This window comes from Carassius carassius, chromosome 43 (genome assembly GCF_963082965.1).
Source record: "Carassius carassius chromosome 43, fCarCar2.1, whole genome shotgun sequence".
Taxonomy (NCBI): Eukaryota; Metazoa; Chordata; class Actinopteri; order Cypriniformes; family Cyprinidae; genus Carassius; species Carassius carassius.
In genome coordinates this window covers 18,941,658-19,013,746 of record NC_081797.1, presented here as the reverse complement: position 1 = coordinate 19,013,746, position 72,089 = coordinate 18,941,658, and the positions used below count along the sequence as shown (strand labels likewise).

At 37.5% G+C, this 72,089-nt stretch overlaps 3 protein-coding genes across 5 annotated transcripts; 1 reads left to right on the top strand and 2 right to left on the bottom strand.

The window, feature by feature from the left end:
- Nucleotides 1-3,925: 3,925 nt before the first annotated feature.
- On the bottom strand, nt 3,926-11,574 carry LOC132124873 (lysoplasmalogenase-like protein TMEM86A). Its single transcript, XM_059536018.1, has 3 exons — nt 11,113-11,574; nt 7,856-8,120; nt 3,926-5,828 (listed from the first exon to the last, which is right to left on the bottom strand). Exons 1-3 carry the CDS (start codon nt 11,131-11,133, stop codon nt 5,401-5,403), a joined length of 714 nt encoding a protein of 237 aa, XP_059392001.1. The 5' UTR covers nt 11,134-11,574; the 3' UTR covers nt 3,926-5,400.
- Nucleotides 11,575-12,076: 502 nt separating this feature from the next.
- On the top strand, nt 12,077-21,066 carry LOC132125403 (protein SPT2 homolog). Of its 3 annotated transcripts, XM_059536787.1 has the most exons (7): nt 12,077-12,565; nt 12,851-12,965; nt 16,404-17,780; nt 18,757-18,913; nt 20,185-20,262; nt 20,406-20,495; nt 20,576-21,066. In XM_059536787.1, exons 1-6 carry the CDS (start codon nt 12,506-12,508, stop codon nt 20,491-20,493), a joined length of 1,875 nt encoding a protein of 624 aa, XP_059392770.1. In that variant the 5' UTR covers nt 12,077-12,505; the 3' UTR covers nt 20,494-20,495; nt 20,576-21,066. The 3 variants fall into 3 exon arrangements, with proteins under 3 accessions (XP_059392770.1, XP_059392768.1, XP_059392769.1); XM_059536785.1 differs by lacking the exon at nt 20,406-20,495; XM_059536786.1 differs by having other exon boundaries at nt 20,406-21,066.
- Nucleotides 21,067-29,755: 8,689 nt separating this feature from the next.
- Nucleotides 29,756-57,662, bottom strand: LOC132125032 (USP6 N-terminal-like protein). Its single transcript, XM_059536245.1, has 15 exons — nt 57,511-57,662; nt 56,855-57,004; nt 50,339-50,412; nt 45,607-45,692; nt 45,308-45,347; nt 45,055-45,135; nt 44,655-44,762; nt 37,301-37,410; nt 35,533-35,581; nt 33,783-33,903; nt 33,584-33,678; nt 33,430-33,495; nt 32,481-32,580; nt 32,057-32,209; nt 29,756-31,249 (listed from the first exon to the last, which is right to left on the bottom strand). Exons 2-15 carry the CDS (start codon nt 56,901-56,903, stop codon nt 30,015-30,017), a joined length of 2,367 nt encoding a protein of 788 aa, XP_059392228.1. The 5' UTR covers nt 56,904-57,004; nt 57,511-57,662; the 3' UTR covers nt 29,756-30,014.
- Between the last annotated feature and the right edge of the window lie 14,427 nt (nt 57,663-72,089).

Genomic DNA, 72,089 nt, shown 5'->3' with positions numbered 1-72,089 from the left:
TCTATACTGTGATGCAAAAATGAACTGAATTGAAAGGACGGAAGATTGAAATTTCGACATTAAATATCTGCAAATATATTATGGTATTTTTATGTTGTAGTAGAGTCAAAAACTTACGTACAGCAACTTTAACTGTAACGGAAAAGTAAAAAATAATGTTTGTAAACCTGACAATGCCCCTAACGTTAACGTCACAGAGAAGCGATATCATTGGAGTCACTTTCAGAACAATTTTTTGTTCCAGCTGAAGAACAACAAAAACAATGATGACACTCAGAATCCATTTGACTTTAAAGAGCTTGAGTATTTAAAGTAGCAGGCGATAAAACTGCAGTGTGCGCTTGTAATAAATGGAAAGTTATTGTCCATTGGTGTGGACACTAAGATATTTATTGTCATAAATATCTTTGTAGACCTCGTTGTTGTGCATGGGCCTTAACTATAATGAAAAAGTTTTCGAAAATCATTGTAATTCTATGACATCTTCTGATCAAAGGATGTAATGCTTCTGATTGGATTTACTCTTTTGGATTTACTCTTTTTGTGGTGAAGTCGTGGCCTAGTGGTTAGAGAGTTTAACTCCTAACCCTAGGGTTGTGGGTTCGAATCTCGGGCCGGCAATACCACGACTGAGGTGTCCTTAAGCAAGGCACTGAACCCCCAACTGCTCCCCGGGCGCCACGGCATAAATGGCTGCCCACTGCTCTGGGTGTGTGTGTTCACGATGTGTGTGTGTTCACTGCTCTGTGTGTGTGCACTTTGGATGGGTTAATATATTCTGCATGAATATATATAGTTTCCCGCTGCTGTCGCATGCTGTTTTAAAAAGCAGATGTGATATTTATCTACTTACAAAAGGAATAAACCATCCCGACCCTTACAATCCGATGGAAATTTTTGTTGGATCAGGCCAATTCAATCCGATTGACATGTTTACATGTGCCTTTTTATTCTGATTTTGCTTCTAGTCCTATTACGATCTGATTAGTAGGGCCCATGTAAATGCAGCTACTGACGGCTAATCACGATCTATTTGACTTAAGAGTCAATAGTCAGTGTGCACTTATAATAAACAGAACAATATCATCTGTTGGTGTAGACACTAATATAGTTATCATTACTTTTACAGTTATCGTTCTTTGTGTGAACGGGCCTTTATTCAGGTAGCTAGCTATAAACGATTTTAAACTAAATTGCTCAGTAAGATGCTCTTCAAACTGTAGCTCTTCCATGACAATGATTGATGTGAGAGAAATAAAAACAGCTTATAGTGCCCCTTGTGGCAATGCTGAGAATGCAGCACATACTTGTATCATTTTATTAATTGTGTAACCTGACATTATTCTGCACAAAATTGACCTTTGGGTATTTGCGTAGAGTACATTTCAAGCCTCAATCTCAAATACAGAATGTCAGGAGGTTTATAAAGAGATCATATGGAAAAGTGCTGATATTTACATCACTCAATTGTGTGCTTTGAACCAAGTGGTTTATTCCTCATTATCTTTAACAACAGGATCGCTATACCTAAACACTGCCATCAATACTGAACCGACTGAACTCCAAGCATTCTGTTTCATCCCCCTCGACTCGACACAAAAGCATCAAACACTGAAGCGCTGACAGAGGGCGTAAAACGATCGCACTCATTGCTATTTGAAAGTCACGAACTAAAGCAAAGCCAGAATGAAAGATAATCTTCCCCGTGTCAGTGACTGTCTCCACACTTCTCAACAGACAACATTTCAGTGATGGAAACAGACGGCACCTGTTCTCCTGAATGGAGTTTGCATTAACACAATAGAGACGGAAACGCCCAGGCCAGGTCGAATTCTAACCAGCTGGGAGGTGACAGCAGGTTGGAAACAAAGGAAAAGAAAAGCTAAGCAGGAATATTGCCATTAAACTATGGTTAAAAAAAATTATCTGAATCACTTAAAAGTCTGTCTGCCCCTAAAATGAGATTCAGGGGAATGCTCTGGGGTCTTTTCCAACTCTTATTTTCATGAAAGCCATCAAACAAACAATTATAACTTAACTCAAAATGTCGGACCTTCAGAACAAATAATCGATTTGCAGCTTGACTCACAATGGCTCTGAAGAGACATGCTGTTTGATGCCCTTGCAAATCACGTACGGTTTTACATCAAAGCTGAAATGTTTTGCTGACAAATTGACCCTTGAATAGGGAACCTATGGAACTTGGCATAAAGCAAATGTGTCAAAATAGCCTCGCTGTTTCTCAAGAGCTCAGCGGTTGAGCTGAGTGTGTGTGTGTTGATGACAACAGTAGCATTTATTTGCGTAACAGTGTGCTGGACGCAATGGCCAACAGGGTTGGGTAGACACCTTATTTTTACTTTGATGTGCATGAAAACAAGTCTTTGAATGAAATTTTTTAGTTACCCAGAAGTATACACAAGAGTAGGGCACAATTTTCATTCACATTAAAATAAAAACAAATTGAGTCTACTGCTACCACTGGATATTGCTGCGCATCACGACCAAGTTAAATATGTCGTATCACTTCAGAATGGACCATTGTTGAGTGATCAGCTGTGTTTGCATTCAAAGCTCATTTCAACTCACACCTGAGGGTACAACAGCTGAGCACATATAAGCCCAAGCTGTACTTTCCATCATGACTGATGGTTCCCTCATTTAGTAGCAGTGAAGGATCAGATGATCCCTTATTGAGATTAATATATAAAAACAACAATCAGTTCAAATCAACTGACAATAAATACAGTACATGTGGTGTTTGTGTAAAATCTCACAAAGACTGTCAAGAAAATGTCCTGGTCATATTTCACCCTAAAGAAAATAATATTTATAGCTGAATATTTTGCATAAATAAAATGAAGCCTAGTTTAGTACTACTTTTATTGACTGATATTGATATTTATTATGTCAATTAAAGGGTTAGTTCACCCAAAAATGAAAATTAGCCCATGAATTACTCACTCTCAAGGCATCATAGGTATATCTTTCAGATGAATCCAGCCAGAGTTATATAAAAAATGTCTTTGATCTTTCAAGCTGTTTAATGTCAATCAGCGTGTGTTGCAGTGTATCAGTCCAAAATAAGTGAAAAAAGGTGCATCCATCCATAATAAAAAGGGGGGACTCCGGGGGGTGAACAAAGGCCCCCTGTAGCAAATCGATGCGTGACTGTAATAAAATAACCATATTTAAAACTTACTAATAAATTTAATCTAGCTTGCACTCACTGTTGAACACGAAAGCAGCTCCGGGCTGATGACATAGGATGTTGACGGTGCGCATGTGCTGCTCAGAAGTGTTGAACGCAGAAACACAGCGGAGAGATCAAAACAAAACAACGGTCATGAATTAGAAGTACAAAACGAGGATTCGTAAAGAAGAATGTCGGAGGACTTCGATATAAGCTCAGAGGAGACTTTTTTCCTTTGCTAAAGTAAGGAAATTTTGGTTACTTTGCTCCTGTTAAGAAACGTTGGTTTTCACAAGACTCAACGGCTCAAGTGCAATGCCCACATCTCCATCCTCCCAGAGCTGCTTCCATGTACAACTGTTGTCGCATGCTAGATTAAAGTGATTATAGCGTTTTGAATATGGATATTTTTCTTAAAAAAACGCATAGATTCACTACAGGAGGCCTTTGTTCATCAATATCTAAATTTTCATTTTTGGGTGAACTATCCCTTTAAGTTCTTATTAATTAAGTAAATACAATTTTGTATTTGTTGTACTATAAAGAGGAATAAAACTGAATTACACATTACTGAAAAATCTAATGAGAATCATTACTGAGAATAATGACAATTACAGTCAAAAGCAAAACACCTATAAAGTAATGCAAAAGAAAATAAAAAGATCTAAAAAGATCTTTAGATAAAGATCTGAAGTTATAGTTATAAAATAGACATTTTCTTTATGCAAAATATATACTTTTAATTTTGTAGTGAAATATGACTTATGTATGTGACTCTAAAAAAAGCACAGTACCACACACAATAAAAAGGAGAACGCTGCACTGTGAAATATTCACACGCTGTGAAATTTTCACACATTTTCAGGTGGAGGATTGGATGTGAATGAATTGGGAAAAGAGTGAGAATAAAAAAAAAATACTGGCTTAAAAATAAAATACCAGCTGAAATTTAAAGCTGACGACACATATGTATATTCAGCCACCACAGGAGTAAAATGCTTCCTTCTGGTAATAGACAAAGGAAAGTGGTTGGAAGCTTGCTACATGTGTATTGTCTAACATCGCATCCTCTTTATAAACATTATCTGATACTATACAGAAAAAAATAAATAGTTCAACTTGTACTTATTTACTGTTTCCTTGTGGTAAAGGTGCTGAGCAATACTGCTGACTTGGCAGGAACCTAAGACAACAGACAGAACAGAACAGACACTGTCACCGAATCCCCTCAAAGAAAGAGACCGACATCCCTTTTTATAAGTCTCGTGCTGTGTTTTCCTCTTGGTAATGGTCACACCTCAGAACGTAGTGTAGGATACAGGCTTCATCAATTCCAAAGACAATGCTAGCAGTGGTTGCAGTCAATTGGGTTTGACAAGACAACTTGTCCAGCACATATGCATACAGGCATGAAGATTTGTGTACTAACTCAAAGTTATGAAACAAAATGACTGTGACTGAAACTAATGTGTCAATGACACATTAAAAGGTATACCACACAATACTATTAAAAGGACTGGTGCATTGAATTTCAGTACAGCAGCATTATGTTAATATATCTGCTTTAGTTTGTGACATGGCTTTCATGCTGCTCTCTGATTAGATTTGGAAAAATCTACAGTGAGACAGGGAAGCCAGGCCCCTAAGAAGAATCTGAACTACTTTGTATTGTTTGACAAACATTGGTCCTTCATGACTCACCCCTTTGTTTGCAATATAAGCCATCAGGGACTCTCTGAAGTGGACAAGATATGAGAGATATTGAGAAGACACTGGGATAGTCTCAGTCGAAATGGAGGCAACTCTTAATGGGAAAGCAAGTGGGGTACTTTAAGTTGGGAACTAGTATTTGAAACTAGTAACCAGAAGGCCAAAACTCATCCATTTTTCCTTTCTCAATACCAAAAGGATGGTGGTACTACTACTGAAAGCAAATTCAGTATCGTAAGTATGAAAAGAGACCTGACTAAGACAGTAGACTTAAGACTCCAAGACTATCTAACCTTGTAAATTAATCCAGCATGGAATACTCCCATTGGTATTGTCTCACATGATCCTAAAAGGGCAATTCCTTAACTATAACCAATATATCCTGATCATGGTCAGATGGGGGAACTGTGGATGGACCTGGGATTGCAGAAAGTGGAGCATGTGTAGCTGCTAACGATGATGAATCATTAGGAGAAGGTTGGTTAATATGTGGTTCCTCAGACTCTTTTCCGAGCCGCGTCAACGTCTTGACATTCCACAGCCGACAGTGCAATCAACATCTGGGCAGCATAGTAGGTGGCCATTATGATGGCTCGGGAGTGGGGAACCGGGAAGCAGAACTTGTTGACGGCAATGGTGAGGTCGGACACCATGAAGAGGACAGCTCCGAGGCAGGCTGACAGTTTCGTCCAGGTCCAGAGGTCATTGGTGAGCTGGACTCCAGCGATGGCCCTCCAGCCCATAAAGCCGATGAGAGCGATGTAAACAGCTACCAGGTAGGTGAAGGGACCAGAGAGGTAGGGGTACAGAAGGGTGTAGCTGAGGCCTGAGATGACAGCGATGATCAGACCTGCTCTCAAGTTGAGGGGCTTCATTCCAAAGGCCGAAGAGTAGAGAATGTGGGTGATGCCGAACATTAGCAGTCCTAATAAGGCAAATACAATTGAATTGATAATATTATATGTACTACTGCTCTGCACATTTTGTATGTATCACTTATCACAGACGTTTGTTCTGTTCGACCATAAGTGCCCTGCAAAGTGGACATCACAGGATATTCTGCCATGATTCCAGTTTGAAGAGAGTGTATATGTTCCATCCAAAGGGCATGAAAGTGTGCGAGACGTGAATAGAAATTATATTGTATAATGTCACACTTCACACTTCTCTAGTAAGGTTCGTCTGTGTGTGAAGATGTTGTAGGCTGTGGCATAGCGCAAATCCGTAATTGAATGATCAAAAGTGGAGTAAACTTCAGCAGATACCCTGTGCTCAGGGAGTAAGGAGCAATGTACACTGTAGGTTCCCTGTCAGTCTGAACACAGTTCATGCATGGAGCTGTCTTCTAACGAGCTGATTATCTGAATCAGGTGAGTTAAATAAGAGAGATATGCAAAATATGCAGAGCGATGGTATGTGAGGACTGGAATTAAGAACCACTGACATATAGTATACATTGTTTTTATATTACTTAGCATATGGCTGGGCGATATGACGATATAAATCGGATGGACGAAATTAAAAGTCTTCATATTACTTCAATTCATATTATGCTCTTTCGTTTATATTGTGGTGCTGCAAAATAGATTGTTTATGGCAATACGTTTTCATTATTTGAATGACCGCAATCTTACCTGCATTACACGGTGGTGCAGGCAGATGTGTGAATAACAGCATGCGCACGCTCACGTCACGTTGCTGTCTGCGTGGTCACGAAAACGTAATGTTTGCATGCGTTTTTAAGCACTGCAGTTTAAAACAACTGATTTTAGGCCATTGAAACACAAACAATGGAGCTATATGCGCGCTGTCTCTGTTTCTGTGTGAGAGGAGTGCATCAGCTGCTAATAGAGCTTGTGAGCATTTTTGTCGTTTTGTTAGCTTTGAACGATTGCATAAACACTTATATGCGTCCAAATGCAAGTATCCTCATAAACACATTCATTTAGGTCTTAAGGGAATGTAAACAGTTGTGAGAGAAAGCGCATATGTAACATTATATTGGATCCGGACTTTGGTCTTAAAGGGGAAGCTGTCCAATATTCGTCCTGTTTGCCATTCATGAAAATCTCTCACTGCTCTTGACTAAATCACTTTTGTAACTAGAATAAGAAGAAAATAAATAATGCTAATGCTTATGCGGATATACAGTATAGACAGATATAACTTACACAGTGAAGACTAATTAATTTACACAATGTATTTCTTATTTATTGTAGTTTTTGTTCTATTGCTTGTAATTAGTTTCTTGTTCTTATTTCATCACTGACTGTTTATGTATCTTTTTTTTTCTTTTCTTGTATTAGTTTGATATTGACATTGGTGAAAAAGATTATGAAAAGTCCATAGTATCAAATCTTAATATCATAAAAAACCTCATTAAAAGAAAAAATAACTATATCAAGTTATATATCGTTACCGTGATATAAAATTTATCATACCGCGATATAAGATTTTGGTCATATCGCCCACCCCTAACTTAGCAGGAAGCATGTTATTCTTGGCCTCATAACACTCTTCTTTTTTCCAAGGGAACACTTTGCCTGAGTAACTTTGTGGTTCCCTAGGGTATCTTCGGGCACAATGGTTTGTTCCAACCCTCAACCCTGACATAAAAATCCTAATTTGACCTCTACGCTACTTTCTCCATGCAAGAGCTGCCGAATCAGGCATGATAATTCAGGGTTAAAATATAAAATGTCTTGCTTGAGATTGGTGACTTGCAAAAAAAACACAGTCTTCTGATTTTAGATAATTTGCATAAACTCATTGAACCCCCATTTAGAAAGGCAATATAAGTTAAATACAATATTATATTGATGCAAAGCTTCTGATAAACAGAATTATTTGTTTTCTATGGATGACATATCTTTCCCTCCCCATCAATCCATGTAGCAAATAACTATTAATCATTTTTAATCAAATCAAAGCAACACAAATTAATTTACTCACCATGACTAAAGTAGCCTTGTTCTTGCCAGATGAGAAATGCGTCACCCAAGGCTGAAAAAATAAGTCCTGCCAGGATTTTCCTGGCACTGGAGTGGGCACCTAAAAAGCTGATGCCATGGGCGAGAAGAAAAACCCAAAGACAGAAGATAGGCAGGCACTTGATGAGGGCACTGAACCAGGAGGGGCTTGAGGTGGGCAGCCACAGAACAAAGTAGACGCAAGTGGCTTTGAAGAACGGAACAAGCTTTGGACCCTCGCTCTTGACCTACATGACAAAACAGAGACTGAAGTTGCATTCATGGGAAGTGAAACACCATTATATGAGTCAGAAAGGCTGAAACAGAGCTGTTCTTGAATTTAACATTTGGAGGAGATAAAAACACTTAAAAAGAAACACTGACTGTAATGTGATCCATGTGTATTGAAATGTGAGATACCATGAATAACAACTATGACAATTGCTAAGTCTCAAAAGTATAACAAAAATAAGAGAAATATGTCAACGTTTACTGTCCCTGGTTTGGGAAACTGGTTTAGAATTGGGCCTTCTGCCTAGAGTGCCATCTTTAACTAAACTCACAACAGACGGTGTGGACAGTCACCGCCAAACCAAGAAACCCTAAAGGAGGAATTAATGACTTACATCCCAAACATATTTGTTCTTTGGTGACCCATAGGGTCATGTAAGTCTGATTGCACAACCTCCTCAAAACCAAACTGGATGATTCTGGAAGACTTCAATGGATTCTAGACTTTAATCACATTAAGCAGCTGTCATATAGTTGCAACATCTCTAATATTGAAAAAAAAATTCTTACATATTTAAATAAGAAAAGGTATTCTTACATATAATTATGTGTAACTAGTACTTGTAGAACTAGATTTTATCCTACTCCGAAGGAAATTATTTCCAAGGTATTGCTATGGTGGTCTAGGAGGCTTGCTAGTCGAGTATTGCTGGAGGGTTTCTAGAGTGTTCTGGGTTGGTTGCAAGGGTATTGCTAAGTGGTTGCTGGGGTGATGTTGGTGGATGCTTAGGTCAAAAGAGCCCACCCCTAAATCTCTATGATATTAGACATAACTTGTGTTCCTCCTTCACTGCAAGTCTATTGTATTTTTTTGGACATTTGGCAGGAAATTGCTCAAATTCTTTACACGTGTAATCTCTGTACTTATATATTCGAAGAAGTAGATTCAGTGGCACGGTGACACCTAGTACAATGACCCATAATAACAAAACTATTTAACTTTTCTTGTCCTAATCCTCTTCTCATTCCATGCCCGTTGCTTAGTCTTGTAATTTGTAGTTTGAGTCTTTGCCCATGGGGGAAGTGGAAAAAGGCTATTGTTAGCAAGTGTGTATTTCAATCAGATTCTGCTGTACCCCGCTGTGTGAGAAAGGTCACACTGAAATTCAGAGACACTGTGAAACAAATATTTCTGATTTCTAGTCAGTTAATGTAAGGATATTGTATGCACACAGCACGATTTCTTTATAATTTAAACATGGTGCTGATCTTTAAAATGAGGGGTAAAGTGTTGTGGTTAAAGATCTGAGCTGGTAAATGAAAGGCTGTGTGTGAACCCCACAAGGAATGATACAACTAACCATAACCATTGTGCTGGTGGGACTGTTTACTGTACATCAAATCACTTTGGAGAAGTGGAGAAGTGTTGCCAAACACAACAAATTTAGCATTAGGTCACTTGCTCACCAATGGATCCTCTTCAGTGAATGGATGCCGTCAGGTTGAGAGTCCAAACAGTTGATAGAAACATCAAAATAATCCACAAGTAATCCAGTCCATCTATTAACATGAGCTGTGTTTGTAAAACAAATTTATTAAGGCATTTCTTCTTTATTTTGTCACTATGTCAGTGCTTGATGTGCAGTTTTCTCTCTTGATACAGACAATATAACTTATTATGTGCAATATTATGGAATTGTTCATTACCAGTGTTGGGTGCAATGTATTACTAATTAACTGATTATACATATTTAGTTTTTCTTCAAAAAGTAGGGATTACTATTCAATTTTCTGTATTTTAATTACAGCTACTTCTGAAGTAATTACATTAAATACTGTACATAGAACAATTCTATGTAAAACAGTAGTGTATTTAACCTTTAAATACTGATCAATTTTAAGAATAATTTATGAAATTAAATATTATTTATTTGAAAGAATTAAAACAGCAGATTCATGTTTATCATTGTATTGTTGAACTGGTCGAGGTTGATATGAGATTTAGAAACTATTGTTATTATTGAAACTATTATTGGTTATAATTATATCAACTGTTTAGACTCTCATTATGACAGAATCCCTTTACTGCAAAGGATCCATTTCTCCAACATCTACATCTTACATGTACATGAAATATTTCATTAAATAATAATATATTGTATACAATTACACAGTTAAAACGTGACAACATGAGAAAAAAAGGTTCAATTGTAAATATATTTAGTAGGTCAGACACCATATATTTAAAATAATAATCATAATAACAATATGTTATTTGAAGAAAGGTGTTAAAAACAGAGTGCATTAAACAAAATGCTTTGCTGAAACGTTGATTATGTCATCAAAACTGAAGTCATGTCAAGAGAAACTGCATGAACAGGGATGCCTCTCCTTGCCAGTTAGTCATAATGCATGTGTCTGTTTGAAAGAGGAATAAAGGTTGTCAGGAACGTTTCCATGGAATGAAAGCCCTTTGAAAGCAGACAAAAACGGGGAAGTACCGAGAATTAAAAAAAATAAATAAATGCTGCACATGCAGCGACTTGCAGAGTGCTTATTTAATGATAGATCAATTGAATCTCTGCATAAATAAACCAGCACAATTCATGATAACATAGCACATGGTTAACATAGAAGTAGAGTAAACATGAGCATGCTGGCCACAATCACGTGATCATTGTTATTCCCAGGATAACAGACTCAAGGATGATGCATAGGCAAGAATATACATTTAAAACAAACAATGATGTAAGCGAACTGTGTCTGGATTGTCACATCCTTATCGACAGCTCACTATATAAGCATAATTTTAAAAATAACAATCATGCATTTACAACATGAAGAAAAGGACGTGGTTGTCGAAGCCAAGCAATAGATGAATACGAAATGAATATGGTCATGCACTTATTAATCCATATGCAATGCCAGTTAGATTAACTGATATCATCATTTCTTTATGAAGTGTCGATGTTACAGGGATGTTTTGATGAAAAGCGGTAACAGACTCACCACAGTGACAGGAGAAACCATGTTTGTCAGCGGTTGAGCAGCCAGTTGAAGGATGAACGGTCGCTTACAGAGCACACCCTAGTATTTACGTCCCTTTGTGTGTGAAATTTGTCTTATGTTTAGGACAGGCCATCATCAGTGGGAGGAGAGCAATCCGCTGTGCTGTGGGCGGAGCCTGCGAGTGAAGACACGCGCTGTCCAATCGGAGTGCAGGAAGGTGTTTCGCCTCAGCAGATGTGGACGAGTGGGAGGGGTTTACCTGCGATATTTACATACTGCGCGTTCACGGCACGTTTAGTGCTTTTATCGCGTTTTTAATACGTTGTATTGTCAACAACTATTTCTGATTTATAATGCGAGTTCGACATAAATTGTAAAACATACAAATGATAATGAGATGCGTAAACGGTATCTGAACTGTTTTTTGACTGTATCGACATCTTGTGGTAGCATCTAGTAACGTTATAAAGTCTACTTCGTTACTTAACGTACACATTGATGTCTTAGTATCGCAAACTTTGTTTATAATACATATTTAGAATGCAAAAGAAAAATGAGGGGTAATTTTGTACTTGTGCTGGCTTTCATAGAATTTATCGATATGATTTATGTTTCTTTTATTACATTGTATTTGGCAACGTCATTTATATATAAACTCCGATGTGCTTTTTCTTATTTTGTTTGTTTAATTATACCTCGCTAAGCCTAATTTCCCGGTATTTTTATTTTTGCATTTAAACATCTGCAGAGGACAGAGAAATTTAAAAAGCACGTGTCTTAATTTAGACAACTGAGTTCTAGCTATTTGTGTTTATATGTTTAGCAACCTATCCAAAATACAAAATACCTAAAACAGTTGTGAGTGAAATAGGCCTATACAACATTGAAAGTTATGAAGGAAGATAACGCGTGTCTTAAAAAACGGAAGTGACGTTGGAATGTGACCCGGATGACGTGGGTTCGGTTGACGGCGCTTCTAGAACACAGATCTTTCTCACAAGAGGATTTTCTGCAGTCGCCTTGTTTCATATCGTTTAATGACAATTTAGGGAAACTGGTCCGGTATCACTGAACGAATACATAACGAATCTTTTTTTATTATTAATCTCGGAAGCTGTCCGTTGTTTACGGGTTTAAATGTAACCTCCAGCAGCGGATCAGATATGGCGAACAGCAGCTGAAGGGAGTTGATTTCATCGAAGGTTTCCTCTTGTTTCGCTTCTCCTTCCTTCAATACTCGGGTGGTTTTAACAGCAGGGCTGATTTGAGCTGATTTACAGACTGTATTTGCGGGTAAAAAGGCTGCCTGGGGTTAGTGTTTACCGATTGGTAACGTTAAGTGCTAGCTATAGCTAATATCTAAGTGAGCTGTGGACAGGTGACGTCAGGGATCATGGATTTCGACAGCGTGTTGTCCATCGCCTCCCAAAACCAAGGCCTCAGCAGCGTATCGGTATGTATGAGAAGAACACTTAGAAAAATAACACAACATCATTTATTGTCTTTAGTATTATGTAAATGTCTAATTGATGACTTTGGAAGATCCAACTGCATGTACATTGATTGATTCATATGTTTTATTGTAGTAATGTGCCAATCTATCATGTTTTAGGGTTAGTATGAATTCATTTTGCTCACGCTTTGAGAAAAAGCCTCACTTATGTCATTTAAAGTGCTTATAATTTCACATGCACATGCTTGCATTTCTGTGGTTTTCAGTCATGTTTGTTTTTTGTAGAAGCGGTATAGCCTGAAAACCGGTCCACCCAAGAAAGATGTCAGAGTCAAGGGAGTAAATTCGTCTGCAGTACAGGCCTTCTTGAAAAAACAGGCCATGGAGCAAAAGAAAAAAGGTTTTTTTTTTCTTTAAACCTTCTTTAGCTGTACATAATGCATAGTTCACCCAAGTCATTTTTTACTTGCTGTCATGTCATTGCAAACCTCTAAGACCTAGACCACAAAAGATAGCTCTTTTCCGTATGGTTAAAATGAAGGGGGTGGTTGATGAAAAGTACCTTGAGAGCACCATAAATGCAGTCCGTATGACATATATTTAGACATGTCACATCCACATCCACATTATGGTTTACCTCAACCACATAAAATGTCACATTTAGCTAAAAAGTAACAATTTGTTTACATTTGGTAATGGTTCTGGTTATTTTCACCCGGACTAGATTTTCTAGTTAGTTTAGACTAGGGCTGTGCAAAAAATCGAATGCGATTTTCATGCACATCTCATCAGTAAAGACGCTCCTGTAATTAGAAGTATATCTCCAGCACGTGAGTTCAGATCATGGTTGCCAGGTTATCACAACAAATCCTGCCCAGTTGCTTCTCAAAACTAGTCCAAAACTAGACCAATCGCGTTTCCAGGAGGTTCCCCGATGAAAATTGCTTCCCGGGGTTAAAATATAAATTTTTTTGGAAGGGTTGTCTTGGTAAAATTCGCATTTTAGGGGCTAAATATCACGTTATTGGTATTGGGGTTGCTTTAAACCGCGGATATGAAAAACAATCGCAGACTTGGCAACACTGGTTCAGATGGAGCGGCAGTCACTACACAGAGCCGTAGTCTACCGACAACTAACACAAAATCGTTTTCAAAATCGACAAAGAATCGCCTGCGATTTTAACGTCGATTTTGTGTAGATTGTCAGTGAATTAGGCTCGGTGTAGTAAATGCCAACCAGTTTTGCCAAGTCTGAGGTTGTTTTTCATGTCCGCAGGTCGAAGCAACCCCAATACAAATAACGTGATATTTAGCCCCTAAAATGCGAATTTTTACCAAGGCAACCCTGCTAAAAAAACGTATATTTTAACCCAGGGAAGCAATTTTTAGCGTGGAACCACCTCTAAGCGCGATTGGGCTAGTTTTGGACTAGTTTTGAGAAGCAACTGGGCAGGATTTGTTGTAAAAAAACCTGGCAACCCTGATCTAAACGCACGTGCTGGAGATATACAGCTAATTACAGGAGCGTCTTTACTGATGAGATGTGCATGAAAATCGCATTCGATTTTTTGCACAGCCCTAGTTTAGACTAGTGTAGACTTTACAGCAGCTTCCCAAAACAACTGGATAATCTTTGTACTTTTCAGGACCTTGTTACTTATGGGGGATTCCCTGTCAAGAATTACTTGTAAATCTTTCATTATGCTCTAAAACCTTTTGAGCTTCATTGTTAAATCATTGTTAAATCTATGTTAAAATGATCCATAAAACAGTTTTTCTCTTAAAAACAGGTGTATAAACTTAGTCAGATCAGTCATTATAAATCAGTTCCGAAAACAAACACGAAACCTGTGCTGAATGAAAGAAAACAGGTGGACAAAAAAATAATCATCATAATAAAAGGATTTTCGGTACAGCATAAATTATAATAAAGAAACCCAAAACCACAAATGTGTCAAAAGATTTCATCATTTGGGGATAGTAATGTTACTTTTTATTATTATCCTATAAAGGGGTCTGTTTAACAGCCAACAACTAATATTTTATCAAAATTAATATTTCAGTCAATTAATCAGTTGCTTTTCTCTGCTTTAAGTGGAAACACTCTTCTAATATTTGCAGATAAAATTCAACCTAACGCAAAACAAAAATTAACACTTTTCAATGCATTAAATGGCATATGCAACTCAAAGGGCAGTCCTCAAGAAACAATATGGTTACAAGTAGTGGTTGACGATATATCGCGCTGATATTTGTGATTTTTCAAATATCGGCATCGGCTGATAAGTTTTTCTGTTTGGCTGATGTGATATCTTAATAGAAAAAAAAATATATTTTTTTAGTTCTGCACGTTCTGAGTAATATTGTTTAAAATCAAGAAACAGGTTTGTGTTGCCTGATAATATCAATAATATAAAAAAAGTCTCTTAGAAACACAAATGTAATAGTAGCTTAAGTAGCTTAAGGAAGCAGATATAGATTGATGTTCATTATCAAAATCTGTAATATATCTGTTAGGTAATGTAGCAACCTCTTTTTTTGTATGGTGAAATGTAATTATTCTGACTTTGAGTTTTTTTTATTAACCACTGGTCTTCCATAATAACATACATTTAGATCATGATAATCACAGTTAAAACCACATGTAATGTTTTTTTTATTTAGATATTTGTTTGAAGAACAGTACCTAGCTACCCTAAATAAATTTTGCATAAATGCTAAAAGCACACTACCGCGTGTGTAGTCACATGACTCTGCCCCGTCCAGTCAGTGGCATAAAGGCAAAACACGGAGGTGAATGCCGGTTCAACACATAGTGATGGCGCACGAGCGGTGAGCCTTGCGTCTTCACTAAACTTTGTCAGTTGTATTTGTTTTATGGTTTGGACATTCAAGCGATTAGACGATCGGATGTGTATTAATATTTCGAGCTACCATGTTTGCGCAGCTGCATTGTGGCACAAACACTCATATAAACAGTAGCTATGAAGATCGCGTACACAGAGGAATGCAGAAACTAGTTGTTAGCGCTGTCCTGTAAAGTAGCTTAGAATATCAAAACTTATAGCATATTTTTCTACTTTTGAAGGAACTAGGCTATTTACAATAATATAGAGATGGTATCACTAATTTACACACGCAATCACTCGTACTGGTGCTGTGCTAATTTATCTTTATCTGATCTTTATTTATCTCTTACACCGAGCAATAATCTTTAAGAAATGTTACGAACATAGATAAAATAACTGCTGATAGTGAGCTATGATGTCAGATCGCTCTTTCAATAGGAAAAAATATCTCACCTTTAATAGTCAATCATATTTACAGTACAAACCTTGTCAGTCAACTATGAGAGCAAAAAAAAAAAAAACAGAAATAAAATAATCGTTCATTAATTCGTCATCGAGGTAAAATGTTCAGTTAATCGAGGTTTTGATTTTAGGCCATAATCGTCCAGCCCTAATAAATGCTATAGCTTAATCACACACACACACACACACACACACACACACACACACACACACACTAATTATATTCCATTTCTCCTCCTGCAATACATTTAATGTCTATGTTAATAATATAAATTTAAAAAAAAAATTCTGACACAAAACCATGGTGCAGTTAGTGCTACTACAGTAAATCTATGGTAAATTATGACAATTTGTAGATTAAAAAGTCTTCTAACTGTGAACCGTTGCACACAGTGTTTCTCCTGTTTGTCAGCACAGTTTCATCTGGCTGTAAACAGAGTTATTGGAGTACTGTTGGGTGAGAAAATAGTCCTAGCCCTTTTCAAAAATAATTCATATTTTGATGTTCTTCTCGCTCTCTTTCTTAGAAATACAGAGTAAGAAAGAAAAAGAGGACCTGCTGGCCAAAAGAGTAGAGCTGAAATCAGATAGGAAGGCAAGAGCAATGGCTTCCCGAACGAAGGACAATTTCAGAGGTTACAACGGTATCCCTGTCATAGACCAGCCCAAAAAGAGGCGGTCAAAGGGGGAGAGATCGGGAGAGCAGCAAACATCGAACGATGATGATGATGATGACTGTGATAATTACGACTATGAAGGAACGGATTCTGAATCTGAAGAACAAAGCATGCCTGTTAAGCCTCTGTCTCGGCCCGAGTCCTCCAACAAAGTCAACAGCAAACCGAAAAAACACAGTGCTGCAGCAAGGCCCCCTCCATCATCAATGAACTTTGCGGACCTCTTGAAACTTGCGGAAAAGAAGCAGTTTGAACCTGTTGAATTGAAAGTAGTGAAGAAGACCGAAGAGAGGCTTAGAACAGCCGAGGAGATTCGAGAACTCGAAATAGAGCGCAGAGTCAAGAATCAGGATAGAGGGAAAGAAGCCAAACCAGACAAGAATTCAGGACACAAAGACAGCCGTTCCCAATCCAGCTCAAATTCACAAAAGAAGAATGTAGAACGAGATGGCAAAATTGGGAAATTGCCCAAGCCATCAGGGGAAAAGTACCAGTCTTGTAGTACCAGCAAAAAGCCAAAGCTTCAATCATCCAGTGAAAGAATTCCAAGTTCTGCCAAACTACATGGAGACAGAAACTCAGGCTCCTCAGGTGCCTTAAGTGGTAAAGCTGCCATGAAGAACAGTGCTCAAATTCAATTGAAACCAGCACCATCCAGACCCTTACAAGGCCAAAGGCCCACAACCTCAAGTGACCTTACCCCAAAGAAGGGGATTACCTCATTACCTCAAGGGAAACAAAGTATTTTGGGAAGTCGTCCTGGAGTTGCTCCTGGTGCAGCTAGACCAAGTCAAGCACCACACAAAAACTCTGGACAAGTTAGACCTAGTCTCTCTGGTGGGCCAACTCAGAAACTAGCTAAACCAGGACATTTATCACGGCCTGGGAGCAATGGACATGTACTTGTGCCCTCTTCCGGTGACCCCTCAAAGCAACCAAGACCAGGCTGTAGTTTGCCAGGTCAGCAGGTTCCTGGAAGATCCAAGGCCGCCATAAATGGACCAAGCAGGATGGGAGGTAGTGTTTCTGGGAGACCGGGAAACATCATGGACTCTGGCCCTGGAAGATCTCAGTGTACTGTTGTTTCAGAGACTATTTCATCAAAGAACTTTGTACCAAGACCTGGGATGGTTCCAAGACCTGGGATGGTTCCAAGACCATCAGGACCTCAGGGCCCCAGGACAGTGATTGGCCCTTCAGGCCACAGAGTCCTGGTTAAACCTCCTGGTAAGGGTTACGATAAGAACCTCTTAATGGCCAAGTGTTTCATGATTTCTGTTTATTAATATATTATTAAGAGAACTGCTGTTTTGGCAGATGCAGTTTTTTTTTATTGTGTGGGAGCCGTTTCACTTGGATATATGTCATAGTAGAAGAGAAAATAATCTGTTAATGTTTCTTATATTTTATGTACTTTGTTTTGACAAACGAAGAAGACAAGTTGAAAGTATTTAAGGTGGTAATCAACATCCCTTTAAAGATATTATTAAACCAGTTACTGTGAAAGATCCTTTTTGCTTCACAAGAGTTGATCAGATATTCCAACAGTTGATTTGGTGAATCATCTTCAAAACTAGGAATGATGTTTCTTGTTAGGCATATTAGTTGAATTCATTAAGCCTTCAGGTTTTGAAAGTTCTGTATTTTACATGTATTCTGAACAAAACTTCAACGGATGCATAGTTGCTGAGTCAGAAAGTCACTGTAAAAATATTTAAAACCAAACATATAGTTTGTATAATGTTAAAGCGATGTAAATATATGCATAAAGGTATCTTAGAATCCGATTGAGAATATCTTCTGATTCATCAGTTTATATGTGCTCCCTTGTTTTCCCATTGATCATAATGTTTAAGGTATGTGCCCCCCATCCAATCTGATTAAAATTTAATTTGGATTATACACACTTGAATTGATTAAACCGTTAGTATGATTACTAAATGATTATTTGATTGCATGTAAAAGTAGTTACTTTGAAATTTATTGAACAAGCAGAATTCATTAGTGTGAACTGATTCTTGTGTGGTTTATTGCTCCAAGTACTTTTATTGAATTTGCAATAGAATGAGCTTGTTTTGCACATTCATGTTCTATAAACAAGGACATTTGTTTTTCATTTGTAATCCATAGTAACATTAATGCCTTTTGTGTAATGTTGCATGTTTTTAAAGTTGTGTCCCCTCTACTCCTGCTTTTTTTGAAGGACCAGTGTTGCCCCCCATAACATCCAGTTATAAACGAAAGTATGAGGAAGAGGAAGAGTACGACTCTGAGATGGATGACTTCATCGACGATGAAGAAGGAGAACAAGATGAAATTTCCAAACATATCAGGGAAATCTTTGGCTATGACAAGAACAAGTGAGTTGAAGCGCAGTTTAAGGTTACTATAAAATAAAGCTGTCAAAATGGCTGAAAAACTAAATATTTTTTTTACTTAAATATTATCTAAATTCTAATTTCAGTTCGGTGGAAAAATAGCTTTTGGCTTCTCTCCTGAGGCCACAAGAGGGTGCATCGAGCAAAATATTATGCACAATTCTTCAAAGCATAATTAAAAATAACATGACTATCTTTGAAAAAAGTGCATAATGTTTATTAAACGTATATAATTATGTTGCTTCAACAATTAGAAACAAAACCGCATCATGCATGTGTATATATAGTTAAATTCACAGGACTGAAAACCAAACACAAAAGAGTACTTTCTTCATTTAAATCTTGAGATACAGTGGGATTGTCGAAAACCGCCATAAAGTCTTGAGACACATTTTTTAAAAGTTGAACTTGCATGAATTTTACATAGCTTTCTAAACATGCGGCTGTTTTGTGCGAGATGCGAGGTCAATGGTGAAAGATGTCCCTCTAGAAGATGCAATTTATTTTTGTTCTTTGTGAATGGCTTGGTTTCAGTTTTGACTTAAACAATATCTTCCCCACATTGATTGTTCTCTTTTTTTTTTACTGCAATATTTTGAATGAACAACAAAGCAGCGCCGCCTTTAGTGGGTTCAACTGGATAGGCTAACAAAAGCATTAAAATGCAGTGGCACTTATGCCGGCGCTAGTGATGCACTGGTCGTCTCAGCGGGTTGGGGCGGGTAAAGAAATTGGCACTTTATTATCGGGGTGGGTCATTAAAAACAAATTGTAAAATATCCAAGTATTTTGCGTGCAATTCTCTTTAGCCTATATTAAATATTTGGAATATATATTTCCATATTCTATAAGGTTCTTTGATAAGGTTACAATATGAAGGTCAACGTAGCAACGTAACTTGCATGATGTCCCCGAAAAATAAAATAAAAATTATCTTAAAAAAAATAAAAATAATTCCAGTGACCACTTGCATCATTGCATTTTGTGCGACGCTAATAATACTGCCTGATGCACAACTAAAATTTGAATGCAACATTTATGCATTCAAATGTGGATTTTTATTTTTAAATTCAATGAATATTCGAAAAAAAATGTGATAGCCCTACTATAAAATATCTGCGGACTTAAAGATCTTGCTATTTATAGGTGATGTTTACTCGCAGATGTTTGCATACATGCATAGAATGTTTCTAGCCTTAAAATACAAGGATTGTTTGCCTACTTTGTGTTAAAATTGTCTTTCGTTTCAACAGATATAAAGATGAAAGTGACTATGCACTGAAATTTATGGAGAGCAGCTGGAAAGAACAGCAGAAAGAAGAAGCGAGGAGGTAATAATTCAGCTGCAAACTATGAGTGGGTCAATAGTAGTTCTGACAAACTGCTTTGGTTCATCATTTTCATTAAGTCATCACACTGTTGCCTTCTTGTCTGTGTGTTTTCTGTTTTGCCTTGCCCCTGATTGTCTGATTAGCCTGCGAATGGCAGTGTATGAGGACCAGGAGGAGGAAAGACGAGAACTTGAGGAGATGAGGCAGAAGAACGCAAAGAAGAGAAAATGATTGTGATAGTTGTGTTCCCTTTACGCAGAGAACCAGCAAAAATGGCGTTCCTTAATGACACCTGTTTTTATTTCTGCCTCAGTTTACGCCTGGGCATCAAGGAGGATGAAGAGGACATGCGTTTGGAGGAGGAGGAGATGAAAAGAAGACTAGCGATGAAATCGAAGCAGAAGAAGATTTAAGTTTCCTTGCTTGATTCTGATCTCATCTTATTTGGTTGGGAAGAACAGAGTGGAATGGAAATGCCTTCCTCGTGCCGCTGATGTTGTTACACTATTTATTTGAATGCCCAAGTCATGGGAGCAGGTTTGCACTACCAAGAGCCCATCTGACATAGCTGAGCTTCGGAGAATATAATATATGAAATGAATATCTGAGAATCACGATAGCATTTTTTGTATCTGTAGAAATCATGAAAGTATATCTATGTGGATGCCTTACTCAAGCACCAACTTCCAGATTGGTCCTGATTTAGGGAGAGTTATTTTATAACTTGTACTATATATAATTGGTGAAAAAGACAGACGCCTGACATTTTTCCAATGTATTTTTTTGTTAAAGTGATTTGACAGATTCCGTTGTCCTGTCATTTGTTAATTACGTGTCGTCACTGTAATACTGGGTCTGGTTGCATAAACCTGGAAGTAAAAATGGGTAATCATGAGCTGGGATGAAACTCAAATATTAACTGTGTTGTGGAACACATTGGTCGCATTGCGCAACTTATGTTTACAATGCAAATTATATCATTCACATTTCAACATGGCAATACCATGGTATTCTGGGAAGAATCCTGAAGTACTTATGGTAACAGTAACATATCAATTGGACAGCACAGTCGGTTTTTTTAAAAGCTACTGATCCAGACAACCTACGTAGAGTAAGCATTATGCTCAAACAAAGGTGTCAGTAGGTGTCAAGAAAGACGAGAGCGTTAGACAATATAAGGAAGACCTTTTCTACCCAGATAGCACACGTACATCTGCAAGATGTCTGGTAAAGATCACTTAATCTGGCAAGGATCTGCTGTGTACAAACATCTGACAGACATCTTTAAGATGTCAGTTTTACATCCATTCTAATGAATAAACATCTTCAAGACATTTCGTAGGAAACGTAAATGCAGATATCAAATGGATGTCTCTGTGATGTACGTGTGCTATCAGGGTACTTACTGTACCACTTGCTTTTGCTGTTTTTGTCACTGGACCAGAGTGACCAAGAATATCGCCATCATATCTTTATTATGTGCTTCAAAGCAAGACGTGATATTTTACGCATTGGTCTGGCTGCTTTGATAATTCCTTCTTGGCTAACAGAGTCATGGTAAATTTTTACACGGTCAGTCAGGTAACTTATGAAGTTATTAATGAATAAATGATCCCCTTTATGAACCATGTCCTCGTAGTATGGTTCTTTGATCATTGGCTGTTATTGGGATGGGATTTGAGTTCTAGCAGCATTAGGTCTACTAACTCCAACAAAATCACGTTGGAAACAGAAATTAGTATTTTAATGTTCACAAAACAACTATTTAGAATCAGAATCCAAAACGTCCCATATGCTAATCATTTTGCACATTGTTGGACCTATTAAAATAAATAAATCGGTTTTATTACATTTAAATAATATACAATTTTGGTAGTGTTGGGTTGCCACTTGATCACTATTGTGAAAACTATCATTAAAGCCAATATAGATATACACTACATAGAGATGTACAGGGATATAAAATAGCGTCGTGTATTCAATATCTTTGCGGTCTAAAAAATACATTTACACACAGTCAAAACATTCATGAAGTGGAAGTTACATCAAATACTGGTTTCCATATTTGATTAAACAATTACCAGGTTCTTATATTACCTTTTTATTCCCTCACCGTTTTATTATTTTGTTGTTATCAATTTTTTTATACATGCTAGGTCATAAATTATTAATTTTCTTTAAAAGTCTATTTTACCTATAATAAGCTTTTTACTCTTAAAATTATAAAACATAATGAATAAATGTGATAATGATTCATGAAGTGTGTGCGTGTGTTTAAGTTATTGATAAAGTGACGGTGGGAATATGTGCAGTTTCTTTTCATATCTGGTAAAAAAATAAAAATACAAGCTTTATTTGTATACATTTTTTTAAAAGTGTCTTCGAAATACCAACAAAAAAGTTATTTTATTTAATATTATGAACGTTATATATATATTAAATAAAATTTATGCATTAAGCAGACGCTTTAATCCAAAGCGACTTACAATGCATTCAGGCTACCAGCTACCAATTTACCTATCATGTGTTTCCGGGGAATCGAACCCCGCTACAGGAACACTACATTCATATACATATACACACAGTGGGTACGGGAAGTGTTCAGACCCCCTAAAAAGTTTCACTCTTTGTTATATTGCAGCCATTTTAGTAATTTTTTTCCTCATTAATGTACACACAGCACCCCATATTGACAGAAAAACACAGAATTGACATTTTTGCACATTTATTAAAAAAGAAAAACTGAAATATCACATGGTCCTAAGTGTTCAGAACCTTTGCTGTGACACTCATATATTTAACTCAGGTGCTGTCCATTTCTTCTGATCATCCTTGAGATGGTTCTACACCTTCATTTGAGTCCAGCTGTGTTTGATTAAACTGATTGGACTTGACTAGGAAAGCCACACAGCTGTCTATATAAGACCTTACAGCTCACAGTGCATGTCAGAGCAAATGAGAATCACGAGGTCAAAGGAACTGCCTGAAGAGCTCAGAGAAAGAATTGTGGCAAGGCACAGATCTGGCCAATGTTACAAAAAAAAATTCTGCTGCATTTAAGGTTCCTAAGAGCACAGTGGCCTCCATAATCCTTAAATGGAAGATGTTTGGGATGACCAGAACCCTTCCTAGAGCTGGCCGTCCAGCCAAACTGAGCTATCAGGGGAGAAGAGCCTTTGCGAGAGAGGTAAAGAAGAACCCAAAGATCACTGTGGCTGAGCTCCAGAGATGCAGTCGGGAGATGGGCGAAAGTTGTAGGAAGTCAACCATCACTGCAGCTCTCCACCAGTCGGGGCTTTATGTCAGAGTGGCCCGACGGAAGTCCCTCCTCAGTACAAGACACATGAAAGCCCCCATGGAGTTTGCTAAAAAAAACACCTGAAGGATTCTTTGGTCTGATGAGACCCAGATAGAACTTGTTGACCTTAATTCTAAGCTGTATGTGTAGAGAAAACCAGGCACTGCTCCTCACCTGTCCAATACAGTCCCAACAGTGAAGCATGGTGGTGGCAGCATCATGCTGTGTGGGGTGTTTTTCAGCTGCAGGGACAGGACGAGTGGTTGCAATCGAGGGAAAGATGAATGCGGCCAAGTACAGGGATATCCTGGACGAAAACCTTCTCCAGAGTGCTCAAGACCTCAGACTGGGCCGAAGGTTCACCTTCCAACAAGACAATGACCCTAAGCACACAGCTAAAATAACAAAAGAGTGGCTTCGCAACAACTCCATGACTGTTCTTGAATGGTCCAGCCAGAGCCCTGACTTAAACCCAATTGAGCATCTCTGGAGAGACCTGAAAATGGCTGTCCACCAACGTTTACCATCCATCCTGACAGAACTGGAGAGGATCTGCAAGGAGGAATGGCAGAGGATTCCCAAATCCAGGTGTGAAATACTTGTTGCATCTTTTTCAAACAGACTCATGGCTGTATTGGATCAAAAGGGTGCCTCTACTAAATACTGAGCAAAGGGTCTGTATACTTAGGACCATGTGTTTTTTTTTTTTTTTTTGTGCAAAAATGTCAACAATTGTGTTCTGTCAATATGGGGTGCTGTGTGTATATTGAGAGAAAATTGAACTTGAATGGCTGCAATATAACTGAGTGAAAAAAATTAAAGGGGTCTGAATACTTTCCATACCCACTGTATATATGAATCTAAAATTACTATAAAATATATTCCATATGTCTAAAGTTATGTTACAAATTTGAAGTTGTTCTAACATCCCTGAGGATCCTATAAAATTTTATTCAGGCATTATACCAAAAATAACCACTGGGTGACACCCAAACTACATTGACTTTTTATTTTATTTTATTTTTTATACATTTTCTGTCAAAACATAACTTATTACCACCAGCTATGGAACTTTGAGATTCAGACATTTCCAATAATATATATATATTTTTTATATTTTGTCAAGATTATAGAAGGTTTTGATGTTAAAATTACTTGGTTGATTACGTCTTTAATTTATTTTTCTGCCATCTGTACATGAAACTGACAGTCACCCCTGGAAAGCTGCTACTAAATATTGTAGAAACTTAATTTTCTGTGAAGTTGCTTTGCAAAGATTTGTATCGTAAAAAGTGCTATACAAATAAACTTAAATTGAATTTAAATAGTATAGTACATTTTTATATGACACTTGAAACCACCCACTAGGGGGAGGAGCCTGTTATAAGATTTATTATAATTTCTATTGTAACACAATGTCCGATTTTAAAACTGTTTTCACAGGATGAATTATGAGTGTTTAAGCTTTGAAATGATGATTAATACAACATTTGATGGGTAAACAAAGGCATTAAAAAGAGCAGGCAGTTAAGGAGTTAAAGCATTAAAATGCAACTGACATTTGTATAGACTTTTTTAAATTTTATGTCTAGATTGTAAAAAAACATTTTTCTAAATGCAAACCTTTTTATATCAACTATTAGTATAAGAGCAACTGACACAGACTAGAACATATCCTCAAAGAAAAACAATAAAGAGATGGTCTCCAACATGTGTATATCTCCTTCTTTCAGGGATGGGGTGGAATCGGTTCCAAAGTGTTCCTCGGCTTGCCTTGCATCCTCTGGGAGAACGGCTCTACCCAATTACCAGGAGTGGCTCTGGGTTCAGAGGATGAAATGAAGCTCTGGGAGACTGTGGTGTGTCAGGTCAACCTCTTCATGCTGCTGAGATTGTAATTCAGGTGCTGGATGAAAGCGCATCACTTCTACAAACGCTGCATTTTCTCTGCAAGCTCTGTTACAATCGCAGCTTTAAGACACTGTCAGTTTCTCACGGAATTTAAAGATGCACTTTAGTCCTTCCTTTAATACTTATATTCTCACAGCAGCTGTGAAGTGACAGTCCTCCATCTGACAGCAATATCACTTAAGACTTTGTCTTGGCTTACTGTGAAGCATTATGCAAATTATTATTGAATTTTTTTTTACAATACAAACTATGTATATATGCAATCATGTTTGTCATATGACTAATAAGTCGTTACCTGGGAGAATAATGCAATGGCCCTGGCCTCACTAGCATGCCAGCTTTTGGCCCGACAGTGAAAACGCATCTAATGGTGACTTTATGAAAGTTAAATTATGGTAGAAAGGTAAAATTAATGGCTTTAAGTCAATGTTAAATGCTGTTACCCATCAGGCAGATCTGTGATGTAAGTTTGCCTTTAAATCAGTTAAAGGGCATGGGTTTCTGATGCGCTTTTATGCAAGTGAATGTATATTAATTTATAGAGAAATATTTAGGGATGCATCGATCTGATACTCGGTATCGGATGAGACCGATCCAAATCCGATATTGTGCATATACTATTCTATGTTATTGTTGAGCCCCACACAAGGCACATAAAGATTATAAAGCACCAAAACTTTTTTGTGGACATATTTTAAGTGTTCTGAAGCTGCTCCACAATTCAATGTGAGGTACAGATTTATAATGAAGTCATTAAATTCAAGCTCACATAAACTCTTCTTTCTGCTACAGCTGTCTGTCATCCTCCATTCTGCAATCAAACTGTGTGTCACGTTCAGTTACTAGAGTCAAAACGATGAAACTCTCTTCAAGAGCGCATCTAAATGTGACCTCAGAAGACTACAGAGGGTAGTTCGGACTGCTGAGCAAATCATCGGTTCAACCCTCCCATCTATTCAAGAACTGTACTTATCCAGAGTGAGCAAAAGGGCTGTTAAAATCACTCTGGACCCCTCACATCCAGCACACTCCCTCTTTGAACTGTTGCCATCTGGTCGACGCTACAGAGCACTGAGCACCAGAACGACCAGACACAGGAACAGTTTCTTCCCTCAGACAATCCATCTTATGAACAGCTGATAATAACTGTGGAACACACAACACTACACTATTTATATTTATATACACATACACTTATTTATCTAACACACATACTTAGCGTACACTTAAATTTTTTGCACATAATATACCTGTACATACATAACTGCTCATTGTAATATACCTGCCATACATTGTCAATTTGTATATTGTCATTCCTTACCTACCTATTTGTATGTTTTTGTATTGTTTATTCCTTATTATGTTTTTTGTTCTGTCACTGTCATTATGTTGCACTGCGGAGCTTCTGTCACGAAAACAAATTCCTCGTATGTGTGAACATACCTGGCAATAAAGCTCATTATGATTTTGATTCTGACCATAGACTGTATAAAACATGGACGTAGTGTCCGTGACGTCACCCGTAGACTCCTGAAGTGTGGTTTCTGAAGCCTACTCTGAGTCCCAATTCGCCTACTTATACTACGACCTAAAAGTATGTACTTTTTTTGTGAGGAAAAAGTACATACTTTTGAGTGTTTAGCAAAAGAGTATGCATGTTCTGGGACATACTTCGATGACGTCATGCAACGTGAACGACAACGTGGTTGCATAGTTACGCACTCCACAACTGTTAAGTTTCATTCATTCTTGTATGTCCAATAAAATTTTATTTACTATTCCCATCTTTTTTTCTCATAGTTTTTTTTTCACAATACATTTTACAATGTGTTCTTCTACCAAGTTGAGGAGTGAAGAAGCAGGGAGGCGTAGTCATAGAACCTCCCACACGCAATGGGTTGTGGGCAATATTAGCACTTAGAGTGTGCATTGATCTGCACTTCGAATTCTAACCGGAAATAGTAGACCATCCGGGTATCTTTGGAATACTCTTTTCAACATACTACGATTTGGGACGTACTAATTCTAGTTTCGCATACTATTTAGGACGGATAGTATGCGAATTGGGACTCAGCGCTACAGTGTGCAGAGCGGGCCGTCGCCATCTTGGCAGCGCGTCACCGCGCGACTGTCCCGGAGATCAAAGATGGGCAAAAAGGCGGGAGCTACTTGCTGAAGCCACGCCCACCTAGCGCGACGGAAGTGTCAGCAGCGGCAATCCACCTGTCACTCAAGTGGCCATGCCCTTAATTATGCAGAACTTTAAGTCTTAATATAATTTAAACGGATGAGTTATAAAAAAATTTACCCCCCTCACAGTTGTCATGAAGGGCAAAATTAGCTATTTAGACCAAAATAATTTTTTGCACCAGGCTGTAAACATGTTTTTTTATGCTGTAAAGTTGGGCATTTTAACATGGGGAGTCTATGGGACTGACTCCCTTTTGCAGCCAGCCTCAAGCGGCCAGTCGATGAATTGCAGTTTTAGTCACTTCCTTATTGGCCTCAGGAGAGAGAGCGGGAGGTTGGGGCTCGATTCTGACTCCGTGTTGTTTCAAGCTCTTCATTTTGCGTACAGGATGCGCATAAGCGGTCTGTGCTGCTCTGTATTGGCGCCTTTAATATTATAATACTTTTCTGCGCAATCAAAGATTATTAATAGATAGGACAGAACAAGAAAGACTATCACATGTTGCTGCCTTAAGTACTGTGCTATACATTTAAAAGAAACGTCTTTTAGATTTCTATATAAACGTATGTAATAGTAAAATACATTCATGTAAACACAACAATAAAAACAGCAATGTGTAACATTTTACCAGATTTTATTGAAAAAAAATTTTTTTCACTTTTATTTGTAAATAAAATATTTCACTAGATTTTATACAATTATTGTGCACCCATGATTTTTCTAGAATCTAGAGTATCTTTTGCTGCTGAATTATCCACACCTAGTTTATAATAGTATTTTTGTCATAGATTATAATTATATATTTTTTATTTTGTTATATTTCATTAAAATGAAGTTGTGTTTATGTAGTAGATTGTGATTAATGATCAGGTCAACACAGAGAAGTACAGAAATTCTACATTGATTTAAAAAAGAAAAAAAAATCTGTGCTGGTAACGGATTGGATCGGTATCGGAAGATACTCAGAATTTTCGGGATGAGATTGGTTCTGAAAAAATGGTATCGTTGCATCCCTAGAAATATTTGACCCTGGTATTATATTATATCACGTTGTGCTTGTGCCATATACAGTACATCTGAATGTGAAATTATAATTGACAACAGCAATAATGTAAATATTATAATAAACACTCAACTTTGTTGTAATAAAAAAACACGAGTTTTAGTTGTTAATCAAATAAGTCAAGTGAACAAAGTTCAAACATTAAACTGTGTTTAAAAGTTTAAACACAAACTGAACATCAAGACCATTTAACCTGAGAAGCATAATATAAATGCAATTAAATATAAGCTCTTAATACAAACAACAAAGTGCAAATCAAACCTGTTCTATATACAATTACACAACAAAGCCATACAATGACCCTGAATATACAGTTTCTTCATTTAAACATTCATTGTGGTGGCTGTATTTCCCAGTAGGCTATATAATTTTTGACCAAGCTGTGCTTCATCATCTCCCACAAGATGGCACAATAGGGCAGTATACAGCACTAAGGTTTACAGGTTTCCTTTTTTTTTTCAATTTACTTTTTGAGCAAATCAGAGACTACTGAAAAATGCCTTTTCAATGTAATCAGGGAACACATGTCAGTGTGGTAAAATCCTTGTTTACATTTCCACAACATCTCCATATTTAATGTGCATCGTTAGATGCATTTTCATAAAATAACCAAAGTTTAAAAAGAAAACACAATTGCACCAAGATATATATATATATAAAACTTAAAGAAATAACAACTGATCGAATTGCGGGGAATGTAATATCTACCATAAAACAACAGAAACAAACAAAATAATGGTCACTGTCACGTATTTTGTGGTGACCAGTGGAAATATCAGTAACTCGGTTGCACTTTATTTTACAGTATGTGTACTTACATGTACGTATAGTGTACTTACAATGTATTTATCTAAGAAAGTTCTGGTAATACAAGGTAACTACATGGGGTAGGGTTAGGTTTAGGGTTAGGTTCAGGGTAAGTACCTAGTTATTACATAGTTATTGAAATTACTATAATAAGTACATAGTATGTACATGGGGAACAGGACTGTAAAATAAAGTGCTAGCTTTACTGGTTAACCTAACTGGTTGCTCAACTAGCTAAATGGTTCTTCTGATAACTGCTACAACTATAGATGTTTCACCTTAGAAAGGGGGATTCCAGCACATAAAATTTGAATGACACACTGATAAAACACATTCTAGCATTCTGTTTCGATCTGCCATATATAACACACATTGCAACATCTAAAAGTTTGAAATACATTCACTTGATATCATCGAAACACAAAAGTCCAAACAATGGAAACATGCCTTCAGTTCACACTACTTAAGTGTGACTCCTGCAACTAATGACTTGAAACATGCATTTGACAGAAGTCTGAATTGGAGTGTACAGGAGAGACCATTGTGGGTCGTGATTTTTTGGGCGGTAGTCTTGGGAGCTGGGACTGACTCCTATCTTGATCAGTCTGGTTTGAAACCACCTGATTGGGTCGTGATTTTTTGGGCGGTAGTCTTGGGAGCTGTGACTGGCTATCATCTTGATCAGTCTGGTTTGGAACCACCTGATTGCATGGGACTGAAGATACGAGGTTGGGTTTATCTGCGAAGTCAATAGGTGGTTGGGAAAAAATGCAGTCTGAAGACCCCCAACTGTTTGCCTCCTCAATGCATGAAGGAGGTGGAGGAAGTGGCGAAGAGTCAGGCGTGTAGAAGAACATAGATGGGGGCGGAAGAGGAAGAGACATGGCATCTTCTGGAGGAAGGGGAAGGGTGGTGTTCATGAGACTCAAGTTTGAGTTTTGTGGAGCTGTGGCCGCCATCTCCAGCATCCTCTCCACAGACTGATGCTCCTCTTCTGAGAGGTTGTCATAATACGAAGGTCTCCGGTCACCTGATGATGGTGGCACATAAAAGTTGACCGGAAACTTGCTTAGCTGGCGATAGGATTTATACAAGGAAGGTGACGAAAATGGATCTTCTACGATGAGATCCAAAGGTTGGGTCTTTGGTGGTGGAGCTGGAGCAAGGCAAAATGGGACATCCTCCTCCGGAGGTGAAAGCTCATCCTCTTCTTCGGTACAGGGAGGAGGTGGAGGGGGTAATTCTTGGAGATTCAAAGAGTGGATACTGGTTGAATCTGTCATGGGTGGTTGGTACGGAGGAAGCCAATCGCCAGACACCGCTGATAGGGGTCTACTAACACATTCATTTTTCAACGAAAGAGTCTCTGCTGAAAGCGGTGCAGATTCTGGGTGTAGTAAATGATCTGGTCTTTGTACAGGTGCACTGGCTTCATTCTTCACTGTGGTTCCTGGTTCTTCAGGTGTAGCTTGTGACAATAAAGAGTTGGAATTTAAGTGGGTGTGCTTTGAAAGTGGGGAATTGGATGAGGTAATGGTAGGGATGTGTTTTTCGTTGCTCTGCTTGTAGGTGGTGTTGCCTTCTGTCTGAAGCTTTGTTGAGGTTTGATTGTTGTGTGCTGATGGTGGTAAGGGTACACACTCAGTCTTGTTTACTGGAAGCAGTTCTATTGGACGTTCTTCGCCCAGGGGTATCTTTGGGAACTCATCTCCCTTGGCTACAAGTCAATCAAAAAAAAAAGTTGTTATAATAGTCTAGTATTGCATAAAACCACATTACACTCTTTAGTATCTTTTTACCTTTTTTCTTAAGGTTCAGAAAGTAACCATCTTTTAATCAAGGACAATTTTTATTGTTGAGCTGGCCACATGGGTCTTAATGTTAGATTATAGTGGGGTCATCAACTCTGGACCTCCACTTTAGACACCTACAGAGTTTAGCTCCAACCTGGATGAAACACACATACCTGCAACTTTGTAGTAATCAAGACGACCTTGATTAGCTTGTTCAGGTGTGTTTGATTAAGGTTGGAGCTAAACTCTGTAGTTAAGTAGATCTCGAGGTCCAGAGTTGAGGGCCCCTGCATTATAGGTTTGTGAAAGCTTCAAACTTCTTTGAATCACCTGTCCAAATTATTTTATAAACATCTATGGCATAAGATGTGTTTTGTGGAAGCTTCTCTAACTAGAGCCTTTATTTTTGAGTCTTCACCAGGGATTCTCAACTCTGGCCCTCAAGGTCCAGAGTTTAGCTCCAAATGTTTGCTCCTTGATCAAATTCACCTGCCAGAAACTTTCTAGTAATCCTGAAGTCCTTGATAAGCTTGTTGAGGTATTTGATTATGGTTGGAGCTAAATACTGCAGTAAAGCGTATCATGGGTGCCAGAGTTGAGAACCCCTGTTCCACACTTTATGACTCCAAAGACATTCGAAATTTTGTGAACATGGCTTCCTTAATTATTCCCTCTGGTATTTGCTCACTCAGAATGGTCTCATTTACAAGAAAACACATTCTGTCTTTTACCTGGAGGAGGAAGGTCAAGCTTCATCCTGCGGAGTTCTGACATAGACGACTGTAGGTGCTCAATCACTGCATCATCGCTCATGTTGAAGGAAGAAGCAATACGCTCCTGCAAAAACTCCCTCAGGTCCTCAAGAGACATCTTCAGAAGACACTCTGACGGAAAGGAATGAGGCTTTAGACTTTATAAGCTTCTAATTAAACTCATCTAGACTACCCAAACATGAAAATTAAAGAACTTCTGGCTGATAGAACATCTAGGCAGCTGATTTACCACTACAACTTCAACTTGTTTTTGAGCGCTACTGCCCAGATTAAACATAGTTTTAACAGTTTACCAGAAACTATATGGTTATATGCTGTACATAATAGACATGGTGACAGCTCATGTGGATCTACAGAGGTCAAGAGTGGGATTCATTCTTACTTTTGTGCAATTTGAGGAGCGTATAGGCCATGGCGGTTAGAACTTTTTCTCCTTCTAATATGTAGATGTCCCAAAGGCGCAGGGTGAGTGTAAAGGGTGTCTATATAGTAGAAACACAACAGACTAAAGTCATCAACCAGCTAAGCAGAGCTCCAACATGAATAAAACATTGACACAGGATTCTCTAAAGGGTTCAGCCCGACCATATGAAACTTTTAGCAGATGATGTTTCCAGTCTCTTTCACACATAAACTTGCTGTATGCGAATGACGTAATTCTCACTGAGTATTCAGCACAGAGTTGCAAAATTTGGACTCTCTTTGGATTCGGCTGGTGAAAAATTATGTCCTGTCGAGGCAAGGACACCGACAGGGTGGTAAATAAGACCTTCTGTCCAGGGCCTGGACTGGATCAAAGAGAGGTGGTCAAGAAAGAGAGCACAATTTCACCATTTATCTACACCTAAAAGGTCCATATTTATGAGTGGTAATAGGTGCCATTAGAATCAGAATCAGAATGAGCTTTATTGCCAGGTATGTTTACACATACAAGGAATTTGTTTTCGTGACAGAAGCTCCGCAGTACAACAGAATGACAGCGACAGAACATAAAACACATAATAAAAGAATATAAAAATACAAAAAATACAAATAAGTAGTACAGTACCAATATGAACCTTTTAGGGGTAAATAAGCTACAAAGATGTATCTTTAAGGTTACTATACTACCCAGTTACAAGCTGCTGAACCCCTAAAGGTAATTTTTTATATATAGATTTGTTAAGGTTGCATTGTGGCACTTTTATAAGGGACTGGAAAACCTGTTCCGAAACATCGGCTCTTATATTAATACGAGAAAAAAAGAATGTTTGTGACATGAAAGTTTCAACTCCGTAACGGACACCTTTACTAATGCTATAAAAACAGCGAAAATGAAAATGATGCCTCACCCTATCAATAAAACACTGAAGGAACCATTTGGTTGTGTAGATACCAGTGGACATCTGTTCCTTTTCCTGAGTTGAAGAAAAAATTTGAAAAACTTAGAAAGTGCTTATATTTTGTTAAAGTCAAACAACCCGAGTGTAAAATAAAAAATCTCACCAAGTGTTTCCTCAGTTTGGAAAGGAGTTTGGATAGTATTTGGTCATGATGAACCTGAAAACGGTGGAGTTTGGGAAACCCTGGGATGAAGAATCCTTTAAGAATCCACAGAGGAAGACACAGAGATGTATCACCAATTACAGAGTCTACTACAAAGAGATCTATTTATCTACAAACAGATTCAGAGAGACTTACTCACCATGCATGGCATGTTTCTGATTGGTCAGTAGCTGTGATAAAGCCCAAAATGCATCTTCCTCATTCATGTACATGAGCAGAATGGCAGCGACCTGACTCATGCCCTGACAGTAGCTCACTTCCTACAGAAAACCACATAACCAGATAGACTGAGTACACATTGTCACAAACATTACTCAAGATTCACACATAGATAGAGAATGGCCTAAGGATTACTAGTGCTGATTTCACCAATTACAAAACAATAACTTGAAGATAACTTTTCAAGAGAAGGAACACAAGATGAAAGAGGTTAAATTCAAAGTCCCATGCTTCTCTCCATATCTCTCAATCTCTCCATCCCCCCACCATCACCATCTTCTTGCCCAGTTGACCCACTTTCTACTAGACAACATCAGGAAGGAAAAGGAACATAGTACCATTTCCGGTCTCTTTGAGACCAACGCGCTCCTAATGTTTTTTGCAAACAATGAAATTTATGTGCATGTGTCCCAGTTGTTTTGTCAAACATCCTGTCAAACCATTATAAAAAACGAATTCTTCCATTTGTCTTGTCCAGTTTCTAAATCATCTATACTTAGGGTTAATTCCCAGTAGGTTCCCAGTAAATAAATAAAATAGCATATCATGCAATTAGCACCAGACAGACAGCCTCTGTTATTGTTCAAAAGACCCTGGTCATCCATAACCAGTGGGCAACATCAGAGTCACTGTCTCTGGATTAGTCTGTCTCCAACCAGATTCTGCGCACACTAGGCATATTGTTTCTAAACCTTGTGAGCTGCCTCGCTGTCTACTGCCACTAACTTCTAAATCAATATTTCTCTCATTTTGTCTGTCTTATGTTATTCGCCTTCTTCACAAAGGATACTCCTGTTAGAAAAAGCCTATAATGGTTTGCTGGTATTTCAGCCAGGTCGAACTGGTTTGTTAGCTGGTTTAAGAGTAGTTGTTGGGGTTGGCAAAAGTCAGAGCCAGTCTGCAGATTTTGTGTTGTTAAAGACGATCATTATAGTATATAACCAGCAAAGACTGAAACAGACTATGATTCCATACAGAAGGATATCAAACTTGTTCTAAAACCAGTTCTAAAACATGTATTGTTTTCATTTGTTTCCAAGCAATGAGGTGCATGTTTCTGTATAAGTTTGCAGTGTTCAAAAAGACTTAATGTTTGGTATTTTGGGACTGATTTTCAGTTGTTTAGTGTATAATGCCCAGATTTTCTCTGTAACCATTTACAAAGTCTATGATTACAACCAGGTTTTAAAAGTTATGTTATCCATTCTAGCTTTAAGTTTATTCCATTATTATCTTTAAGCAAATACATTTACAAACAAAAGGGATTACGGGAAAGTTAACTCAAAAACAACAAATGTTATCATCTGGGTTTATAGTACCTACTATTATTAGCATGCGACCATTTGGGACACAATTCTCCTTATCTTGCATTTTAAACAGTACGGATGGTATTCACATTGGCATGTAGCCATGTCTTTATTCACTGATACAAATACAAGTTTTATTTTCAGGTTAGGGTCTATAGTCATTATATTTAGCTTAATGTAAGAACAATAGAAGTCGATGGGAAGTTGCCATTAGTGCAGTAATTGTGGGTGTGTGTGTGTGTGTGTACTGGGTGGGACACCGGACTGCCCTTCTTCCCCTCTAGACTGGTTCATCCAGTACATGCTGTTCTGAGTTACATAACACATTTACACACAAATATTCAAACTCTGTCAGTCTCTTACCGTGTTGTAGACCGAATACGCTGCCAGCACATGGAACAGGGCTTGCTGTCTGCAAAGGACAAAAAACACAGGTCAAATAAACTGTTCCCAATATATTAGATGATGGCTATTATTAGGATTTCAAATATCTAGTTTCAGTGTATGCAGTAACAAGGTCAATGACATGATGCTAATATTTCTGTGACTAGTAATAGTAATTTATTGTGAAATACATAAAAAATCCACTTGAATCTTGAATGAGACTCTTCTATAAAAAGTTTGATTTAATTTATAAGTTAGCTTGTTTTATGTTTTTGTAAGCGCATAATGTAAAAAATATCAGATGGTATAATCACTGTTATACCATGGAAGCCTGTTTCCGCCAATAATAAAAAAATGGCACTTTTTTAATCTCGCAATTCAGAATTTTTCTCTTGCAATTCTATCTTTATATCTCACAATTCTCACAGTTTTAGGTTTATATCTTACATTTCTGAATTTATATTCTTCTCAATGATTTGAGAACAAATAGATAATTGTGAAAAATAAATTAAAATAAAAAAAGTTATAAAATTTTATTTAAAAAATATATTTTTAACCAATTGCCTTTTTTTTCATTTCTATGGCAGAAACATATAATATAATATAATATAATATAATATAATATAATATAATATAATATAATATAATATAATATAATATAATATAATATAATATAATATAATATAATATATATATATTAAAGACTGTAAATTCCTGAAAAAAGTAGCTGAGGGTCCAGCCCAAATCGAACAGAAAAAAAAAAAAAAAAAGCTCACAGTAGCAGTAAGGGTCCTTTCATGCATATGCCATCACATCAGGAGATGCTTGTTAATAATTCATAATGTCTGCAGATTTGAGACTTACTAATGCACAGCAAGACCCTTCATGAGAAGCCAGAGGAAAGCAGAATTGGGACTAGTGTGTTGTAGAAACATTTAGGAGCAACGCAAACAAACAACAGATGTGTTAAACAGCACTTCCGCCCCATATCCTCTTACTGGCTGCACAGAGCTAATAAAAATGTAGAAGTCATTGCTCAAAGCTTCCATCCACCAGATACCCCATGCAGAGAGGCTGGTGGTTGATCTATGTCTGTTGTGGGTGTGCCGCCCATGCAAACCACATGGCTGAAACTTTTTCTTCATGCACTTTGTTCTACAAGCTCCTTTCAATTTGTTAAGTAAGCAGGATGACTCTATTAAATGTCAAATTTACTGAAAGGTTATTGAAGGGCATCTGGTCAACATTTGTTAAAAAAAAATCATTATGCACTCATTTTCGGTCAAATTGTCAGTTTAAAAATGGAAAAATAAACTAAATGTTCCTGACGTCTGTCAATTTTTAAGAGGATATACAATCCCAAGTGGGTCTTTATGATTGTCCTGTACAAAAGGATTTTTTGTTTTTGTTTTTTCATGACACTGTGGCAGATCTTTAGTTGTTATGGACAACATCAAAGTATATATTTATTCTGGGCATAATGGTTAGAAGTCACCGGTTGTGTCATTTCCTGTGAGGCTGCTCACAGTAACAGGAAGTTGAACAAAAACTCAGTCATAAAGAGGAAGTAGCTCTTGTTTTGGTTAAGTTCACAAAGTCTGAGCACTTCATTTCAGAAACATCTTAACTCAAAACTCTTTATATTCGTTTGACTCAAAGTCTGCTTGCCAAACAGACCTCGAGTCAAATGAAGATAAGGAAAAGCTTTCTTGTGCATGTGTAAGCATGAAATTGTGAAATATCTTACTTGACCCCAAAGCGTTCCATGAACATGATATGGTCTCTGAAGGTCCTATTGACATCCAGGTCAATCTGCTTAATTTCTGTTGAATACTTCTTGGCTTGTTCCTTCATTGTCTACAACAAAATTAAAACAAAAAAGGTTGACAATGAACAATTTTGAATTTAGCATTAGCAGCACCAAACAGATTTGCAAAAATATTTTCCCAAGCACTCCCCTATCTGCCATTGGTCAGACAAACAGGTAGCCCCAACACAAACAAGTGCTGTAAATATAGCAATATGTTCGGCAACCAAAATTACTTGTCAAAAAAAATAAAAAAATAAGTAAATTCAGTGTCCGGCCAAATAAGTGAAAAGACTGAACGAATTGTACAAAACAATGACGTGATGACATCAAATAGAGGTGTTCATAAAGTCAGTGTGATAGCATTTAACCCTTATGCGTTGTTGGGGACGTTTTCGTCCACTAGGGGGTAAAGTTGAGTCTTATTTTGGCCACAACTTTCTCTGTTTTTTTCTAATTTATTTTGCATAAATCTATTAATCAACCTCAGTCCTGATCAAAACTGCCAAATATATATATATATATATATATATAAAAATCCAACATTTTAACTCTTTAATTACCAAGTTCATAAATGATGTCACTGATTTGGGGGAAAATAAACACACAAAATGACTTCTTTTCAATGTAAAAAGAGATTGTGGACTGGATATTTTGTTTACCTTTTATCACAGTCTTGGGCATGTCAAAGATTAGTAACAACATTGGCTTTGATGCATTGTTAGTTTTTGTGCAGCATTAGATTTTTATTTTTTTCTCCCTCATTTATTGATCGTGGCTGTTTTTGCCCCATTTACTTCCATTATAACAAAATTTTTTGATTGCAAAGCCATGACACCATATAATCATCCATTCTTGATGGTTGATGGTTTTTCCTGTTGGTAAGAGGTCAAATTTGTTGTTTTTACAGTTGATCACTAGGTGGGACCATTAACCCTTTAGATAGGCCTGTGCAAAAAAAAGCTTAGTTTCTGGCTTGTATATGGAGTTATATGGAGTATAACAGCAAATTATAGTGTTTGTGTATGTGTGAGATTCTTGATTGTTGGTGTTTTTTTCTGTTGGGAAGATGTAACATTTGTTATTTTTACAGTTAATCACTAGGTGGGACCATTAACCCTTTAGATAGTGTTTAAATCCACGTACCTTGTTTTTGTTTTGTCTGTACTTGTCCCCACCATTAAAAGGCACCAGGTGCATAAATACACTTACTTTGTTTTTGTTTACTTCATGTAGTTCTGAGAGCTGAGGTGTACATTTTGATTTTCTCAAATACATCAAGGTAAGTGCGCAAAGGACTCTCACACACTCTCTCTGTCTCTCTGTCTCTCTCTCTCTCACACACACACACACACACACACACACACACACACACAATATAGTATGCTGTTATACTCCATATAGCTCCATATACAAGTCAGAAACTAAGCTTTTTTGGCACAGGCCTATCTAAAGGGTTAATGGTCCCACCTAGTGATCAACTGTAAAAATTACAAATGTTACCTCTTCCCAACAGGGAAAACCACCAACCATCAAGAATGGATGATTTTATGGTGTCATGGCTTTGCAATCAAAAAATGTTGTTATAATGGAAGTCAACGGGGCAAAAACAGCCATGAACAATAAATGAGGGAGGAAAAATTAAAATCTAATGCTGCACAAAAACTAAAAATGTTGTTACTAATCTTTGACATGCCCAAGACGAATTAAAGTGTTTAAAGGTAAAAAAAAGCCTTTCAGCCACAATTATTTTTATATTGAAAATAAGTCATTTTTGTTTTTTCCCCCAAATCAGTGACATCATTTATGAACTTGGCAATTAAAGTGTTAAAATCTTAGATTTTTTTTTTTACATTTAGTTTTGATCAGGACTCATAGATTATATCATAGGTTAATAGATTTATGCAAAAAAAAATTGAAAAAAAAAATGTATCTGATACATTTTTACAGCAGTTTAATTTAGTGGATGTTTTCATCCTAAACATAACGAAAGGGTAGTGATTTTGAACAATGCACAAGAGTTAAAAGTGTCAGACAAATCATTACAAGTCATGTACAAGTCATACAAATAAAATCATTACATTACAGCGAGAGACTGTTTAGTACTGCATCACATGTCTTCGATGAGAAGAGGAAGGGGTGGTTTTTGCTGGTTACTGTATGATGATTGAAAATGCTAAATGGCCTTAAACAATTAGTAAATAAACTGCAGAATGTAGTTTTTTAATACATGCATGAATTGCATGTATTAAAGCACTGCACAAGCTCACTTTGCCAGGGTTCAAAGTCCAAAGCGCAAAGAAAATCTGCACTGAAAAAGTTTTACTCGTCAGTTTTCTCAGTAAAAGTTTTTACAAGGCATGTTTGTGACATTGCGACAGGCTATGTGCGACAAACATCTTTTCCAAATTCTTTTTGAGAATCATTTATTAATCTGCTGTTTTCAACAAAAACAAGCACTGAGGTCTTCTTGCAGATTTCCTTCCAAAATCTCTCCATCAACATTCATAAGTTATTATTGTAATTTTACAGCTTTGTAAAATAAAATTAAAAATACAATAATAATGATAGTAATAATTACAACAACTCTTTTAATACAATTATTATAGCATTCACAAAGTTGTTCAAATTGGGATACCGTAATATTTTGTTAATAATGTTTTAAAAGATTTTCTTCTGCTCAACAAGGCCACATTTATCTGTACAGTAAAAAAATACACACCTGATTTAAGAAGGAGGCCTCAAAATGGCCAACAAATATTATTTTACTAACTTATTAATTTTAACTTAAATTGTGCTTTTTTGGTATAATATCTGCTAGAATAAATAAAAAAATGTTCAGTGTTAGGTAAATATTTCTAAATTGTTTTGTAATTGGTTCTTCCTTTGAAAAACAGGACAAGACAGCAAGAAGCACATTTTGGCTATTTAGTTTATGCGATGATATGGGGGAGGGGAAATATGAAAAACCATTTGGTAATTGGTATTCTGCATTTTGCCTGTGTTTCAATTTGTTTGGTTTTGGCATCACCCAATAATTTTTATTTCGGCGGATCCTTAACAGAAAGTCAAATGTTGCACAGATAGAGCTGCATTAACTTTCCAAAGGAAAAACAACAACAGTATATACAGTACATAGGGTTGGAACTAGGGATGTCAATGATTAATCAATGATCATAAGAGATGCAATCGGTTAACCGACCATCGACAGCCTTAACCGATTTAATATTGGACTGCTTGCGGCTCATGCACACTCAACATGTGCGAGCGGCTGTGAGTGATGGTGACCGTATATAAATGCATCATTCACAATGTACTAATTAAGTTTTTAATATGATTTAAAAAGTACGATAAAATAGAAACAAAACAAAGTTATACACAAAGCAATAGAAATGTAGTAACTAGGTCATTTCATCAGATAACTGCACTTTGCAGGGCTGCGGGACACATGACAGTCTATTCATCCCTACAACTTGTTAATTCGTTCCTACGACTTATTAATTTGTGGCAATTGTCCATGTTTCATTAATTTTGTTCCCTAAATAACCCATGGTTTAACTAAAATAAGGGAACAAAATAATAAATCGAACTAATTCTTAATTCATGAAATCTTTAATTTCCCTTCCCATGTTTACACCACACAGTAAGAGATGCGATTAAAAGTGAAAGATAATAAAATAAAACTGCAAAATTAGAGGGTTGGACTGTGAAGATTTAGGAAAAGAAACCGGCAAACCAGAACAAAGCCGCGTAAATTAAGGCTATATCTCGAACGGCATCCAGAGGCATGGTCACGATCTAACATTTTCCTAACCCTATAAGAGCACAAATCTTCTGTTTTTATTGTGAGTGTGCACAAATGAAAGTTTTTATTTTGATTTTTTTTTATGTCTTAGCTGTTTTGATCGTGCCAGGGCCTGGAGCACATGTATATTCTAGCAATTCAAACTTACATCACAGTCTGTTCATTATCAAAATAAAATAAACTAAACTAAACATTTAAAAGGTTACACTGGTCAGTTTAAACAGACCAGTATACCGGTCCCCTCTGCTGTTCCAAGGACGTTTTTGCTCATATGAAGAGGATATTTTCTGTCCATGTGCGAATGTGTGTTAAGGACATTATATAGTTTACATTAAAAATAATAGTTTAACATTCAAATACATTGCGAATATGGAAACATTTGGATTTGTGCCGAATGAGACATGAGCAGTAATCTCAAATAAATCTAGCTAAAGCTGCGCTCACTCGTTCTTGGCTGCATGCACGCATGCACAGTCATGATCGAATGCACTAGATGCTGAATTTCTAAAAACAAATAGGCTAGGCCTACCGGAATGCAAAAATTCAAAATAGGACATTTTCCAGAACAGGATCCAGCAGGATCAAATTAATGTGTACAACAGTGTTTTGCTGCATCAGCGTCGGTGTAAGCAGTTACTGTGCAGCGCAGTCACACGCACCACAGTTACATTTGGGATAATTTTATTTTAAATGCCATAATGTCAGAACACTGCAATTGTGTTTTAAAATACAACAACGAGCACCACAAAACCATTTAAAGAGGCGCGTTCAGCGGTCTCCGTGCCAGAAAACAGTCAACAAAGTAAAATGATCTCAACAACACACTCTCTTAATCTCATAATCACATCTATTCATTTTATAATCCTGCTACTAGCATTTTATTCACACTAATTAATTCAAGTGAGAAGGTGTTTTGTGTGTGTGTTTGTGATTTGTGATTGTGTGCATGCAATAGACGCATTTTGCAGCATTATGGTTAATGATTAATTGATTAATTGATCGTTAATTTAAACGACAATCGATCATGGAAATAATCGATATTTTACATCCTTAGTTTGAACAACTAACATTATAATTTGGGATGAACTACCCATCTAATTAAATTCACGGTGAAAGTTTTTAAAACAATGCATGTTTAATAAAGGCTGATTTTACTTTTACATATTTAGAAAATTAGCAGTTTACTGATTGTCACTGCAGTGCACACTGCGTTTCGCTGTTACTTGAATTACAGTGCATCTAAACCAAACCATCAAATTTTAACCTGCATCTAAATTTTAATTCCGGAACCTTTATAGCCACTGGTTTCCATTTAAGTGCAACACTTCTGTCACTTACATTCGTTAGAGCAGCAAACTAGTTATAAATATTACAGCTGCACCTAGATATATTTAGAAATTTTGATATAGATACACTTCTAGTTATAAATAAAACTCTTGAGAGCTAAAGATTCAGAAATGACTGAAAACAAAAATAAGTTCTGGTACCATGATAACAGAAAGTAATCTGTTTTTTTTTTATTTTTTCAAGTTCTTTTTTTGTTTAGTATATATTATATAGTATATATTATAATTCAGTAAAAACAATTATATTGTGAAATATTAATTTAAAATAACTGTTTTCTATTTTCATATATTGTAAAATGTAATTTATTCTTGAGATCAAAGCTGAATTTTCAGCATCACTTGAGTCTTCAGTTTCACACGATCCTTCAGAAATCATCCTAATACAATGATTTACTGCTCAAAAAACATTTCTGCTTATTATCAACGTTGAATTGTATTATCAATATTATCAATGTTTTTGTTAAAGATTCTTTGAGATTTAGAAGTTCAAAAGAACAGCATTTATTTGAAAAACAAAAAACTATTTAACATTATAATATACTCTCACTTTTAATCAATTTAATGTGTCCTTGATGAATAAAAGTATTAATTTCTTAAAAAAAAAAAAAAAGGATGAAAGAGAAATGACTGACCCCAAACCTTTGAACGGTAGTGTATAGCCTACCAGTTTTCAGTTAATCAGACTTTTGGTTTGCGATATAAAGACCGGTCAACTTAATGCAGCTTACAGTATATTAGCACATTTTATTGTATTTGTTATGCAATACCTTGGATCTTATGTAATAACTGTCAGACTACACAAAGCAAGCAAAGCAGAAAACCTTTGTTGTGAAATAAAACATTGTTGTGCCAAAAGGGCAGACTGGAGACAAAACACATCTGGCTAATTTAAAGGTCCCGTTCTTCGTGATCCCATGTTTAAACTTTAGTTAGTGTGTAATGTTGTTGTTAGAGTATAAATAATATCTGTAAAATTCTAAAGCTCAGAGTTCAATGCCAAGCGAGATATTTATTTAACAGAATTTGCCTACAAAAAACGACCGTTTGGACTACATCCCTCTAGTTCCTGCAGTAATGATGTCACTAAAACAGTTTGTTGACTAACCTCCGCCCACAGGAATAAACAAAAAAGGGGGCGTGGTCTTGTTGCGCTCTGACGGAGAAGAAGGAAGAGCTGCGTTTGTGTTTGTCGCCATGTCGTCGAAACGCTGTTATTTTCATCTCGGAGTCCAATCATCTTTTTTTGGGCGCTGTACTTGGAGATTAATGGTTACAATTAATGTTTAACTCGGTTCCCGAAAATTATAATCCACATGTAAAACTAGGTGCAGCACATTTTGCTGAGGACAGCGATCTTCCTCAATCTCAATCAGTTTAATGCCGGATTCGCACAAAGATTTTTCTTGAAAGATGGAGCAGTTCCCTCTTTGTCTGGAGAAGGCGTTGTTTATGGAACACGAAAGGTAAGTGTATTTTATTATTTAAGTTGGTGCGTTTAACAGTTTCTGTAACTTATTACACAAAGGGCAACGCTGTTTAGCTTTGTTAACTAGATGTTAGGGCTGTGCAAAAAAATCTAATGTGATTTTCATGCACATCTCATCAGTAAAAACGCTCCTGTGATTATAAGTACATCTCCAGCACGTGCGTTCAGATCAGGATTGGCAGTTTTTAAAAACAAATCCTGCCCACTCGCTTCTCAAAACTTGTCCAGAACTAGCCCAATTGCGTTTCCAGGAGGGCAGCGCGCGCTCAGCTGCTGTCGAATCACAACACAGGAACCGCTGGCACAATCACAACTCGTTACGTATTTCTGAAGGAGGGACTTCATAGAACAAGGAAGTCATCAGCCCGTTTTTATGACAGTGAAAACAGCGGTATACAGACAGGTGAATTGTGTGAAAAATACTGTGTTTTTTTACACGCGAAACATGAACACGTTACATTGCACACCGTAAACACAATCAAAGCTTCAAAAAAGCACGAAAAACGGGACCTTTAAACCCAAACAATCACACAGGACAAACCAAACCCAAACAAGCGAGTCATTGAATAAATGAACATCAAACAGACACTTTTTCAATCAAAAGACCTAATCGAGCCCAAACACATCTCACAAACATGATTCCTACAAAGCTCCTACCTCGTATTTCCTGTAATTCGCTTCTTTCACATTTTTCACATCCAGCAGCAGAGCCCAGGCCTGACCGCGCAGCTTTAAGGGAATCCCCTTGTATACCCGCTTCATCATCTACAAAATACACATGGGAAGAGGAAACAAACAGATGGCGAGATTTATTTTTTAGTCTCCAAGTTTCTGGATGTGTGGGCCAAAAAAAAATCACTGTAACACACAGCAGCCTTGAGTGGCATTTTATAGGAATACAATGGCAGCAACAGCAACATAAGAGACAACAATGTTCAGTTACGCAATGCTAATGCTACAAAAAAATGATACACAATTCATAATATTGTTAATTAAGCAAACTATTTTAAAACTTCTTCAAATGTGAGTCATCCAGTTAAACCTGGAGCGGAGTTACCTTTTCACTTGTGCAGTATTTGTCCCAACTTTTCACCATCTTAACCCATTTTTCCTCTCTTTCAACCTCCTGGAGTTTATACTAGGGAAACAGCACAATGAATTTTAATCTTACATCTAAAATATTCATAAAACAAAGAGGACATTCAGCAAGAACACCATAATTCAATGGGCTAATTTCTCTAAACTGTATTTTGCCATAAAAGATTTAACAATAATTTCAGCTGCAAAGAAAGATGATATCCTCAAGTCACCTTCTCCTCCGCCGCGGTCGGTGTTGGCAGTTCCTTTTCACTGGGAAAAACAAATTACAAAGGGGAAATGATTGTTTAACCTGTACAAGAATCAGAAGCTCCATTCAAATAACATGAGATTTTACTGTGGCTTTATGAAAAATAATCCTGACAACACGTTCTAGTGGTCAGTCAGTTAACCAAAATACACATAAAAGCCATATTCTTCATAACATAGTTCGCACATATTCTCTGCGTTTAACATTTTCAACTGAAGACAGAGGTTATTGTGTGTTAAAACTGCCAGGACAGGGACTTACTGCAGGAAACCGAAGCGGTCCGTGACCTTGTAGATGCTGTAGTCTGGATCCTCCCATGGGTTAATGTGCACACCCTCATGCCTGCCCTGCAACCGGCCCAACAAACAAACTGAGAAACTGGAGCAAAGGCAAAAGACCCTCAAACCACGAGATGACTGGAACTCTTAAAGTTAAAGGAGTAGTCTTGTATGAATTAGGAGAGAAATATTCACATATAAAGCCCCGTTTACAAGCAAAAACAGTCTAAATTAGTTCTGATATGGATTTTGGACTTTTTCATTGAAGAAACATTATTATGGATTACGGATGTGTGATGGTTTAAATGCCTTAATGATGGATTTGCTTCTTACAATCACGCAGCTTTTCCCTTCACAAGATGATAATTAATGGACTGGAGTCTGGATTACTTGTGGACTCTCCTTCTGACGGCACCCATTCACTGCAGAGGATTCACTGGTGAGCAAGTAATAACTTTTCCAGCAATTTTATATTTATTTTGGGTTAACTATTCCTTTTAAGGAAGAACATTTGAAAACGCCCCACTTCTTGAACAGAACAATTCAGATCTCCAAAATAAACAAGAGTTGATACAAGAAACCCCCAGGATTTAAAATTTCTGCTAACAGATTATATTTCTGTCTATCCTGAACATCTAATCTGTCTCCACAGCCTTATCTAAAGGTATCTGAAGAACGCTGAGAACTTCCAAATATGCAGTAGTCAATATTTGAGTGTAGCAGCAATGTTAGCATGACATCCAGCTGTTGTCTGTCAAAACACTTCCTCCTCAAAAGATTTTGGCTGTGTCCGAAAGCTAAAACTTGCTGGTTTTGCAAGCTGTATATGGAAGCATGAAGGCACAAAGGATTGTCCAATGTTCACATAACATTCTGTCTACTAAGATCTTCTGAGAAAGCTTCTGTGAATGCACTTATTGGCACTTATTGCTTCAGAAAAATCTAGTTAAGGTTACATGATATAGTCAAGTCTTTATAAATTGATCTCTGAATAAAATTGTAATATATTGAGTGACTCTACATCGATTTTTCTAAAGGCAATATATTTGCATGATTTTTTAAAGTTACATTACCATATTGAAATGTACAGTGTGCCGCACAGATGTACCTTCAGTGTACATGATATCCCACAACCCTGTGTGGGCAGTTTACACACAATAAACTGCCATCTGATGGAGCAATTAAAAACAGAAGAAACTAATACAGAGATATTCACATTTGAACTTGGTCTTATCTAAATTTTATTTGAATGAGTTTCAGGCCATCTAAACCGGTTCCTGGGGTGCCACTGTCCTGCAGAGTTCTGCTCCAACCCCAATTAATAAACAAACCTGAACTAGCTAATCAAGGTCCTCATACTCACAAGAAACTTCGAGGTAAGTGTGTTGGAGTATAAACTATTATAAATAGGAGCAAGACTGGACACCCCTGTTTTAGATCACAACTTTTGGGTAGTGTAGTCTAGTGGCTAAATATCTGGGATAGTTGATCCATGAGCTATCACAATCATTCCCTTGAGCAATAATAAATACACTATGCTACTTCAAGCAGTGGCATAACCTCAAATAAGGGTTGTTCAATTAATCGGGGAAAAAAAAGGGTTCGATTTGGATTTTGGCCTCTAACGATTATGAAAATGCAATAATCCAGATTAAATGATTATCACGCCCCGTTCCGCCCCCTTTCGCAGCGCTGCACTTTCATTCTGCCATATAAGCCCAATTTCCCATGCAAATCAGTAAAATTGTGTAACGTGACATTTGCAAAAACCGATTCCAAAAAAGTTGGGACACTGTACAAATTGTGAGTAAAAAAGGAATGGATTAATTTACAAATCTCATAAACGTATATTCTATTCACAATAGAATATAGATAAGGCCTAAAAAAAAAATTTGTTTGGTTCCGGTTTCCGACCGACCCTGTCAATTTATGTGCGACCCAAATTTATTTTATGAGACTGGGGAAGAACGGTCTTTCACACATCGTTAATTAAATTACAGTTTCCTTTAAATGCTGTTTTACACTTAAGTTATCCGTTAAAAACCATTAAGTATTGCATCAAAACCCTTTAACTGTCAATTCCTAAAGTGAGCTATAACTTAAGGTTTGGAAATCGTAACATTAAGAGAAACACGGGGGGAGTCAACAATATATCGCGGAACAGAGAGGGCACTGACAACATGCTGACAGACAGGACATTAACATTACCAGCTTACTTTTAATATGAAACAAAGTCTCATTTGGTTATTTCACCTTTCAAATGTGGTCATTTTTTAAAGAAATGTAAACAATAAATACCGTTTTGTGGCTCTTGAATGTGTCGAACAGATCGCTGTAAGTTAGATCATCAGTTAAAACTAACTGATCGTCTCTTGCTTCTAGTTAATTTATAGCATCAAAATCAAATAAACCACATAAATGAACATAAAGAATGTTGTTTGACTACAAAAAGATGTCTGTACACTCCGTTTTTCAAGTTCAAATCCTCCATGTTAATCTACTATGAGATCGCCTGTCAAACTCCCGCGAAGGCTTTTTGTGTGTGTGTGTGCGTTTTGCGTGTCTATGGCAACAACAGACTTTAAACGGGAATACAGAATCACTGTCGTAAAAGTACCGGTACACACATTTAAAATCAGCGCGCGCGTGTGTGTGTGTGTGTGTGTGTGTAAAACTGCCACTGGAGAAAAAAAAATAATAAATTAAAAAAAAAATAAATCCCTACCGACCAATGACCTCAACTGACAACCAACCGGTACCAAACTTTTTTTTTTTTTAGGCCTAACATTAAATGTTGAAAATGAGATATTTTGAAATGTCATGCCAAATATTGGCTCATTTTGGATTTCATGAGAGCTACACATTCCAAAAATGTTGAGACAGGTAGCTATAAGAGGCCAGAAAAGTTAAATGTACATATAAGGAACAGCTGGAGGATTTGCAATTGCAATATATTAGGTCAATTGGCAACATGATTGAAGAGCCTTTCAGAGTGGCAGTGTCTCTCAGAAGTCAAGATGAGCTGATGAATGCTGTGGTGAAAAAAATAGTGTGGTAATAGAAAAATAGTGGAGCAATATCAGAAAGTGCATAATATCATCCAAAGATTCAGAGAATCTGGAACAATCTCTGTGCGTAAGGGTCAAGGCCGGAAAACCATACTGGATGCCCATGATCTTCAGGCCCTTAGACGGCACTGCATCACATACAGGAATGCTACTGTAATGGAAATCACAACATGGGCTAAAGAATACTTCCAGAAAACATTGTCGTGAACACAATCCACCGTGCCATTCGCCGTTGCCGACTAAAACTCTATAGGTCAAAAAAGAAGCCATATCTAAACATGATCCAGAAGAGCAGGCGTTTTCTCTTGGCCAAGGATCATTTGAAATGGACTGTGTCAAAGTGGAAAACTGTTCTGTGGTCAGACAAATCAAAATTTGAAGTTCTTTTTGGAAAACTGGGACGCCATGTCATCCGGACTAAAGAGGACAAGGACAACCCAAGTTGTTATCAGCGCTCAGTTCAGAAGCATGCATCTCTGATGGTATGGGGTTGCATGAGTGCATGTGGCATGGGCAGCTTACACATCTGGAAAGGTACCATCAATGCTGAAAGGTATTTCAAAGTTCTAGAACAACATATGCTCCCATCCAGACGTCGTCTCTTTCAGGGAAGACCTTGCATTTTCCAACATGACAATGCCAGACCACATACTGCATCAATTACATCATGGCTGCGTAGAAGAAGGATCCGGGTACTGAAATGGCCAGCCTGCAGTCCAGATCTTTCACCCATAGAAAACATTTGGTGCATCATAAAGAGGAAGATACGACAAAGAAGACACAAGACAGCTGAGCAACTAGAAGCCTGTATTAGATAAGAATGGGACAACATTCCTATTCCTAAACTTGAGCAACTTGTCTCCTCAGTCCCCAGACATTTGTAGACTGTTATAAAAAGAAGAGGGGATGCCACACAGTGGTAAACATGGCCCTGTTCTAACTTTTTTTAGATGTGTTGATGCCATGAAATTTAAAATCAACTTATTTTTCCCTTAAAATGATACATTTTCTCAGTTTAAACATTTGATATGTCATCTATGTTGTATTCTGAATAAAATATTGAAATGTGAAACTTCCACATCATTGCATTCTGTTTTTATTCACAATTTGTACAGTGTCCTAACTTTTTTGGAATCAGGTTTGTATATTTATACATTTAAAAGCATGAAAGAGAACTTGTCCTGCTCCTCAGGAAGAGGTATGCGCTCAGAGACGGAACAGAACATGGACATGTAAAATCATCTCTTAGCTCAAGGTGCGCGCTTACAGGAAATGCATTTGATATCTATCACTATCTATAAATAAATTACTCGTATAAAGTTTTGGTCATATGGCACCCTTATAATCGTGTTAAATAAACGTGATAACAATATTGACCAAAATAATCATGATTATGCTTTTTGCCATAATCAAGCAGTCCTACCTCAAATCGTGGCATCTCCAAGAGGACTGTGTTTACTGCAAAATCAAATTTGATTTGATTCGATTTGATTAATGACCACTTACTACTTTAATTGGGCTACTTTGTCAATATGCATTGCTGACAATCATTAACCAGTTTCCCCTTGTCTGGACATCGGCTCAACCAGTCAAAGATCAAAACTATAGAAAAGTCAGAAGGTAGACAACTGTAAGGATGTAACTTGCCTTCTCATATTTTCTGATGATCTCAGCCCGTTCCTCCGCTATTAGAGTATCAATGTCCTTCTTCATTTCAAAATCTGGGAAAGGAACAAAACCAACAGAAGAATTTGAGTAAACTGGCTCATCTAGGCACGTGCAAATTTGTTTCTTAGAGTCTGAAAATGATGCTTTACTAATCCTCTTCTGAGCCACCTTCAGGTCTGCTTGGCTGAAACACATGAAAATGATCAGGAGGCATCCACATTCCATCAGTATTATCCAAGTTCTGCCTGAAGCCGACAGACAAGTGCTGTGATGTCAGCTAATTCTTCAGACAACATTCTTGTCAGGGAAAGTGCAGGACAAACTCACAGAGTGCACAAGAACACCAGGACTTTAGTCACATGGGCAATCCATCCACTATTACACATCGCTGTGCAGACCATCAATTCAGCATGTAGATGAACCAATGTGGTCAGATTCATTCACAAACCAAAGCTTTGATGGGAATTTGATATTTGAGCAAGGACATTTTCTGTCACAACTTATTTTAAGGTCCAATTCTCCCTATCAACAAACTATTAATTTTTCAGTATTATGCAGCTTATTAATAGGTATTAAGGTAGTTGTTAAGTTTAAATATTGTGTAGAATTAGGGATGTAGAATATGGTCATGCAGAATAAGTACTAAAAATAAACAGCCAAGATGTTAATAGGTATGGTAATAAGGAACTAGCTAATAGTGAGAATAGGTCCCTACTAAAGTGTTACCAAATGTTTGGTTATGTGCTGGTCACTAGCCCCACTGTGCAAGATAATCAGGTCATTTCAGGGTGAATGAACCATTAATAAGTTGTCTGTTAGTCAATTTGAATAAAAATGCAACTCAAAAGTGTGACCAAAAAAGTCTCCTCTTGTTTGAGGAATCAAATGAACTATATCAAAAATTGACAGAGCAGGACTTTCACAGCTGATACTTGCCACCATGTGTTGAAAACTGTCGAGGTCTGTTAGTTCACATTCTCTGTGGACAGGTGGGACTCTTACAGAGTCTACAGTTCACCAGACAACTGCTCTGCCGAGACACATGGCCACCTTTCTCTGTTTAACCACTTGTCCCAATCATATAAATGGAAATCCAAAATTCCCTTTCATACTTCCCTTCACTCTCGGGAAAAAAGGCTAAAAATGTTACCTTTAGGTACCTTTGGGGCAGGACCCTCAAAAGGATAACTTTTTACCTTATTTACCCCAATGTATACATTATTAAACGAGCATATTAGCCTACTACATTAAGGTACTAATAGGCACCTTCAGGGGTAGAGAATGTGCAAAAAACAAGATTTTGTACCCATAAAGGTACTTTTTTTTTCTGTCAGTATTTTAAACTTCTTAATGTGATAGACAGATGTTTTTTTCTTCTTTGATATACTGAATAATGTATAAATAAACAGCCCACATCTCCTTTCACTTTCATTATATGTAAAACATTGGAGTTAGCCTACGTTTTTCAGCATTCCTTCATTTGTGTTCGACGGAAGAAATAGAGTCATACGCTGTTCAGATTTTCAACATGTAGGCTAGATGATTAAATAATGAAACAACACTATCCTATTTATTTCGTCAACCTCTTGAGAAGTCAAATGAGCCACAATAAACAGATCACAGTCTTAAGACTTGATCTTGTGCTAAAAACACCTTGATTTCTGTTACTGCTGTAGGGAAAGGCTTCTCTGAGAAGCATTAAATCTCACGTGAGCTGACCAGAGAAAACAGGTCACAGCTAGCAAGAGATGCAAGCATAATTTATTTACCACAGTGAGTCTCATCTATGACTTGGGGAACTTAATGGCTTGACAGAAATCATGGGATCAAAAATTTGGGCCACTACAAGTAGGACTACTTGTGATCAGTGTTGGGCAGTAATACATTACTTAGTAAAGTGCTACTGTAATTTGATTACTTTTTTAGTAACAGAGTAATTTAACGCGTTATAATTTTCGAAATAGTAATTAGAGTATAGTTACAAGCTGAGGTCTCTATACGTTACTGCAGCATTACATTGCTGACAGAATGCAGTGTTTTATAATCTAGAGATAGTAAAAAGGGTGTAGTAGGCCTACACGCACTGTCAAGTCAAGTGCCAGTGGATAAGAGACCTGCTCCAGCGAGCCCCTACGCAACATCAGCGCGGGAGAAGATGCACGAGTGCTGGTGCAAGAGGGTGGACACTCGTATGTGCGGGATGCGGGAGAACAAAATGATTCACAGGACTACCGAAAATAGAAATATCTAAAGATAAAATATCTAAAACAAATAAATGGTTATTCATCTATTGCACAAATAGATGGGAAGTTTCCCAAAAAGGGGAAGTCGTGGCCTAGTGGTTAGAGAGTTTGTCTCCTAACCCTAGGGTTGTGGGTTTGAGTCTCGGGCTGGCAATACCACGACTGAGGTGTCCTTGAGCAAGGAACCGAATCCCCAACTGCTCCCCGGGCGCCGCAGCATTAATGGCTGCCCACTGCTCTGGGTGTGTGTGTTCACAGTGTGTGTGTGTTCACTGCTGTGTGTGTGTGTGTGTGTGTGTGTGTGTGTGTGTGTGTGTGTGTGTGTGTGTGTGTGTGTGTGTGTGCGTGCATGCGTTCACTGCTGTGTGTGCGCACTTTGGATGGGTTAAATGCAGAGCACGAATTCTAAGTATGGGTCACCATACTTGGCTGTATGTCACGTCACTTTCACTCACTTTTAAATACAACATGAACTAATATAAAATATAAATGACTAACTGCTGCAAGCGTGTAATACAGAGTTTCTATTCAGACTATAACACACATTTGCAGCATTGAGCAATGCAGTGCTGAAATTTGCATGCTCACAAATCCTCTCATTATAATACACGAATTGTAGACATTATGAAAGATTCATTATGCATATGTTTATTGTGTTAGAACAGAGATTTGTGAGATTGCGATGAACTGAGATGTCTTTTAGAGATTATAAATGCAGCGCTCTTTGCTGGCATTCTGCCATCCAAACCATGCACGCAGCAGCCTCTTGCTTTAGTTAAAAATAACTGTTCTGTGAATGTTGATGCTGTAATAACATTTATTAGGAGCGTGTAGCCTATGCTGGGATTTCATAGATTTCATGGAGAAAAAAGTAACGTATCAAGTAATGCAACTAATTACTTATTACTTTTGAAATAAAGTAATCATAAGAGTAACGTGATTATTTTTAAAAGGAGTATTCAGTAATTAGTACTTTGGTTACATTTTCAGAGTAACTTGACCAACAGTGCTTGTGATGTCTGTAGAAATGTCCATCCTTGTGCAATAAATGGTACTTAAAACTATGAACCATTTTTCTTTAGGTTTAACAAAATAAACAGGTGTATCACCGTCCAAGCAAAGGTTAGAACCAAAGCTCTGCTTAAAACTTCTCATGAAACTAAAGAGAAAAGTTTCCCACAGGTCTTAAGAAATAACAGCATGCTTCCAATTATAAGTCTGCTGTGATGCAGTCATTCTTTGAAGTTTCAGATGAAACCAGTGGCACAATTTGAGTGCAACTATGTGAGATGCTAAAGGTCTACGGTCTAAGTGAAACAAAATGTTAATAATTCTGACTTTTTGGAAATGTTTTTTTATTTTTTTTTTAAATTTTTTTACCCATTTTGACACAACAGCATACTGGAATAAGAAGTCTTGAATGTTTAATTTTGATTTACACAACTACAAAATGCATCATGCATTAGTTCTTTAAACTAAATGCAAGCTCTAAAGCCACAGTTGGATCCTGTTGAAAAGACCATGGGATGTACAGCCAAAGCCATACAGGTGTGTCACCACCACCAGGCTGTCAGTTGCACAGCAGGAGTGTTTCCTTTGTTAAAACAATTAAATCACAGGTCAGCGGCAGGAGGGCAATGAAAAGGTGCTGATGGGGAAAGATCTGTGCTCAATTCAGCAGATTTACTGGCAATAGCTAATATGCAGACAAGAGTAACACACATAGCAGAGATGCACTACAGTTTACATGGAAGTGTGAATATTCACCTTTCATGGACAGCTTTGGGTTCGTTTCGAGAATGACTTCAAGAAATACTTGAACTTTCCCGTGTAGGTTATATACAATAAACTATGTACAAAAGTGAAGTTTAGCCACATCAGTTTCACATCAGGCTCAGACTTTCCCTGGACTGACCACGTAATTTGAAGAAATGTAACTAAGCTGCAGAATCTCACCGAAACCCAAGAGTCAAACAGCCAATTAATTAACACAAATAAATAGGGGTTTTGAAGATCTCAAGTACTGTATGCCATGGATCTTCTCAAACTATGCAGAGAACAAGTCTGGAGTACAATTTTGTAAAATCAAAACAATCAGCCTACATGACAATTTAGCATGTGATACACACTATGAAATATCCCTGGGAAACAAAAAGTGATTTAATAATTAAACACACAATGTCACAACTTAAAGTCCATATGCCAATATCTTAAACTTATGTGCATAAGCCTAACTTAAACTCAACCAAACCGAGAGTAATTCAATCACAGGAAAAAGGAATTAAGAATAATATTTTCTTATATTAATACAGTGTATTTTATTTATATTTTTATATTGCTTACGTGCGGTTTGTAGTTTTAACAAGAATTTATCCACAGTCAAAGTAATTAAGTCAAGAGCATTGAGTGATTTTCTGTCTTTCATTTTCTTGGATTACATTAAAGACACCGACAGCAAATATTAAATTAGGCACAGTAACTTTAAGAGACTGTTTACTTTCACTTACAGTTTTTTCGAACACACTTTCCAAGACAGGTATTTTGACATATTTTGTTTGTATTTGTCGGTACAAGAGCAAGAAGAGGCAGATTTGTTGATTAAGCACTTTGAGACACATCTCTGCGTGAGCCCTGAACACCAGAACACCGCGGGTGCTGAATCGGGCTCTTTCACATCTTTTTCTGTTTGTTTAAACTGCAATTTGTATTTGTTCGTTCAGGTGCAGAAGGACGTGAACTTCTTGAAGGAGAGCTCGCTTCAGTGTTGCTGTTCATGAGACCCCTCTCAGTCGTGAGCCCCGATAATCGCCACCCCCTTTCACCCCGCTAGCGACGGCCCTAAAGGCTAGTATAGCAATATGACAGCACCCAAAATACCATCAAAACACTCCAATGAAGCTCCAGTCTTCACAAAGATGGATAAAAAAAGTCTCACAGGAAACAAAAACTTTAAAAATTAAATACAACCCACCAAATGCTGGCTAAATCAAAGAGATGTTGATTCGCACGGGACTAATATTATCACAGGACCTCAGTGTTCATCGAAGTACAGTAACGTTAGGTCATTTGCAGGTGAATTTTTACTCTACAAAATTACAGACATGGCCGATTCGCACGGGATTAAGATCACAGTTAACCTCCGCAATTATTACAAATGACTGGAGGTCACCAGATAACACTTAATCCAGTGTGTATAGGGGTATAGGCTTCATAAAAAAAATTAAAAAAAAAACTTAATTTGTGTTTTTATTTGGGGGGGGGGGGGGTGAACTGCAACAATTAATCAAAAATAGACTTTTATTATTATTATTATTATTGATGGATCAGGCTGAAACAAATTGAAAAACTGTTCACCGTGTTGCTCAAGTCTAGCAAATCAACAACAAAAGCAATGTTAAAATACCTCAGCCTATTTCCCCGGACTCTTCAACAGGGAAAACTCAATTGGCCTTTTCAACTCTGGACCCCAAAGAAAAGGTGTGAGGTGTGAAAAATTAGAGCGTCTGGAACGTTTGGCATCTTAATGTCACAAAGTTTTCATCAGAAGACCAAAAACCACTTTACAGAAACGCTAACCATTTTGCAGAGCTGTCCACCAAACTTATTGAGATGCTTTACAAACATTAAATGTCTTACAGCTGCAGATATCCAAACAACTTTAAAAAGGTCGAAAATTAGCCAGATATGAATTTTTGGTGATGAAAGATCTTTTCCAGCTGCGTGCACAAAGTTTAAACAACAGTATTTCTAGAAGCGACACAAAAAATGAGACAGAACACGGAACCTATTATTAGATGACAGGCTGCAACATGTTACCTTCTTCCCAGATGATCTAATAGTGTATTGCATGCACAATGCAAATTAAGCAGTCTGCAAAACATGCTCAAATGTCACAGTTCATCTTTCAACGCTTCATTTAACCCTCCAACATTATGGCAAGCAAAATGTAACGATGTAAGGCTCATTCAAAGTGTCTCCGACACAATTATCCTCTTTCTGAGGTTACACATATGTGCAGCACGCCACACATGTCAGTGTGACTGTGGTTCATTAGTTCTCACTGGAGGCTTTCAGAGACAGAAACGCATGGTTTCCGCTGGCCCACATCCTCTGGTGAAAGTATTTTAATACAATGCAAAAGAACATCTAATCCAGTGACTTCTGGCAACACCCTGAATGCGATATGAGGACACAGTGAAGGGTTTGATATTCGGTAGCTAAACACACAAGTGGAAACCGGCGTGGGCCACACCTTGCGCCCTGAAAGAAGGTAAGGAAGTAGGCTGGTGACCACAATGCATCCCGTCCTTCTGAAGTTCAAGGTTTCACCACCAAGCTCATGTCTCATGGGAACAACCAGCAAATGGCGTAGTGCACTGGAACTGAAGCCCTATTTTACCTTCTCATTTCCATTCAGAAAATAAGTCATTTTTCACATTTTAAACATTAATACATATAATAAAAGTAGTTTTAGTGATAAAATGTTATTTTGGCAAGATGAACGTGATCCGGAATGGATTTATTTGACATGCAAGAGTTCTCAAACAGACTTATGGCTGATACAATTCAGTTTAGATACATAATGCTGCATTATTTGAGCTCTTGATGTAAATATAAATGATAAAAGACTCCAACGGCAACATCAATCGCCTTCACATGCGTTGCAACTAAAGTTACATTAAGTTTACTTACCCGTAACTTTTAGTTGTGAACTGGCTATATTTTAAAACAAGACCAAGTTATTCTAGTGTCTAGACGAAATAGACACTCCCAAAGCAAGGCTTCAAGTAAGATCAATAGACTTTCATCCGAGTTGTTTCCACGCACGGACGCGTCAGTAACAACAACGGCTGATAAAAGACACTCTCATCAAACTGAGTGGGAACAAAACAGCAGTATAATCCAAACAAATGTCTTACCTTTGGAAACAGACGCTCTGCGCTGCTCAGGCTGTTAGTAAATAACATGCGTGTTCATAGTGAAACCGCTCAGCGTGGACAGACGAGACTCCAGTTTACCTCTGACTGATCCGAGCGTGAGAACACGAGCGCACGCGCAGTTTCGCTTCACAGGCTGTGATGGATGTAAGACTTTAAAATGTAAGCGCATTAACAATATAAATATACATATTTTAAATAATATCATAAAAAAATGAAATACATACATGTATTATTTTAATATTCACTATAATTATCATTATTATTATATTAAATATATTATATATTATACATTTCTAATAATACAATGCATAACATGATTAATATAAAAATAATATATTAAAACATTACATATAAATTTTTATTTTTTATATTGTAATTATATTTTGTACAATTATTAATTATTAAACTGTATTGTTAAATATATTTAAATAAATTCCTATCTGCTGTTCATGGTATTATGTAAAGCAGTTAGTTGTCGTGTTGCGTCCTCTAGCGGCCATTAGAGCATGCACGTTTCTGTCCAACAATAAGGTTTAGATATATTTGCATAACTTCTCAAATAGGTTTAATATCAATGCATGGCATATCTGTTCCTTTTTGTGATTAGCTGCTTAGCAGTTGATGTTTGTTAGTTTTATATTCGTCTTTAAAAAAAAATGCTAAGCACCAGTTTAATATATAATGTAACATTAAATATTAAAATGTAATTAAAAATGTATGTTGTGGAAATTGCTTGAGAAAAAAAATGAACGCAATATGTTTTCGGACAGACAAGACATATTTGTATTGTTGTTCCATGTTTCACCACAGGAGGGTTTCATCTTGAGAACAGTGGTTTAGAAACCAGCAGATTTTAGATCAGATCAGATTCGATTCGATTAGATTAATTTGTTAGTGAAAGTAATAATAAAAAAGTAAATAAAAATAATAATAAACAGTCTAAATCTAAAGGCAGTTTAATGTTTTACTTTAAACATTTATGAAAAAAATATTATATATATATATATATATATATATATATATATATATATATATATATATATATATGTGTATATATATAAGATTTTTTAATTTATTTAGATTTTTGACTTTGATTTTGGAAATCCATCTTCTGAAAGCGTGTAATCCTTTTTCATAGTGCACTAATGTCTTTAGGCTTTGCATAGAACGTCTATGTTGACAAATTTTCTGGCTGAAGAAAAGTAATTTTTAATTTATTATAAGAGGTCAGATGATGTTGCTAAAAATAACATTATTTTGTGTATTTGGTGTAATGAAATGTGTTTATGCGGTTTAAAAAGCACATTATTTTCCACACACTGTACATTATATTTTCTCCTCAATGCTCCGCCTTCTGAAACGTGTTTTTTTACTAAACTCATTGTTCTGAAAAGTGAGGTGTGCTCTGATTGGCCAGCTATCCTGTGTGTTGTGACTGGCCGAATACCTCAAACATGTGACAGAAATGTTACGCCCCTAAACATACTGTGATGCCATCTCCAGGCACAAAGAGACAAAAATTACAAACTAGGCATTTGCTACATCTAGTGGGGACATTATTACTGAATATAATGACTTATACTGTCTTTTTACACGTGGCATTGCGTATTGCGCTGCATAAACATAAAACCATGTCTGCATTTGTGATCGGAGAAATGACAAACAACAAGTGCTACTCTACGCTGCTACTAACAGACTGCGAGTCAGAAGCACCAGACTTTCGGTGGATTTGGCGAAGGAGCTTGTGGCAACCACATGTGATGACCCCTTGCTGGACCCGATCCTACGATCCACAGCTTGATGTTGATGCATTTCCTCAGCGACCAGCACGGATCAGCTCTAGGCATGATGAAGCGCATATCTTGCTGTTTTGGAAGGCCAAACAAAGTAGTTTCACTTTCACAATGAAACACACATGGCGAGAATAAAAGTTACACCTTCTTTCTTTGCGTGAACATTTGGGTGGCATTATGAAAATCTCCCCACATCATGACATAGACATGTGGGAGTGTTTAAATTAGGCATTTTAGGAGGGTGTGGACAAGTCTTTTTATTTAGATATCAACTGAGGAGTGATAAAATATATATATATACAAAAAATGAAGAAAACAAAAGGTACATCCAAAAATACATAAATTTGCTGAATATTTACTCTGGCCATCCAAGATACTGTATATAGATGAGTTTGTTTCTTCATCAGATTTGAAGAGTGAATGCATCAGAATACTAAGAAGTGTTACCAAGCCCCCCATCCCCCAAAATACTTAAAAACACTTCAAATACTCCTTACTAGTCTGGTGCAGGTAATATGGGTGTCAGTGTTTGGTTGATTAGTATTAGCCCTGCTGGTAGACAATGGAATTACACCATCTGGAACCAAACTGTATGTTTTTCTATTTATTTCTATTCAGAAACAACTGTGTATTCTGATAAAATACATATTGTTTTGGTATAAACATATGAATGACTACTGTGCTTTATTATGCTAATAATGTTTGCACATTTAGCTCAGTTGGGTTGGGTTGAGGGATGATTTGGTGCTATGTGCTCTTTTGCTGCCTGACAGATGCGGGACAGCTAGTGACAGGGTGTGCAGCCTGAGGGGCCGAATGTGGAGTGTCTGGATGATCTCAGGAACATAGTGACATTTACCGGTTACTCTGGATGCTAAACCAAACATGACTGTATAATGGTAATGCTCATTCTGCCCATAGAGGAAATGTTTAGTTCTTAGAGTCTTTGCTTTCATAAAATTAAATGGTTTTCTTCTAGAAAGACAAAAACGTTCAGGTGGAGAAAAAAGCTTTTTCTTTACCTTGACATGTTTCGACTGCAACCTGCAGTCTTCCTCAGAAGCGTCATCTGACAGCTGTGACGTGTCATTTATCAGCTGTTATTTTCTGGGTGTGGCCAACCCGGTGGACCTGACAATTCCGCCGGGCTGGCCATGCCCTGCCCCCCCCCCATCGCTCGATGGTCTCTGGAGGATGGTGTTCCATGTGTGTGAGAGCATGTAGGCTCCCTCATCCCGGTTGATGGTATCCTTGGCCCGCTTCCTGATTTCAATTGCCTCCTTTATCCATCTTCTGTATCTGTTTGGTTCTGATCTGATGTTGTGTCCGTTGTCCCAATCCATAATGTGGTTATTTCGTTTGCAATGATCTGATATAGCTGATTTTAGTTGTTCCTGTTGCGCTTTTTCCTTTTGAGTTCTAGTGAGTCGTCCTGTTGTTTCTTTTTCACATTCTTTCTGATGTTCTTTCTTTCTTGTGTTGAATGACCTGCCTTTTTCTCCTACGTATGTTTTATTGCATGATTTGCATGGTATCTCATATATGACATTACATTTTTTGTGTTGCTCTATTTTGTCCTTGGGCTGTACCAGTTACTGCCTTAACTTTGTGTATGGTTTTACTACTGTCTTTATGTTCTATTTTCTCATTGCCCGCTGTAATGGTTCTGTTATGCCTCTGATATATGGTAGGGTTACTATGTCCTTGTTTCCGGTTTCAGGTTTCGGTTTGGGTTTTGTTTTTTATTTGGTTTGCTTGTTTGCTCCTTGTTCTTTTCCATTGTTTATGGCCCATATCGGATATTTGCAGCGTGCAAGTGCATGTCTGATATGTTTTTCCTCTTTCTGTCTGTCTTTTTCCTCCGGGATGAAACTAGTCCGTTCATAAAGTTCAAAAGCATTAGTGGAAATTATAAAACCCCTCCTCGGCCTAACAGAGCATCAATGTCAAAACTCAAAACAACTAGTGAAAGAACTCAACAACATGAAAATAGAATCAGATGAAATTTTAATTTCACACGATGTCATATCACTTTTCACAAAGACCCCCGTGGATGTAACACTTCACCTCGTACAAGAACGACTCCGAAAAGACAGGACACTTAAAAGACGCACAAACCTCACAGTTGATGATATAACTGAACTACTGAGCTTTTTTAGATTTAAAGATCCACCACAGAGATGATGACAGCATCAAAATAACAGTCTACAGGAAACCAACACACACTGACCAATATCTACTCTGGACATCTGAACATCCCACGGCGCATAAATTATCAGTAGTGAGAACACTTTGTGAACGGACTAGTTTCATCACGGAGGAAAAAGACAGACAGAAAGAGGAAAAACGTATATATTTTATATATATATAATTGTCTTCTGTTAGGAAGACACTAGATGTTTTATAGGGAAAACTTGAAAAACAAATAGGTATATTTTGGAAGGATTTACATTTTAAATATATTTTAAATGATTTTTAGCATGCTGCAAGATGGTTGTTAGCTTGTCTATATTAGTTATGACAATTTATCTATTGGTATTACAATGCAAATAAAACAATATAAAAAATTTCCATGTACCAATGTACAGTACTTTAAAAAGTGAAAGAGTTAACTACAAATAAAAACTATTTGTAATTAGCATCATCACTAAAGAACAAAGGCATTATGTAAGAACATTTAGTGAATTTGCCCGATTTAAATTTATCAGTGGATCATTTGAATGTTTATGTATGTATCTGGGGTGATAAACTGTGTTCCCTAAAACTGTGCTCATTATCGTCTAATCAGTGTCACAGTGAAATAGCCACCATTTACATCAACAGCAATTCCATTAAAACACAGATGATCTCTGTTTGACACGATAATTTATAAAACTGCCAATGCTACACGTTCCCCACGCAAACCAGCGCTGACAGAATATCCGTTCCCACTAGGAAGAAGCTTGTTTGCTGTGAAGGGTGTAATTTTCAAACAAGATGGCATGATGGCAGACACCTGTGACAGACAATGGGCCCCTTAACAAGCCCGACAGTGGCATAGCCAATGTCATTTGCCCTTCTGTGCCCCCTAAACCACATGTGGCCAAAAAACAATGTCACATTCTAAACATCTGCCTGATCAGGTATTAGTAAAGTACATCATTTGTGTGAACATATGTTTTTGGGACACATTTTGGGATAATTGGGAGGTTAAGGGTCTCTCTCTTTACTGAGTCAAAGGGAGAGGAGTTGTTTGGTGTTTGCTCTAAACATGTGACGATGGTTGATGCATCTTAATTTGTGCCCCAGCAGGAGGTTGAGCAGCTAGTAGTGCTTTTTACCATGGCCATTGGCCTTCATCTAGTTAAAATGATTTCTGAAAGCAGTCAAATACAAGAAAGCAGACCAGTAGTGCTGTAGTATGCAAATATTACAAGGACGTCATTGCTGTTGGTTAGATTTTGAATGGTGAAAATTCTTACAATTTAAGAAATCCTAAAGGTCCTTGCACACTGAGTCTTACATTTTCGTATTCAACATCCTTTCTTATCAAAATGCTTGCAACGTCGCTGTAAATTGTGCTGCCCAGGTACTTGAAGGTGATAACACTTGAGAGCTGGGTGCCATTGATGGTGATGTATGGCTGGTCTGCTTCTCTTCCTGGTGCAGGCTGGTATAAAACTTCTGTCTTGCTGAGGCTGATAGTTAAGCCAAACAGCTTTGTTGCTGTAGAGAATCTGTCTACGATGGTCTGTAGATTATTCTCTTGATGCATCATGAAAGCACAGTCATCTGCAAAGAGAGCTTCTGTGAAGAGTCTCTCCAGTGTCTTTGTTTTGGTGGCCAGACGGCGAAGGTCTGCAGTGAGCTGTCGAGATACATTATGTACAGCATGTAGCAGCACTTGGGTGAAGAACAAATTGAAGAGCACCGGAGCGAGGACACAGCCTTGCTTCATGCCATTGGAGATGCTGAATTGATTGGATGGCTCTACTCCTGACAAGACCTCTCCTGTCATGTTGATGTAAAACAGCTGGATCAGTTTGGTAAACTTTGCTAGGCAGCCAAGTTTTCAGAGTATGACCCACAGGGCATCTCTGTTGACAGTGTCGAATGCCTTGGTCAGATCGATGAAGACCATATAGAGGTTCATCTTCTGTTCTAGGCACTTCTCCTGCACCTGTCTCACAGTGAAGATCATATCAATGGTGCTTTGATCAGGGCAGAAGCCACACTGTGACTCAGGCAGGTCCAGTTCATAGACTGATGTCAGAAGTCTGTTGAGCATAATGTGTGCAAGAAATTTTGCCTGCGATGGAGAGTAAAGAGATACCTCTGTAGTTGCCGCAATCTTTTCGTGGGACTGTCTCTGTGCACTGTAAAAAGTGATTTTTGGAACTTGTAAATAAAGATAACATTAATTTAGTAAATTTTACAAACAAATACTATTTTGTCTTTTTACTTCAAAATATCAAGTTTAATTCAATAAGCTACTTGAGGTTTCGTTTTTATTTATTTTACTTAAATACAGAAGTAAATTCAAATTGAACTGCCTAAGTAGAAATAAAAGTTTAAAGTATATTTTACTTGGAACTGTTTGTTATGTTTACAACGATTCTTTAAGTAAATATCAAAGTTATGATCCCTCAAACATTATTCACTTATTGTTACCGTCAATGTGTGTGGTGTACCAAGTATTGAGATCTCTGTGTTCATTTCGCTATTCATTTTATTGAGTGGGTATTTTATCTTAAAAGGATGAAAACCTGTCTACATGCTTACTTGCATGTTTGCAAGTAAACCACAGGCTTAAATAGCATGTTGGTTATCCAGTGTTACTTGGTTAAAGTAAATTGTATAAACTCGCAGATTTTATTTAATTCAATGCTTAAGATTTACTTAAAATATATGAGTGCAGAATTTGCAAAATAAATTGTTTTTTTTACACTTTTTTTACAGTGATAAGCATTACATAATGTTACATAATGTACAAACAAAGAATCAACAAAATTCTTACTGGGAATTTCCAAGTAAACTTAACTTAAAAATGTCTAATTAAACTTATAATTATGTTTAGGCTTTTACTTGGCAAATGTTTGTAAATTTACTAGCCTTTTCTGAGTTAAAAAACTTTCCAAGCTTTTTTCAAGTAAATCCTCCTCCACATTTTTTACAGGCTCTTCCACTTTAATCTCCCTCATGCACAGATTTCTTTGCACAAACTAATTTTTCCATACAAGTACTATGGTGATGGGGGTGTGGCGATGCAACAGGTGGAGATGACCACTCTGCCATGAAAAGGCAAGAAACCATAAATTCTTTTTTTTTTGTTGAAAAAGAGTTATTGATATTTTTGGGAAATTCAGACATCCTTTATAATGTTTATAAGTATCTTGAGTCATCTTTGTTGTTTTTTCTGAGAAAATAATGGGTCATAAATTCAACTGTGACCGTAAATTCGAAAAGCCCTGGAGAAACCAAGGCTGAACACCGTATAACATCAGTTACCGCTCTTTCACTTTGTTTAGAATGTTCACATTGAGTTACGGCGTTCTGACTTTGTTTAGCCGTGCATCAATATGAAGTTACGGTGCCGGTTTTGAGTTATACGTTTTTCTTACTTTGTTTGACTGTCCATTAAAGTCTGCCAGATTTTAATTATGGAGTAGACAAACGAATTCGATAGATCGCGATCTACCAAACTTCTCCATATAACAAAGCACTGTAAAGACTAGATACCTTGCCAGCAATACGTAATCATGAATAACCTTTAGATATTTTTTCTTTTTCTTTTTGTAATACAGATTGATCATCAGGCTGTCACTTCTATTTGGATGCGTGTGGACTCAAATGTCATAGCTAGCATGATCAATCATAAAATCAGTAGCTTATTAACAGTTCGCAATTAAAACTATTTCCTACCTATTCTTGTAACCCGATAAAATCAATCCATGGCGATGAATGTCTTCGGAGATGTTTAATCCACAAGCATTGAGATTTATTCCCATTTGTTGGCGTTCACATCAATCCACAAGTCTTTCTTTTAGGTTAGGCGATTTCATACAAAATCAATATAAAAGCAATTATGCTATGTCTAGCATTCAAGTTACTTAGCATAGCAAATAAATTGGTATCCACGGTATCCACTCATGTTTAACTTTAAGTCTGCTTGTTATGATCAAAAAATAAATAAATAAATAAATACATAAAAAATAAAACCTTATTACAGTCACATTACTATAGCCTATACAATATCCTATATGAGACAGCCCATGATCACTAGATTTTATACAGGAGTTACTATAATGATTTTGTAAATAGTGATCAGCAAACAAATATTGATTATCTGGAAGTTACTGCCTTTTGCCTTTGTGTGACTTTTCACGTCACACGTTACATCACACACAGACAATGCAAAGGCAGAGAACATTAACTTAAAATTATGGGTAAAAATCAAGTTTGAGCTCACAATTCTTTTATGTGGATAAATGTAATTACTAAAACATCTAATTGTTAAATTTCCAGTGTCCTAACTATAATTAATTTGTCTGGACAAGTAAAAAACTTTAAAGTAATTTTTTTCAGTTTCACACCTTTTGCCTTTGCAAGGCAGCACTGGCAGTTGTAGTCACAACCCTGCACATAGGCGGCCCATGGACGGTGCTCTGTGTGTGGTTGCTCCACACCCGGGGCAGAGGAGAAGTCTGGCAGCATTCTGGGCATCTAAGCAGCCCTTTTCAGGATAGCACTGCTCACCCTGGATAAGAGAGGGGCCTAGAAAAGGTGGCCCAAACATTGCCTGCCCTACGTATATCTGGCCAGCAGATCATCCATAAAGCGGTCTAAACAAAAACTAAATCCAATAAAGGAATTCCTGCTGGGAGCATGGAACATTAGAACACTTTTGGACAGAGAAGAGACAGCAAGACCAGAAAGGAAAACGGCACTCGTTGCAAAAGAGCTTGTACGTTACAACACTGAGGAGCCCTCAGTGAAACATGACTTCCTGACGAAGGATGTCTCACAGGACTTACCAGTGGATATACATTCTTCTGGAAAGTAAAAGCCCAGAATGAAGAGAGGATCCACATCGTTGGATTGGCCATCAAGACCAGTCTGCTAAAGTACCTTTAACCTCCCTGTGGGAATCAACGAAAGGTTCATGAAGATCCACCTACCTCTCATCTACAAGCAGTACGCGACAGTCATCAGTGCATACGCCCCCACACTAACCAGCACAGAGGAGACAATTGAGCATTTTTATTCCAACCTCTGTTCCGTTCTGCGCTCTGTACCAGCCAGCGATAAATTGATCCTGTTAGGAGATTTCAGTCCTTGTGTCGGCCAAAATAAAACCAGGTGGAAAGGAGTTCTTGGGAAGCATGGAGTGGGAAAGACAAACAGCAATGGCCTACTTCTTGTCAGCAAATGTGCAGAGTTCGAGCTCCTCATCACGAACACTATATTCAGGATGGCAAATAAGTACAAGATAACTTGGATGCACCCCAGATCAAAGCAGTGGCACATGATAGACTAAACCACTGTGCATCAAAGAGACATCTGAGACGTCCTTGTGACCAGGGCCATGGGAGGAGCAGAATGCTGGACGGACCACAGGGTAATTAGACCCATACTCCAGCTGTACATTGTCCCTCACCACCCAAAGCGTGCTAAGGTCATACGCACAGAATTCAACTTTCCAGACTCCAAGATCTTTCCTACCTTCACAAGTTTCATTCCACCCTGCATAAGAAGCTGTATGCCAATGGACCACTAACTGGAAATCCAACTGAGAAATGGAACCAGTTCAGGTATGTAGTGACGGAGACAGCCAAGGAGGCGCTAGGCCCCAAGGAACGCACTCATCAGGACTGGTTTGATGAAAATGCACATTAGGCACATTAGGCATTCCATGAAGTTCTGACCAACATCTGGGAAGAGGAAGATATGCCCTCGCAGCTCTGTGACACCATAATAGTTGCCCTGTACAAGAACAAAAGTACATTTAGGGATGTATGAGGAGGGGTAACACCTCTGGTGGGGGGCTTGTTGTGCTCTTTCATAGGGTAGCTCGCTCACCTTTGGTCCCCACCGGTCACCCATCCCACACCTCTGGCTCCCAGTAGCTGTAGCATCCGCAGCGGCCACACCCCAGACAACGGCTTCGACAGGGAGGCAGAACCAGGTTGAGGGTAGACGTCGGGTCACAGACCCCCGGTGATTTATGGCTTTGCTCACCCAGCATGTGAAGACTGCACTTGCCAGACTGAGCGAAAGAAAGGTGAAGCAGTAATGCACTGTGGAGTGCAAAGGGCATGCCAGAGCACAAAAGTAAGCACGGCCATCCAATGCAGCAGACGTAGTCTCCAGGAGTAACGATTCTTCGTGCTAACAGACCTGGCTTCTGATGCCGAGAGAGTGTGACTGTCTCATTAAGTGTAATTCTAACAATTAATTCATCATTTTAAGTTAAATTTTGAGTTAAAAGTGATTCTATCAATTAATTGCTTATTGTTGGATTTTGAAGCCAAAAACTCTAATGATCTAATTATAACAATATATTAATCAGTGTTGAAATAAATTGTTATATGTTTTCATGAATTCATTTCATACTGAATTGTAAATGCTCTTCTGTTTAACCATATATAGCCACTTTTAACCCACAGTCCCATTAGACTTTGAATAAAAAATGTATAAGACACTGTAACAGCTGTGATACCACACAACTTTTTAACGTAATTTGAACATATAACAATTAATAAAAAATACAAAATGTAAAAATATACAATCTACTCCACTTTCCTGCAATGCTGTGTGTTTAAAGTTTGCAAACTAATTCATGCCATGATGTATTGCCCTTTATTTGGTCACATGTCTTTACATGACAATTTTGCAGGTCAAAATTCACCAAACTAAAACTTTAGATTACAGTAAAATTTGCATGAGATTGCGTATTTGGTCTTCCGAGCTCCCATATGCAGGAATGGAAATCACTGGAATGAAAATTATATGACACTTGTTTTCTGCCAGCAGAAAATAAACACTACTGCTTTCCTGCCAGCGCCAGGATTTCCTTCAGGAAATGCAAATTGTTTGTTGATTTATGTGAATGAATTTGTAAGGTTGGGAGTTGTACATTCGATAAACAGCACTTCTTCATTTCATTGAGAGTTCAAGAAATGTCAGGTTCCTCTGTTCCAGGGTCAGGTCAGGCAGTGAGTACTCAGACTGTCTCAGATCCCGTAAATACATTTGGCTCTGTTGACTCCATTAAAGGCGATAAAGGCTGCAAAAGCCCTTGAGCGCTGATGTCTGCGTGACCCTCAACTCTATTGGTCAGAGATGAGACTGAGATTGCGCCGGGCCTTTCCAGTCCTCCCTGCATATACAAATTGAGAGGAGGCTACAATGAATTTCAGCACAATTTATGTTTACTCAACTAAAATTATTGACACATGTGGAAATCAAAAACTGTCTGGCAAATGTTTCCCGCCCTGTATATTCACTGTTTTTACATCTAATGCTGGAATTAAGTTGGACTAAAGGGGGAGAAAATGAGATATCACATTATTGATACAAACAGACTGTAGAGTATGGACTGCCTGTCTGCGCATCCCCTGGTCTCTATTAGGTCCTCTTCAGCCTAATTCTGCAGTAATGGTTCCCTGGGAGACTTGATGAGACCCTAAGCCACTTGTGTGAGGTTAGGTGGCCGGCGTGGACGCATGGCGCAGCTGCAACCATTATCCAGAAGTGGATGTTGTCAATGAGAGCTACAACACCCATTGCTTTCACGTCACAGACACAGACTGCCATGTTTACCGAAATGCCATTGATCCAGCCTTATGACGGCGTTGTCTCTCCGGTCATGCTGCATTTCAGAGGCAATTTACTCGCATCTGCTCCAATAAGCAATTTCAGACACAATGTCTTATTTGTGTTGTGTCGCCTAACACATTTCATGACAGAAAGCTTTTTATCGCCACATGTAAACATCATTCTGCCCTCTGCTTTAGAATTGATCTGTCTTACCTTGTAATTTCTCACAATTTTTTAGTCACTCAATACTGTCCGAATGCAAAAATGGTAAACAATATTACTTAGAAGACCCAGTGTCCTTTTTATGATTCAAAACCATGAATACACTGGAGTCTTAGTTTAAAGGAATAGTTCACCTCAAAATTCAAATCCTGCCATCATTTACTCACCTTCATGCTGTTCCAAACCTGTTTGACTTTGTTAAAAAGACATAAAAAGATACTTTGAACATGCTTTTAATGAAATTCAGTGATGTCCGCTGTTAATTCAGAACCACTGGTTTACATGGCCAAAACAGTTGAAACTCCCTTCACTATATATTCTTTAGTGTTCCATTGAAGAAAGACATTTACATTTTGGGGTGAACTATCTCTTTATATTTTTTATTATTATCCTGCCTTCACATATTATGAGAATTATCTTAATATGAGTCAGAAATCAAGCAGTGCTGGTAGTAACTGATTACATGTAATCTGGATTACATAATCAGATTGCAAACATTAAGTACTTGCAATTATATTAGAAAATACTTGTAATCAGATTACAGTAACCTTTTTATCAGTATGGTACAATATTGTATATTTAAATTAAATAAAATTTAAATTCTATTTAAATTAATGTGATAAACAATTTAGGTCAAAGTAATCTAAAAGTAGTCCAATTATATTACACCAAAATGTGTAATATAATGGATTGCGCTACTAATTCAAATTTTTGTCATATAATTTTCTATAATATAATTTTAATTTTCCATCACTAATGGACTACAGTTTCTAAGAAATATACCTAGCACTTTATATTTACAACTGGGAAACACCCTAACAACACACTGCACATTTTAAAGTGACAGTTACCCCATAAATGAAAAATGTCTAAGGTTACTTATGTAGCCATGGTTCCCTAAGTAGGAAACGAGACAATACAATCAGAATACAATATAGATGACATATCAAATGTTTAAACTGAGAAAATGTATCATTTTAAAGGCAAAATAAGTTGATTTTAAATTTCATGGCATCAACACATCTCAAAAAAGTTGGGACAAGGCCATGTTTACCACTGTGTGGCATCCCCTCTTCTTTTTATAACAGTCTCTAAACGTCTGGGGACTGAGGAGACAAGTTGCTCAAGTTTAGGAATATGAATGTTGTCCCATTCTTGTCTAATACAGGCTTCTAGTTGCTCAACTGTCTTAGGTCTTCTTTGTCGCATCTTCCTCTATATGATGCGCCAAATGTTTTCTATGGGTGAAAGATCTGGACTGCAGGCTGGTCTTTTCAGTACCCGGATCCTTCTTCTAGCCATGATGTTGTAATTGATGCAGTATGTGGTCTGGCATTGTCATGTTGGAAAATGCAAGGTATTCCCTGAAATAGACGACATCTGGATGGGAGCATATGTTGTTCTAGAACTTTGAAATACCTTTCAGCATTGATGGTGCCTTTCCAGATGTGTAAGCTGCCCATGCCACACGCACCCATGCAACCCCATACCATAAGATATGCAGGCTTCTGAACTGAGCGCTGATAACAACTTGGGTTGTCCTTGTCCTCTTTAGTCTGGATGACATGGCGTCCCAGTTTTCCAAAAAAAACTTCAAATTTTGATTTGTCTGACCACAGAACAGTTTTCCACTTTGACACAGTCCATTTCAAATGATCCTTGGCCAAGAGAAAACGCCTGCTCTTCTGGATCATGTTTAGATATGGCTTCTTTTTTTATCTATAGAGTTTTAGCTGGCAAAAGGCGAATGGCACGGTGGATTGTGTTCACCGACAATGTGTTCTGGAAGTATTCCTGAGCCCATGTTGTGACCCTTACGCACAGAGATTGTTCCAGATTCTCTTAATCTTTGGGTGATATTATGCACTGTAGATGATGATAACTTCAAACTCTTTGCAATTTTTCTCTGAGAAACTCCTTTCTGATATTGCTCCACTATTTTTCACTGTATTGGGGGAATTGGTGATCCTCTGCCCATCTTGACTTCTGAGAGACACTGCCACTCTGAGAAGCTCTTTTTATACCCAATCATTTTGCCAATTGACCTAATAAGCTGCAAATTGGTCCTCCAGCTGTTCCTTATATGTACATTTAACTTTTCCGGCCTCTTATTGCTACCTGTTCCAACCTTTTTGGAATGTGTAGCTCTCATGAAATCCAAAATGAGCCAATATTTGGCATGACATTTCAAAATGTCTCACTTTCAACATTTGATATGTTATCTATATTCTATTGTGAATAAAATATAAATTAATGAGATTTGTAATCTCAAGTGTCCCAATCGGGTTTGTAATGCAGAAAGTTCCTACCTAACTTCGGTTAGGTGGCGAGATGGTGGTTACAGAGGAAATAGGAAGGGGAAGATAAGGCAGATGTTAAATCCCCGAAGGAAATTAGTAGATACTCAAGTATCACTCTAATCCAGACAAAAGTTCTTATGCCTCGTTTGGATCACATCTCTTATCTTGCCTACCTCCTTTTAACCCGCAATTTCCTCCTACCTGCAGGCGGGGGAGGGGCACGAGCCATGACACTATCATTCTGTGCCCATTTCTGATCCTCAGATCGAAAAGGGCCATGACTCCTGGGTTGTATGGGTTCAGACCTTGACCTTCGTAGAACTAAGGATTTGAAGGCCGCTGCACATGCCTTTGCCTTCCTGAACTGCTCAACCACTGTCTCGACAGAGATATCTAAGTTTAAAAGGTGAGATGTATCCTAAAACACTTACATC

What these genes read in the sequence shown, in the direction of transcription:
- LOC132125403 (XM_059536785.1), top strand. Translation starts at nt 12,506, where the DNA reads ATGGATTTCGACAGCGTGTTGTCCATCGCCTCCCAAAACCAAGGCCTC. An exon ending in TTTGGCTATGACAAGAACAA is followed by an intron (nt 18,914 to 20,184) that starts GTGAGTTGAAGC and finishes TCGTTTCAACAG; the next exon opens with ATATAAAGATGAAAGTGACT. An exon ending in CAGAAAGAAGAAGCGAGGAG is followed by an intron (nt 20,263 to 20,575) that starts GTAATAATTCAG and finishes TTTCTGCCTCAG; the next exon opens with TTTACGCCTGGGCATCAAGG.
- LOC132124873 (XM_059536018.1), bottom strand. Translation starts at nt 11,133, where the DNA reads ATGGTTTCTCCTGTCACTGTG. An exon ending in TGGTTTCTCCTGTCACTGTG is followed by an intron (nt 8,121 to 11,112) that starts GTGAGTCTGTTA and finishes TTTGTCATGTAG; the next exon opens with GTCAAGAGCGAGGGTCCAAA. An exon ending in ACAAGGCTACTTTAGTCATG is followed by an intron (nt 5,829 to 7,855) that starts GTGAGTAAATTA and finishes TTGCCTTATTAG; the next exon opens with GACTGCTAATGTTCGGCATC.
- LOC132125032 (XM_059536245.1), bottom strand. Translation starts at nt 56,903, where the DNA reads ATGCATTGTGGTCACCAGCCTACTTCCTTACCTTCTTTCAGGGCGCAA. An exon ending in CGAATTACAGGAAATACGAG is followed by an intron (nt 37,411 to 44,654) that starts GTAGGAGCTTTG and finishes ATTTTGTTGTAG; the next exon opens with ACAATGAAGGAACAAGCCAA. An exon ending in ATGGAACGCTTTGGGGTCAA is followed by an intron (nt 35,582 to 37,300) that starts GTAAGATATTTC and finishes TGTCCTTTGCAG; the next exon opens with ACAGCAAGCCCTGTTCCATG.